Source organism: Hibiscus syriacus, unplaced genomic scaffold (genome assembly GCF_006381635.1).
Source record: "Hibiscus syriacus cultivar Baekdansim isolate YM2019G1 unplaced genomic scaffold, ASM638163v2 tig00000452_pilon, whole genome shotgun sequence".
NCBI classification, from domain to species: domain Eukaryota; kingdom Viridiplantae; phylum Streptophyta; class Magnoliopsida; order Malvales; family Malvaceae; genus Hibiscus; species Hibiscus syriacus.
The window spans coordinates 233274-305362 of record NW_024061787.1 but is presented as its reverse complement, the minus strand read 5'-3'; the positions used below and the strand labels follow the sequence as shown (position 1 = coordinate 305362).

At 34.5% G+C, this 72089-nt stretch overlaps 1 protein-coding gene and 1 long non-coding RNA gene across 2 annotated transcripts; one reads left to right on the top strand and one right to left on the bottom strand.

Annotated features, from left to right (window-relative positions):
- Positions 1-41502: 41502 nt before the first annotated feature.
- On the bottom strand, positions 41503-48675 carry LOC120205531. The gene is made up of 3 exons (XR_005524038.1): positions 48445-48675; positions 47561-47562; positions 41503-41515 (listed from the first exon to the last, which is right to left on the bottom strand). It is a non-coding gene; the product is annotated as an uncharacterized LOC120205531 (long non-coding RNA).
- Positions 48676-50510: 1835 nt separating this feature from the next.
- Positions 50511-52713, top strand: LOC120205644 (F-box protein SKIP14-like). The gene is made up of 2 exons (XM_039205499.1): positions 50511-51487; positions 51980-52713. Exons 1-2 carry the CDS (start codon positions 50585-50587, stop codon positions 52502-52504), a joined length of 1428 nt encoding a protein of 475 aa, XP_039061430.1. The 5' UTR covers positions 50511-50584; the 3' UTR covers positions 52505-52713.
- The last annotated feature ends 19376 nt before the right edge of the window (positions 52714-72089 follow it).

Below are 72089 nucleotides of genomic sequence, written 5' to 3'. Positions count from 1 at the left end.
GCATAAATTGTACCAAAAGATAGCATTTGTTTTATATAACAATTTTCTATTTCACGACATAACTCAAAATCCAAAGGAAATTGCTCAAAAATTGAAAAGAAATTTTCTCTCACCTTTGGAGGAGCTAACGAATTGAGTTAGAAAAGATGAACAAGGTTTCATGAAATTTTAGACAAATTTCATGTTAATTTACCATTAATTTAAGCTTAAATGAATATTTTATTCATATAATTGGGAAAAGACTAATTTACCTTTAATGAAACTTCATATTTACCATCAAACCAATACAACTCAACCTTATCAGCTTCCAAAAGTCAAATATGAACAAAATATTTCCCATTTAACCGTTTTTCCCATGAAAGTTTCCAAAAATTACAATCTTGTCACTTTAATCCAACGGTCCAGATTTAACATGGAATTAAATCCTCAAATCCAATGGTTTATATTATTTCCATCATTTTAAAATGTGGAAATAATATTTTTAATCCTGATTTATCATCCTTCAATTTTTCCTAAAATTTCTATTCAATCCGATTTACCGAATTTTTCTCGAACTTTAATACTTTATAGTTTTTAACACATTTTCCTGATCAAGAATATGATTTCAATAAAACCCCACTTTCAAGAGTAAACTATCCATTTATGGAATAAAAATTCTTTTTGAGAAAATCACCACCTAGGTCCCTAAACTTTTCTAAATTTTATAATTTGGCTACTAAACTTTCAAAATTTATATTTTGGTTACTAACCAAAATTTGGGTTACTAACCAAAATTTGGGGTATTACAATACCCAAGCTTGGCGGGATTAGTTTATTGGTGGCATTCACTTAATTTAGTGTTTTGTTGTCTTGCATCGAGTTGTTTGTGTGTTTTGTGACTAGGTGTGGATTTGTGAGGCCACGTGGTTGTTATTGTAATTAAACCGAAGAAAAGCATGCAAAACTTATAAATCAATATATACTTACTGAGTAAGCACATAAGATATAAAGATAATTGAAATAGACGAAGAAGATATAAAAGATCTCTCTAAGAACTTGTATTAGTAATCTTGAAAAACTTGAATTAGAAAGAAAAAAATAGTTAACTAGCAACTCATGGAGACGAATATTGATAAAGAACAAATATTGAATGTTTTGTGCATTCCCTTCATGAATCTATTTATAATATAAGGCATTTACATTAATATAGAACAAAAGTTTATATTAAAATACAATTCAAAGTCTAATCCTTATTTAAATACAAGATAAAGATAAAAGTATAGTTTGAGTAAGACTTTCTTTAATTCTTTGTTGAGGCTTGTCAAAACTGTGAAGTATTCAAATTTGACTGAAACTCTACTTTTATACATGAACTACTATTTAACTATCGAAATACATAAAATATCAAATAGTTGCCAAACCAAAAATGTTGAGACATATTAGAATTCTAATACATATGAATTTAAATATTAAAAATCTCACAAATATCTTACTTATCTTGTTATATCACACTTAGATTATGTTTCTCCTCATGCATATTGAGAGTCAAAATTTAGGATTCTTTTGGTAAAATCAAAATGAAGTGTGAATCTCTAAGTTTAAGATTTTAATTTTCACAATTTAGGACAACCAAATCACTCCCCAATCAATATTCATGAAGTCAAGATGGATTCAAATTAAGCACACTTACAAAATGATTCACTTAATTTTGTTCAAAGTGTTTAAGGGTCAATAGCTCTCGAATCAAAGCATGAAGAAAATCTTACCATATGCTTGCAAATATATCACTTCTCTACCATATAGTTATGTCGAATACCTATATCAAAAGGTCTTTTAATCGTCTACAACCAAGATTGGGACAAGGCATTATGAGAAGGACTTTTTGCTTTTGGAATAGAAGAACTTCTTATTTTCCTTTTAAGAAAAAGTTTTCTTTGTTGTTTTTTTTCAAGCTTTCATGTGTTTGTAATTGGAGAAAGTATAACACCCTAAACTCATATGGACCTAAAGTGATGTGATCCTACTTGTGGACCTATTCATTACTCTTTTGTCTTTATTCATAAGGATGTGAGTGAAGGGAAGTTTTACCTTTCATACATATCTTTATTCATTCTATGTTTTATATTCTTATGTTGCATGTTTCATACATGACACACTATGCTTTGATCATCTTATTTTTCATATCATGCATATACATATCATTAGTGTACTTTATAGTATGAATTCAATTCAGATTCATGACTTAAATATACTTTACTTTATGTCTTACATGATATGATATATGTTTCCATTCATTTTTCCTCATGCTTTGCATATTACATGATTATCTTGATATGTGATGCATTATTTATAGCAATATCTTTATATTATGTTTATACTTAGATATCATATGCATACGTTATGCTATACATCATTTGCATACATTAATTAGGTTTGTATCAAGTTTTCTTTACATTCTTAACTATATTCAAGCTAACTTGATTGTTTTCATGCTTTACTTAGGTGCAAGGCTAAGGTATGGAAGTTATGGTAGCTCATTAACAAAGGATGGTAGCTCATTAACAAATGATGGAAGCTCATTTAGCTAAAGGATATCTCAAAGCTTGTGGAAGGTAGCTGAGCCAACTGCAAGGTGGCTCAAAGCTAAGCGAGGGAGTTGAGACTAGCTGGAAAGGAGCTGAGGACCAAGTAGCTGACTAGTGGAGTGTAGCTAGCTACAACTGAGCTGATGAGCTAGAAGGATACTAGGCACCTAGCTAAGTACCAACAAAGAGACATCTGACTTTATTTCATGCCTAAAGGTGAGAAGTCAGAAGCATTCGACCAAAGCATCATGAACATTCTTACTTAGCACCAAAGCAATAATGCATGTGTAAGGCATACCTTCGCTAAAGCATCACCATTGTATTTAGCCACAAGGAGTCATATGTATTCATAAATAGTAATGTGTATTAATAAGGAGTCATGTACATTCAAAGGGTGCCTAAACTAAATCGAGATAACACCATATGACCATGGAGAGTCACAAGCATTCAAAGGACATTTCAAATTGAACAAACAACACCATTCAACCATGATAAGTCTTCTACATTCAATAAATATTCTAACTAAACTAACACTTAATCTTTCGACGAAGGGGGTAAACTTTCATTAGAACAAGAGCATTCATTAAAAGGCATGTACATTCATTAAGGACATATGCATTTATTTCCCTTGCTCACACTTAGCCAAATAGATACAAGGCTTTTCGACCATGCCCTTTATAATCTATAATAGCCAATGCCTTGGCATTTTTAAGGAATCTTGTTACAATCAATTAAACTTTTCTTTGTGAGAATTTTCTCTATTCAAGTTCATTTTAGAACTATACAGACTTATCAAGTACATTGTTCTTGTGGCATGATTCTCTTCTATTCTATCTTGATACTTGTGGTTCTTGGTTGTTTTTATAACCCAAGGGTCCAAGACCATTATACCATCAGGACATAGAACATATAAGGTGTGGGGTTATGCTTCTTATAGAATAGGTTCTACCTTGTTCTTTATTTATACTTTATATATCACTATATTCCATTTCTTTTATAAGTCATCACCACGCCCAAAACAACTCATCATCCTTATTTCTTAATTTAATTATAATCCACCTTATCACCTTAACATCAACCCATCTAAGAGTGAGAAGTCACAAGCATTTTGCCAAAAGCATCATGAATAATCATGTTTGGTACCATAATAACAAGGCATAGGCAAAGCACACACTTAGCCGAGCCACGACTATATTATTTAGCCATAAGGATTCACGTGCATTTATAAGGAGTCATGTACATTCAAAGGACACCTAAATCAAACCAAAACATTACATTCAACCATGGAGAGTCACAAGCATTTAAGGGACATTTCAAATTAAACCAACATTTCCATTCAACCATGAGAAGTCCTATGCATTCAAGGGGCATTCCATCCGAGCCAACACTTAATCTTTCAGCCAAGGGGATGAACTTTCATTCAAACAAGAGCATTCATTAAAAGACATGTACATTCATTAAAGACACATGCATTCATTTCCCTTGATCCCACCTATCCGAATAGATAAAAGGCTTTTTGGCCATGCCCCTTTGTGATCTCTAAATGTAGTGTGCCTTAGAATTTGTAAGGTATCTCATTACAATCAATTAAACTTTTCATTGTGATAATTTTATCTCTTCAAGTTCTTTTTAGAATTATATCAACTTATCTAGCACATTGTGCTTGTGGTATCACCCTCTTGTATTCCTCCTTGATACTTGTGGTTCTTGGTTGTTATATAACCAAATTGTCGAAGTCCTTTATACCATCCGGACATAGAACATATAAGGTGTGGGGTTATGCTCCTTATAGCATATGTTCTGATTCGATCCAAACTAGCTCCAACTTTCTCCATGACTTGAACACACCATGGATGTTATTCAAAGATGATTATAAGGGAGTTGTTTCTTACCTTATCTTATATTATATCATTTATACATTCTATTCTATCATAATCATGCATTCACATGTTAGTTTAAATTATCATATCATTCATACCATCCTATGTTTAGTTCATCATGTTTTCCATATCATTTATATCTATGCTATGATTACATACCATTTCTTGGGATATTATTATTACATGTTTCCATTTATCATTTATTATGAATATCATGTTGTATGATATTCATGCATATAAAATATCCACATGTTTATATTAATTGCTACACAATGATACTTCAAGCATGTTATTGTTTCATATTCGTTTTGCATTCATCTAAGTATGTTTCAATACATACATGACATGGCAACATGCTTAATCGTTCATTTGTTAGCTCATTTGCATTCATTTCAGCTCCTAAGTCATATACATTATCTCACATATAGTATATGATGATATACTTAGCTCATGTCATGCATTCATAGCTCACTAGACCATGATCATGCACGACAGTAAGGTAATTAGCTCATACAAGCTCAATGCCATTGAATTACCTTGTTTTATTTGAACATGTTGGTACATTGGATCATGGCACACGTTGGAACAGCTTGGTAGAATATTTGGACGTCATATGCAGCTCACAAATATCATGGCAGCTCGTGGAACACTAAGGAAAACTCAACTTATTTGGAGGAGCTAACATATAGCTGAACTTAGCTGGAGGAGAGCTTTGGACCAAAGTGCTGAAAAGTGGACTAAAGGTAGTTGGAAGTAGCTGGGAGAGTAGCTGAGGAGCTAAGAACATCAAAGCTAACTAGCTTGAGTTCATCAAGTTATAGCTCACCTAGTTAGCTACCAGGACACTCACCTAGCTTACCTTGAAGCTAGTTCATCTCTAGGCTACCCATGGACTTCAAGACATCATCCTATGGTTGTAACCTCACCAAAACATTGGAAGAAGGCCCATGTGCATTCAAGTAGGCTGCCATGTGCATCATTCAAGCATGTCCACTCCATGTGACATCAAATTGGCGCCAAAACACCAAGGGATGCTTCATATTCAGCCAAAGACTCTTTCATCTTCATTTTGGCACCCAAATAACTTCCAAATACATTCAAATCTTCCTTAGGGCCGAACCAACACATAACCATTCGGCCAAGAGCATGTATCTTCATTTAAATCATGTATTTTCATCAAAAAGCATGTATTTTCAAAGGGGTTTCAACCTTGGCCGAACCATCAAGTGTTTATTCGGCCTAAACCCTTTGAAAACTATAAATAAGCCATCATATTTCATTTGTAATCAGACCTTTTGATTAATACAAGTGAGATTATTCTCTTTCTTAAGTCCTAGTGAATTTTATTGACTTATAAAGTATTTTTATACTTGTGGCATCAATCCCCTTCCCCTTGATACTTCTGGTTCCTAGTTCTTATAACTAGTGGGTCAAAGTCCTTCATACCACCCCTTAAAGAAACAATATAAAGTTTGGGTCTTTGCTTTCTATAGCATTGGTTATTCTTTGAGTCTTCTTTAAGATACTATCCTCACAACCATCCCTTTGTTTCATTAACCATAACCCATAGCCATATCAATCATCTTCTGCTTCCATCTCTCATTTATTAAACAACCCACCTATTCACCCTTACGTCTACCACCCTTAACCATTTCTTTTGAGCTATTGACTTGTGCAGGTTGTTTTGCTTCCTTCCTAGATCCACAATCAATTGAAGAGGTACAAGTGCCTTACATCATGTTCTATCTTGTTTTTCTTCATACCTTAAACATCATCATCTTCCATTTCTTTTATGAGCCATCACCACTCCCAAAAAAATCCATCATCATTCTTTCTTATTGAATTCTAGCGCACCTTAGCACCTTAACATTAACCCACCTTTAATTTCCTATTTGAGCCTATCTTTCTTGCAATATTACTTGCTGCCTTCCTAGACCCAATAATCAAAGGGTTATCATTTTCATCAACATTCAGGGCGTGCACCAAGTCCCTACTATCATAAAGTGCTTTATTAGGATATCAATGCAACCATTAAAATTTAAAACCTTTTCCATTTCTTTTTAAAATTCAACATGTTTAGAAAGAAGACATCTATAACAGTTATAAAATGCCTTTACAAATCGAAGCTCTATGACTTATATTTTAATTTAAATTAATAAAATCTCATATTTTATAGACCCAAATACAATAAGAAGGATCCTATGAATATCATGACCACTCAAAGTAGTAATACGATACAATGAAAGAAATATTAGAAAGCATGTTATAATAATACTCCTCGAACGACTCAAGCTATTAACATTCAAACAAAACATCTGAATGTTAAGATTATAAAGCTTTGTAGTATAAACGTCAATCTAGTGAAGCATTATGGATCTCATAAATATAAGAATGTCAGTAGATATGTGTTGTTACGTAAAATGCTATAGCAATCAAGCAATTGTATGTATCATGTCAAGCAATAAAGTGGAAGCTAGAAGCTTAGAATGTCGAACCCACAAAGAGAATTATGTTGTAAAAGATTTATATAGAAAAATATTCAGTTTGAATGGAATAGAAAACAAGCTAGTAAAGGTAAAAATCAAATGTAGAAATAATAGGCAGTGCTACAACATTAGTGAAAGCAATAAGTCAAGGATTGCGTTGATTGAGATAATATTTGGTAGCCTCCCCAACGAGTATGTCATTAACCATATGTTTATGCATCTAGCAATCATTAATACTATCCAATAGACATAAATCAACTATCATTGACTTAATCAATTGAACTATTAACAATGCTAGATTATTGGATAACATATATCTCACATGCAATCTTGCTTTTCAACAAACCAAAGCTGGAAAAAGTAGTACATCTATTAATTATTTTTATTTCTAAAAATAATCAATAAATATCCATGAATATAATTATTTTTCTAAAACTATCTTTGAAAACTTAATAGAACATAAAATAAGGTCAAAACATAAAGCATATGAAAAATCCACAAATGGCGAAGTTCATAACCAAAATATTATTCCAAGAAATTAATTAATAGTCAAATCTACTTGCTATTTACCTTTATCAAACAAAGAGAAAGAGTAGAAAATAAATCTTCTTGACCGTCGACGCTATTCAACAAAGCTCCCAAGCTTCTATAGCGCTCCCTGGAGAGAGAATTAAGCTATCATGGTTGATTGAAAGGTAGAACTAGTGGAGAAAATATATGGAGATAAAAATTGTCTCTCAATGATGCAAAATTCTCTCCAATTTATAGGCAAAGGATTTCGTCCTTCAGCCAATGGGTTTACTCCACGTTTCATGTATTTTTGACCATTTGAAAGCTGCCCCTTTCTAGCTATTCATTCTAGAGGTTCCCATAACTACCAGATGAGTCATCAATTATTGTGACATTTGTAAAGCATTATCTGCAGCTTCAAGAAATGCTACAACATCATTGTATCAGGTTTCAATAATAAAACCAAAACTAGCCCCAAGCATTTCAACTTATTCCTATGATGCAAAAAATTATGTACAAATGATCCTAATATATTCCTAGTGATACTAAATTTCAAGCTTATCCTAGGTAAAAGGATTATAAAGGATAACTCTTTTGGAGAGTTACCACAACCACAAACCTAAGTATTTGTTTGTCATCAAGCAACAAAGTGCATGAAAGAAAAATGAAGCTAACAATAATGCCACAAATTAATATCATAAAACTAAACAAATTCTTAATTTCCTCTTTCAGCCCTCAGAATATTTTTACAGCTATGCTTATAGCATGTATATGATATTGAATTAAGGAATGCAATTTCAACTTGTTAAAATTAGAATTTATAGAGTGCAATAGTGTACATGTTATTTGTATCCAATCAATACTTAGCTAAATTAGAAAAAAAGTTCCTTCTCATCTAATGATTTTCAATGCTATAGCAATTTTCCTAAAGATAATGTTTGAGCATTCCAACTTATATCCTAAAACTCTGTTATAGCTATTACCATATTTTCCAAATTACTTCCTAATATTTTTTTTCCAGACATCAAGCTATAGTATCTAATAAAGATATGAGATTTAAAGTTAAATAATTTCTAACATATCTAAGTATTGAAAACATACAACTATAGAGTTTAAATGTTTCTATAAACCCTAACTCTAACAAGTTTCTACAACATTGCTACACCATTTTTCAATTTAATTTTTTCATCACTGGGCAACATCAATTTTTTTTTTTTAAAAAAAAACTTCATTGATTTTAGAACCTTAATCCTACAACATTACAAATGCAATTCCTAAATGTTCTAACACAATAATAAAATCATGCAAACAACGCCAAGCAACATGCATTAATAATTGCTACCCTAAATGACACAAAACATAAATATCACAAAATGAACAAAACTAATCAACACGACAAAAGAAACATAACCAAACAACACTCCCTCAAACCTAAGGGATGTATTGTCCTTGATGCATGTACAAACTAGTCATGAGAGAGGGAGAATAAACTCCTCTAATTGGGCTTCCTTGGGCTTTTTTGTGGGCTTATCACACTGGGACGAAGACGTTTGGCAGTCACCTTTGTCTTTAATGAACTCTTCAACTTCTGGCTAGTTGATGTTGACGTGACCTTAACCACAACAACATCTAGAATAGGAGTAGCCAATGCTCCAACAATATCTTTTACCTTTGGTGTAGGGTTTTGCATCCTTGGCTTCTCTAGGGGTTCCTTAGCGCCGCCAACTTGCTCAAGAGAAGATTTAATAGGCGGATTGGTTCCAAAAACTTTTTCAACCTCTTTGATAACATTTTCGATGATGTGATCATCATCAAAATCATGCTCTATAGCAGCTGCAGTATCTTTCATAAGTCTATCCTCATTGAAATGTAGTAATTACTGTGTAACTTGTTTGTTTATGCTTTCTTCTAGTTTCAAAGTTTCTTTTTTCTCTTGATGACTGATGTGCTATTTATCAACTTCCTTAATATTGACATATTCATAATTGGTAACAAGAATCATAGTAGATGCTACCAAATCAGCCACACTATCATCTTCCTTATCATTGTCCTTAGAATCAATGTCCTATTCTACCTCATCCATAACTATATTTGTATTTAGAGCATTATTCTCCTCATCCTCCTCACTTTTAGTGTTGGCAGAACTAACTACAACATCTGTCATTATAGATATCGATGATGAAAAGGTATGGAATAAGACTTCTATTAAAAACATTTTGATGTTTCGATATAACAAATTAAATTAAAAGAATTTTAATTTTGAAAATGATTTTTCTAAGCATATTCGATATATTAAATCGAATATCAAAATATTACTCAAGTATTTCAAAGTTCATTTTAAATCCTTACTCAAGTGTAAAATTAAGTTTTAATCTTAAAATAATTTCAAAACGATTTTACAAAATATTTTGAACTATTTCAAAGCCAAAAATTCCAGATTGCTCAGAGGGAACCGATTCCCCCTGAATGGTTTGGCTCCGAGATTTCCAGTATGCTCGAAGGGAACCGATTCCCCCCACTGTTCAACGGTTAAAATATTTGAATTTTACACTTAGGGAACCGATTCCCCCCACACTCTAAGCAGAAATATTAATTGTTTTCACACTTAAACGGCTCCAAAAACTTCATTAATGATCCCCAACGTTCAAAAGTGATTCAAGGTGTATTTAGGCAAGCTTAGAAGCCATTGATCAACAACAAGAAACATCAAGCAACTAGAATCAAGAGAGAATCAAAGAGAAAGTATCAAACCTCAAGTTTGAGCATTTCAAGCCTATCTTTCATTCAATATTCATTTTGCTTTCAAGAACACTTATTGTGCTCAATTGTATTCATTCTTGAGTGTTCTTTGCTTTGTTCTAGAATTGTGCAAACAATCTACCTTGTGAGGATTTCCTTGTATGTTTGCAAATTTGTATTGTTCTCTTTGGGAGAGAGTGTTCTCAAGAATTTGGGGTATAATTCTTGAGGGTTTGTAAGGTTACTCTTTGTCCTCAAAAGAAACACAAATTAGTGAATTTGTGGAAAATCCTTAGTGTGGATAGCTAAGGTAGTGGACGTAGACTTTGGTTGAGAAAGTCGAACCACTCTAAATCGCTGTGCAAATTTCTTTCAATTTTCTGCAAAAGCTTCCACCAAAATTTTAATTGCCAATTCACCCCCTTTTGGCCATATTCGTCAATTGATTAACTCAATAACTGGCATCAGAGCCTAACTCATTTGAAGGTTTAATCGCCTCTTGATTCGATTCGGGAAGAGTTACATCGATAATCAAAGTCATCAATGGCCTCTACTTTAAACTTCGACTCCGGTCTCGATTCATTGCCCGTCAACAAGCCTCCCTTCTTCAATGGGGCTAACTATGCCTATTGGAAAAATAGGATGATGTACTTCATTCAAGTAAGTGACATGGGAGCATGGAATGTCGTAGAAGAAGGATACATCAAGCCTCTCACTCATCCAAGATTGTGGAGTGAAGGAGAGATAAAAATGTTCCAGCTCAACTCCAAAGCCATCCATATCATATTTTGTGCTTTTAAACCAGATGAATACGAAAGAGTTTCATCTTGTACAACCGCCAAAGAAATATGGGACAAGCTTCAAGTCACTCATGAAGGTACCGATGAGGTAAAGAAATCTAAAATTAGTATTCTAACGCATATCTATGAAAATTTTAGGATGAAACCAAATGAAGATATCAAAGCTATGACGGATAGATTTTCAACGATTATCAATGGTCTCAAATCATATGGAGAGATCATTTCAAATGAAAAGCTTGTGAGGAAGTTAGTCTACTCCCTTCCAAAATCGTGGCAATCAAAGAAGACGACAATCATCGAGTCTAAGGACCTAACGTCCTTAACTCTTGAAGAGCTAATCGGTTCACTCCTCACTCATGAAATGATGCTTGAAGATGAGGTAGACATTGATAAGATTGAAGAGACACCAAAGGAGAAGGAGAAGAAGAAAAACATTGGAGTTACTCTCAAATCCACAAAAGATGAGAGTGATTCGGATGAAGATGACGATGATGAGGAAATGACATTGTTTGCCAAACAGTTCAGAAAAATGATGAGACCTTACCGAGGGAGAAAATTCAAACGAAATGAAGGCCTAAAAAATGAACCAAAAGCGAAGGACCTGATCATTTGCTATGAATGCAAAAAGCCGGGGCATGTCAAATATAATTGCCCACAATTGAAGAGAAAGGGTCAATCAAAGAATAAGCAGAAGGCTCATGTGGCTACATGGAGCGATGATGAAGGTTCCGATGAAGAAGAATAAGAAGTAGCAAACTTGTGCTTGATGACATTCGGGGAAGATTCAAAGGTAACTTCTAACTCATCTGATTTTGATGATATATCCTATGATGAGCTATTAGAGGAATATAATGGGTTGGCTTCAGATTATGAGAAATTGTTTTTAAAATATAAAAATGATGTTTCAAAATTGAAAAATGAAAATAAACTCATATCCAAAACCAACAACGATCTTGAAAGTAAAATCAAAGATTTGCAAATCAAACTAGAAGAGTTTGAAAAGAAAAATTTGGATTTGCAAAATTTACTTTCAAATGTCAATGATGATCATCAAAAGAAAATTGATGATCTTAAAACTTCTTCTTTTGATAAAGTTGGAACAAAACGTTTTGAAAATGGAGAAAATTCAAAATCCAACTTTGTTAGAAAAAGTTTTAAAAACTACAATCATAGAGGTCCCCAAAGAACCTCCAATGGAAAAATTGTTAGAAGTATATGGGTTCCTAAAGAGCTCATTACTACTAAAGATAAGAATATCCTACACAAATGAATACCTAAGGGGATTAGGATTTTGGAAACTAATGGATATGGACCCAAAAGAATTTGGGTACCAAAAATTAGAAATTAATCTATGTTTGTAGGAAAAGGAGCATTGCTACAAGGCATGGGAAATAAATCCAAATTCATGGTACCTTGATAGTGGATTCTTAAGACACATGACCGGAGACAAAAGCCGGTTCATTGAGCTTAACGCCAAAAAATGGAGGAGAAGCGACTCTTGGAGATGATTCAAAAGTCACATTGAAGGTATTGGTACTATTGGTAATACCTATTCCATACAAATTAAGAATATTTTATATGTGAATGGATTAAAGCATAATCTCTTGAGTATTAGTCAATTATGTGATAAGGGATTCAATGTCATATTTGAAACTAATGGTTGTAAAGTCATTGACATTGCATCTAATAGGATTATGCTTGTTGGTCATAGAATAGGAAACATCTACATGGTGCATTTAGACTCTATAGAAATGACTAATTTATGCCTAGTTACAAAGGATGAGCATGATAATTGGTTATGGTATAGGAGACTAGGACATGCTAGCATTAGTGTTTTGCAACGGTTAGTTCAAGGATAATTGGTTCGAGGGCTGCCTAAACTAAAATTTGATAATGATAAAATCTGTGATGCTTGTGCTAAAGGAAAACAAAAGCGAGTTTCTTTTAAATCCATTAATGACGTATTAACTAGTAGAGTATTACAAATGATCCATATAGATCTTTTTGGGCCAACTAGGACTACTACCTTGGGTGGAAAACAATATGCATTTGTCTTGGTAGATGACTATTCTAGATATACTTGGGTTATATTTTTAAGCACTAAAGATGAAGCATTAGAATATTTCATCACATTTTCAAAAATAATCCAAAATAAAAAAAGGTTACTCTATAACTAGTGTTAGGAGTGATCATGGCACTGAATTTGAAAATCTTGGATTTATTGAGTTTTGTAATTCTAATGGTATTAGCCATAATTTTTCAGCACCTAGAACCCCTCAACAAAATGGAGTTGTTGAGAGGAAAAATCGAACTTTAGAAGAAATGGCTAGAACTATGCTTTATGAAAATAATTTGCCAAAATATTTTTGGGCAGAAGCCACAAATACCGCTTGTTATGTTGTAAATCGATTAATGATTAGACCAATTTTAAAGAAAACTCCATATGAAATTTTCGAAAATAAAAAGCCTAACATTATCTATTTTCATCCTTTTGGATGTAAATGTTTTGTTTTGAACAACGGTAAAGAAAACCTTGGAAAATTTGATGCTAAAAGTGATGAAGGAATTTTTCTGTGTTATTCCTTAAATTCTAAAGCTTATCGAGTATTTAATAAAAGAACTTTAGTTGTAGAAGAGTCTATACATGTTGTTTTCGATGATAATCCCCTTCCGAGGAAGGATTCTTGTGTGAATGATGATGTAGGTATTATAAATACAAATGAAGTTAGACATGACGTTGAAGAATCATCATCAAAGGAAGAAACAAAAGATGAGGTAACTCATGATCCTCTTGAGAATCCAACCATTGAAGAAAGGGAAGTATCTTATCCAAGAGAGTACAACTATGTCAAGGATGGTGAGATTATAGGTGATCCATCCAAAGGGGTAACAAATCGATCTTCTCTTAGAAATATTTGTAATTATGTTGTATTTATTTCATGCATAGAGCCTAAGAATATTAAAGAATCATTAAAAGATGAACATTGGATTATGGCTATGCACGAAGAATTAAATCAATTTGAGAGAAGTAAAGTATGGACATTAGTTGAAAGGCCTAGTAATAAATCTATTGTAGGTACTAGATGGGTATTTAGGAATAAGCTTGATGAGAATGGTAATATAGCGAGAAACAAGGCTAGACTTGTTACTCAAGGGTATACTCAAGAAGAGGGCATAGACTATGATGAAACATACGCTCCCGTAGCTAGGATGGAAGCAATTAGAATGTTATTAGCATTTGCATGTTTTCATGAATTTAAACTATATCAAATGGATGTTAAAAGTGCATTTTTAAATGGTTTTATAAAAGAAGAAGTGTATGTGGAACAACCTCCAGGTTTTGAAGATTCAAAATTTCTGGATCATGTTCTTAAATTGACAAAAGCACTTTATGGTTTAAAACAAGCTCCTAGAGCTTGGTATGAAAGACTGTCAAATTTTTTAATTGAAAAAGGTTTTTCAAAAGGGAAGGTTGACACTACATTGTTTTTAAAGCATAAAGGTAAAGATTTATTAGTAGTTGAAATTTATGTTGATGATATAATATTTGGTTCTACTAATGATGTTATTTGCCAAGAATTTTCTAAGCTAATGCAAAGCGAATTCGAAATGAGCATGATGTGGGAGCTCTTATTTTTCTTGGGACTCCAAATCAAGCAAAGAAAAGATGGCATATTCATCAATCAAGCTAAGTACGTCAAAGATATGCTCAAGAAGTTTTGACTGGAAAATGGGAAACCTCATAACACTCCAATGAGCTCTTCTACAAAGCTTGACTTGGATGAAGGAGGTAAATGTGTAGATGTTAAATTATATAGGTCAATGATTGGATCTCTACTTTATCTAACTGCAAGTAGACCAGACATTATGTTTAGTGTTTGCTTATGTGCTAGATTTCAATCATGTCCTAAGGAATCACATTTACTAGCTGTTAAGAGAATCTTTAGATACCTTAAGGACACTCCTAGTTTAGGACTTTGGTATCCTAGAGACTCTAGCTTTTGCTTGCATGCCTTTTCTGATGCGGATTATGGAGGATGCAAATTAGATAGGAAAAGCACCTCCAGTACTTGCTAATTCCTTGGAAATATGTTGATTTCTTAGTTTTCAAAGAAATAAAATTGTGTTGCATTATCTACCACTGAAGTCGAATACATTTCAGCTGGTAGTTGTTGTGCAAAAGTTTTATGGATGAAACAACAACATTTTGATTATGGAATTGAAGTAGGTACCATTCCTATCAAGTGTGACAATACTAGTGCTATTTGTCTCACTAAAAATCCCATCCAACACTCTAGAACTAAGCACATTGAAATTAGACATCACTTCATTAGAGACCATGTCGCTAAGGAATATGTAGTTCTATAATTTGTTGATACTTTGCACCAATTAGCGGATATTTTTACAAAACCCTTAGATAAGAAAAGATTTTGGACACTTAGGAGATAATTAGGTTTAACTGACCTATCTTCACTTAGTGTTTAAAATAATTTTAGCACTTTTAAGACTAAATGAAAAACGCTTAGCATAGTAATTTTTGATTGCATTCATTGCTATTAGTTAATGGGAGTTTATGATTCTTGATGAAAATTAATTTTATGTTCAAATATAGTTTAAAGATTAATTTGAACATGATTAATTTTCAATATATGAGTTGCCAATACCACTAGAGAAAATTAATTTATCATTTTGTGTGTTTAAAATCAGATTTTAGCATTTTTGTGCAGAGGGAATCGATACCCTCATGAGGTAATCGATTCCCCCTTTGAAGGGAACCGATACCCCCTTGGGGTTCTAGATTTTAACACGGGCAGAACTCCTAAAAATATCAAACCCTCTTCTTCTCTCATTACCATCATTCTCATCTTCTACTCTCTCCATATCTCCACTTTACCTCAAAACAACGTTTTTTAATCGTAATTCTCTTCAAATATCATCTTCTAAACTTGCTATCATCATTAAAATCATGCAAACAACATCAAAATTCATTCAATCTCATCTTTCAAGGTAAATTTTTCTAAACTCTATATTTCATTGATTTTAAACATAGGACTAGTTTTAATTAGTTCTAGATAGAAATAGTGATCGGGCATTGATTGTTTAGTGATTAGAAACTAGATATTACAACTAATTTCATCAAAAACACAAGATTTTTCCAAAAATTTTGAAATTTTTGAAATAAAAAAAAATTGTTTTTCAAATTATTGTGTTTTAATTGAATTATGTTGTTGTTATGAAAACTATACATATATTGTTTTTCAAAACCTTATTTTTCAATAGTTTTCAAAAACTTTGCCCATTAGGATTGGTTTAGAGAACCTTGAAATATTGAGGACTCAATTGAGTTTTGGGATTAATTGAATTGCATACATATGTTTTCTAAATTGCAGGTTATCCATTCTATTCTGATTTCCTAAACCATGTCCAATCCTAAACGTGCTAGGTCATCATCTAGTCGCTCAAACCGTCAATCCAACCCACCTCCAAATCCTCCTCCTATTCCTGAAATTCCAATTCCTAATCCAAATCCCATTGATCTTAATATGACTATCCAAGACTCGTGCTTCAATCATCCTGGTCCTAGAAATCATCGTTTTTGGTATTATCAATATTTTGACTCTTACAAAATTAGAGAAGAACGTATCCCTTCTCGTCAAGCTATGATAGATATCAATTTTAAATATCTTTCTCTTTTACAAGAGTGGAAAATTGATAAACTTTATGACCTTGAACCTATAGTTTACCATCAACTTGTTTGCATCTTTTATTCTAATGTCGTTTGTGTCAAAAACCGAGCTCAAACTGAAACCATAGGAGTTCGTTCCTACCTCCTAGGACAATTCTTACATATTGACTCGGCTTACATAGCCAAAGCATTAGGATTAGATAATGATGGTATATCAAATGAAATATAGGTTTTAGGTTCTTGTTATAAAACAAGGGATAGTACGAGTGTCTTAGACCTTCATGATCGTTTTCTTCATCTAATGATTTTTTGGTGGTTTCGACCATTCGGAGGTCGTTACTCTACTCTTCGTGCTTTAGATATTTGGTGGTTACATTGTTTCCAAAACAATATTAAAATAAACCTACCTCAGATTATTTTTGGTGAAATCGTTGAAACCGTAAATCTTGTTCCTAACAAGAAACTCTGTTCATCTTCAGTTTACGGTTGCATTCTGAGTAAGTCTAGATGTCGTCTTTCCTCTAAAGAAACAAATTAATCTTCTTTCCTTAACAAGAGCGGGATGGATAAAGGCTAAGGAAACCGGTGAATGGGTTCGATCTTTTGAAAATACTCCGGGAGTTAGTTCTTCACAAGCTCTACCAGAAGCTGACGATGATCCTGAGCTTGAACAATTAATGCGAGACATCGATGAAGCCGAAGATGAGCCTGAGCAGCCCGAGGAGCAGCCTGAGGAGCAAGCACAATAAACGAATCAAATGCCTCAATATTTTCAATCTTTTATGGAGACATTCGATTTCTGTTATGCTACCATAGATTCGCGCTTTACTTCTATAGAGTCCCATTTATCTACAATGGGAGCTCAACAATTGGAAATTCTACAGGAGATGCGTGTAAACAATGAAGCAACCAACGCTCGTATTAATGAACTCACTCATGAGATGGCCGCTATGCGAGCTCGTTTTCCTCCTCCCGATCCTGCTACGGATGCTTGATTCTGTGTTTTGCTTTAGTACTTTGAACTTAAAGCTTATTGTTTAAACATTTTGAATGTTTTTGTATTGTTTTCCTTTTGTTGTTGGATATTTGAACTTATTTGATGGATTATGGATGTTTGAACTTATATATTTGGTGTGGTTAAATTTCTTCATTCTTGCATCATTTACATCATGTTAGAGATATGACCAATTTTGCCATTTCACATTGTTTATGAATATTGATTATGAAACTAATGGCTAACGTTTCTCTTGATTGTGATCTTAGCAGCTTAAACTATATATATAATCAATTGGCTAAATGATTTAAAAACCTTGTTTAAAATCTTTTACGGGACTTTTTGATTTAACAAAAAGGGGGAGAAATGTTATTAAAAGCTTTTTGAAGAGTTTTTGAAGAGGAGTAGTGTTAAAGTAAGGGGAAGAAGTATTTTTCAAAATCAAAATTCATTTTGAAATTAGAAAATCTTAAAATGTTTTGTTATATCAAAAAGGGGGAGATTGTTGAAAACATTTTGATGTTTCGATATAACAAATTAAATTAAAAGAATTTTAATTTTGAAAATGATTTTTCTAAGCATATTAGATATATTAAATCAAATATCAAAATATTACTCAAAGTATTTCAAAGTTCATTTTAAATCCTTACTCAAGTGTAAAATTAAGTTTTAATCTTAAAATAATTTCAAAACGATTTTACAAAATATTTTGAACCATTTCAAAGCCAAAAATTCCAGATTGCTCAGAGGGAACCAATTCCCCCCAAGGGGTACCGATTTCCCCCTAAATGGTTTGGCTCCGAGATTTCCAGTATGCTCGGAGGGAACTGATTCCCCCAGGGGGTACCGATTCCCCCCACTGTTCAACGGTCGAAATATTTGAATTTTACACTTAGGGAACTGATTCCCCATGAGGGGTACCGATTCCCCCTACGCTCCAAGCAGAACTATTAATTGTTTTCACACTTAAACGGCTCCAAAAACTTCATTAATGATCCCCAACGTTTAGAAGTGATTCAAGGTGTATTTAAGCAAGCTTAGAAGCCATTTATCAACAACAAAAATATCAAGCAACTAGAATCAAAGAGAAAGCATCAAACCTCAAGTTTGAGCATTTCAAGCCTATCTTTCATTCAATATTCATTTTGCTTTCAAGAACACTTATTGTGCTCAATTGTATTCATTCTTGAGTGTTCTTTTCTTTGTTCTAGAATTGTGCAAACAATCTACCTTGTGAGGATTTCCTTGTAAGTTTGCAAATTTGTATTGTTCTCTTTGGGAGAGAGTGTTCTCAAGAATTTGGGGTATAATTCTTGAGGGTTTGTAAGGTTACTCTTTGTCCTCAAAAGAAAGACAAATTAGTGAATTTGTGGAAAAATCCTTAGTGTGGATAGCTAAGGTAGTGGACGTAGAATTTGGTTGAGAAAGTCGAACCACTCTAAATCGTTGTGCAAATTTCTTTCAATTTTTTGCTAAAGCTTCCACCAAAAGTTTAGTTGCCAATTCACCCCCCTCTTGGCCATATTCATCAATCGATTAACTCAACAACTTCTGTTTTCTTAAACTGCTTGGTTATTATTTGTTGAAAAGTCTTGTCACGTTCCTCGGCGTATTACCAATATTTAACTTGGGCATTATACGTCTAAGATTAATTTTACAATACATGACTTAGCATTGACATAAGAGTGTCATACTTAAGTTGCATTGATGCTACAACTTTTTACAACTCCAATAAAACATGACTTGCGTGTGAGATAGGTGTTCATGTATCACTATGAATATAGCATTCGATTACTCTCTTATCACGTTGGTCTGTGTCTAGCCCTTTATGTAACAAAGTTCGCTTGATGGATGTAGGCATGATAGAAGTACGATTCTCAAATGACTGATTAAAAGAAAAAGTAGGCACTTGTGCTTTTTTGCACAGTGAGGTGATTAGAGGGGAAAAATAAATACCCTGTAATCTTCGTAGCACAAGCATATAATTCAGTAGATGTAATTTTCCCAACATCAATATGGTGTCCACAGAAAATATAATGCAAAAGTAAAATATTGTCTTTAGTGGTTGTTCAATATAGCATCATGGGTGTTAAACGAGTTCTAAAGAGAGTGAACCATACCCTTACTGGTCAGTTATGGTTCAACAGCTTTATAATATGCACTCTAGTTGTTGATTTGTCCTAAGATTTGCTAGGTACTAGGGCCAGCCTTGAGCATAGGCTAAGGGTGCGACCACCTAGGGAGGGGTTCACTTTTAAAAATATTTTTAAGTTTAATAATTAAAAAATATTTTTAAACATATTTTTTTATTTTAAACACTCGAAAATATGATAATTCAGTGGGCCCTAATAATTAAAAAATATTTTTAAACATCATTTTTTTATTAAAAAACTCGAAAACATGATAATCCAGTAGACCCTATTTTAATGATTAGAAGGGAAACTAAGTGTGGGACCCCACTTATCTTCTTGTCATCACCTACTGGCCTAGGGCTCTTAAAATGTCAGGACCGGGCCTGCTAGGTACACAAACATCCACTCCAACTTGATCTAATTCAATAGGGTGAGATTGTTGAAAAATGTCATGTGTTCACATTCGACATCTTTAATGCTAAACAACATGTTGATGGGCTTCGCCCACCAATGCACCATTTTCTCACGAACAAAAACTAAAGACTTTTTTATCGTATGTGAGATTACTATAAAACTCCCTAACGAGCTATTGAACAATCTCTCATGGATGAGTACAAAATGCTTCCCAGTTAATCCTAGCAACGGTGTTAGTGATATACACAAAGGCATGTGGGTCATTAATTGAAAGAAGTCAAAACCCTGATCGTAGCAAAACTCGCGATCACAAAACTCTTCATTGTATTTCTGGTATTTTCTCATCTTGCATGAATCGTATAGGTCCATCACTAGAAATGGCCAACGACTGAACAAGGTGCTCTTTTAGTGGTGGAGTATGTGGTCGTCGGGAACTCTTGGCAGCCGATTTCTTCTTAGGTGCCATGATCAAAGGTTTTGTTGATGAAGAAAGATGAACAATGAAAAAGAAAAAGAAAAGGAGAGAGAAAAAATTTAAAGCTTTGGGGATTTTTGGGATAGTAACGGCTGAAGGTAGAATAGAAAGGTAAAGTAAATAGTGAACTATTAGGGTTTAGGGTGTGATAAATGCGACATGTAGAGCTAAAAAGATATAATTTTAAATTGAAATTTAAATGGACTGATAAAAGAGATAAGGTTGAAAGTTTGAATGAAATATCGTGATTAGAGAAAGTGGACGGTGGTGATGGGATGGTTAAAAAGTTGAACACAACTCACATTTACCTTTAACCATTTAAAATTTGAATGCCCAATTGTCCAATGCTGCTAGTGATGAATCTAGCATTCGATACACAAAATAGCCAATATTGCTCGGAAGCATAAGCAGGAGAAGAAAAGGGATATAACAAACAAAGCTATAGCAAAGACCTATACAAAAATTAAAACTAAACTAAAGTAATATCAAAGATGACTTATTAAATATCATAAAAAATTAAAAAGAGGAAGGTGTGCTTAGTGTGATAGAAGCAATGTGAGGGTTTTTATTATTTTTAATAAGGCTTTAAACATTTCCCATTAACTTTGAACATACTTCCATCTGCTAAATTTTTTAACAACACAACACCATGAGGAAAAACTTCAAGAACTTTAAATAGACCAGACCACCTAGATTGAAGCTTCCTATGAAATAAACTTAAATGAGAGTTGAATAACAAGACATGATGTCCAACAATAAATTGCCATGGAAAATATGTTTTTCAGGTCATTTATTATAGTTCATTGATGTCCATCATCCGTTTCTCTCTATTACCATCCAAATGAAAGTTTAGCTTCTTTAAAGCCCACATGGCTTTGTGCTCCAGCTCCACGGGTAAATAACAAGATTTGCCATATACAAGGCGATAAGGAGACATACCTAGCGGAGATTTATAAGTTGTATGATAAACCCATAATGTTTCATCAAGGTGTAGGGATCAGTCTTTCCATGAATGGAACCTTTTCAAGAATTTGTTTGATCTCACGTTTTGAAATTTTAGCTTGGCTATTAGTCTGCGGGTGGTATGTTATAACAATTCCATGTTTCACTCCATACCAGTTAAATGCGTTAGCTACTTGTTTTCCAATAAACTAAGAACCTTCATCACTGATAAACACTCAGGGTGTTCTGAAAGGAGTAAAAATGTTTTTGTGGAGGAACCTTATGATTGCTTTAGCATTGCTAGTGGGCAATGCTACAACTTCAACCGATTTAGATACATAATCAACAATGACAAAGATAAATTGGTTTCCAATGATAAATGATATGGTCCCAAAAAATCTAATCCCCAAACATCACATAATTCAATCTCTAGAGTAGGTTATATAGGCATTTCGTTGCGACGAGAAATGCTAACAATTCATTGGCATTGGTTACATTGCTTGAAAAAATCATTGATATCCTGGAACAACGAAGGCTAGTAGTAACCACATTACAAGACTGTTGTTGCAGTTCGCATACCTCCAAAATGACCACCATACGGTGCACTATGGAACTGATGTAAAATTCTTTGTTCACATTTAGGGATACATCTTGATAAAATTTGATCATTGCATTGCTTTAACAGGTATGGCTCCTCCCAATAATATGTGATGATATGAAAATGCTATAGCAATTACACATATGCACTTGTTTGTATCAAGTAATAAAGTAGTAGAAAATGAATGCTACGAATGTCGAACCTTCATCACTTCTTTAACTACTTTCATTAATTAAAGGCTCAAAATATTAACAACACGAATAAATTGTTTTCATGTTTTTGAGCACACATTGTGATATTCAACAACATCAACGCTACCAAAGGTATATAGCAAATAAACCAAATCTATTTATAGAGATAAATCAAAATTACCATATATTTAATCATAAGTATTTCTACGCACAATCATAAAGTAGTAAGCTCATAAAAGAAGTACCAAAGTAAACATAAAATAAGAAATCCACAATAACATCAATTATGAGTTTAAAACGTTCAAATCACTCCCTCTCTCAATAAAAGGCCTTGAATGGTGATCTGCTGACTGCTGATGCTACTCAGCGAGCTCTCCTTGTACTACAATAATCCTTGGCAGGGGGCTTAAGCTTCCTTGGCATAAGAAGATTTAACGTGGAAAAAATGGGTACTTTGAAGAGCTCTCAATCATCACTCTTTTGGGTATGCAAGTACTCCCAATTTATATATTAGATGAATTTTTCATCTTCAAATGAAAAGCTTCAATATTTTAGGTGATATCCATCCCATTGATAGTTGCCCAAACCAGCTGTCCCATACAGAAGGTTTTCCCAACCGTCTAGAGCTTAAATGATTGTTGCAACATCTGCTCAACTTTCAATGCAATTCTACGGTATCAATGTAATAGTTTACAACAACAAAAACAAAATTTAGTCCTTACCGCCAATTAATGGCAGTTGGCGAGGCGGAGTGTAGTCGAATTCTGGGTTTCGGTTGAATGTTCTTCGTGTCATGAAGAACACGAAGAACATTTTAGATGTTTTGTTTGAAATGGTTTTGATCGATTTCAAGGGGGAAATTAAACTTGTTTATGATTTTTGGGCTTTATAGCCAACCCAAAAACCCGACCGGATCCCCTTAGGATCCGCGTGTTTTCACACGGATAGGGGCTAATTACAGAGTTAGTCCCTGATTTATTTTTAAGACCTATTTTACGCCTTAAATTCAATTTTAGTTCCGAGTTTTCTTTTGAATTCACCCCTCACTGTATGTTATTTTTTAATTTGGTCCTTTCTTTATTTATTTCATGTTTTATTTAATTATATTTAAAAGATTACCACGCTTTATGAGTCATTAATCCGATAATAATCATTCTTTCATTTTTATTTTTTATTATTTCTTTTATTTTTATCTTAATTTTAGTACTTTTTATCTTTTTTTGTATTTAATTTTGCAATTGAAATTTTTATTTTTAATTTAATTGACTTTTTTTTTACATTTTTTTTATTACTTTGTGTTTTCAATATGTGTGATTCGTTTTTGTTCTTTTTATTTCAATTTTTCATTCTGTTAATTTTCATTTCTTGGCATGTATACATTTATTTTTCTGTTTGGTCTAAAGTATTATAATTTAATTTTTGTTTTTTTTTCCTTTTGATCAATTTAGTACTTCATTATTTTAATATCTTTTTGAACTTTTAGGGGTACTCTTAAATCGATTAAAGGTAAGTAATTTGGATCGAATTTTGACTTCTAATTTAACTTGCAATTTTCTTAATTAAGACAACTGAAATTAAATTAGTACCGAAAGAGTAGTACAAGGGTGCTAAACCTTCCTTGACTGTAACCGACTCCCGAACACGACATATTTCTGGTAAAACATAGATCAGGTAAGAAGGTTTTTTAGATCGACCTAGTTTTTATGTTTTAAAAATAAATGACTGGTGGCGAATCTAACCCATTTATTCAAGTCGAAGCCCAATTTCGGGCCCACCCGAAAGACGTTTGCGATAGCTTGGCGACTCCGTTGGGGACTGGTAAGTGAGTCAGGCTAAGGCTAATTTCCGGTTGTCTTCTTAAGTGAAAATTGTAAGTTTAAATTTTAAGTTAATTCTTCGATCCTTATTACTTACCTTTGATTATTTTTCAAATAAATAGTTGTACTGACGTTTTTATTGGTTTCAGATTATTAAACATTTTTCATCTCAGGCTAATTTCTATCTTACTAACTGATTTTTCTTTCATGGTTGTCTTTTATCATTTGCATCATAAAAAGATGTAAATGATCCACAAAAAGTGTTTGTTACACATAAATAATCCGCATTAATGGACAAAGGGGTTGTAATGCAAGAGGTGAAAAATGACGAGGTACGATTATGGTTCGAAAAGACTCAGAAAGAAAAGGGAGACAGTCTGCAAGAAAATTATGTGTCAGATCTAGTTGGCTATGCTTCTGTCAGTCTAAAGCATAATGATGTTCAAGAACTACGGTGCATTTGGGACAGTTGGAAAAATGACCAGAAAAGGAGGTTCTGCCAGCAGTATGATGATATTGCACTTCTACTCTATGTCAAGACAGATGAGCCCCTAATTCAAGCCCTAGAATAATTCTAGATTTCAGGGTACAACTGCTTCATATTTAACAAACAAGACATGGTACCCACATTTGAAAAATATACTACTTTGCCTCATTGCAAAGGAATCAGGATGGATCGGGTTTACATCAAGCCCATCAAGAGTCAGCCTTTCAAGAACGGGTTGGAAAAAATGGCAAGGTAGATGAGAAATTGGTAATTGATCGTATTCAACATAAAGGTAGCGGGGAAGGAATTGCTTGGACCTATATCACGCAACTAATGAAGAATCATCTCGATGAATGGAAGGTAATGGACCTTTTTGCGCTGGGTATTAATGGTTTGGTTATTTTCCCAAAGACTTTGGGATACATTGAGGTGGTTGTGGTGGAACTGTTCAAACAACTCTTGAAACTAGTAAATCCAGCACCGACAATTTTAGCCGAAACTTTTCGCTCTCTCAATCACTGCAGAAAGACTGACAGAAGAAGATTTATAGGATATGCATAGTTTCTCTAAGTTTGGATCCATAGTCACTTTTGGAAGACTAACAGAATTTCTTACCGCCGGTTCAGACCACTTATTCTCCTTTAGGGGAATTCCTCACCCTAAAATAGAAAGAAGGCATCCCAAAAGAAAAATGGATGAAGGTATTCACACACCTTCAGGATAGAGATATTGTCTAGAGAGCCCCTTGGTTAACCCATAGTGACATTCTTTTCGGATGTGGAGACTCATAAACTATGACATTATTTGGATTATAGGGAGGAGTCAGATACACTACACTTTTGGCACTTCGACAGTATGGTGGACGCTAGTTTGTCCCAACAACACATGGAATATCTAGATTAGAATTTGCATATAAGGGGGACAACTACAAGAAAAAGGTCAAAGAAGTAGCTGAGTCATGGAATAAAATGTTCCGTATGGATGTCGTGGATGTTAAAGACATGCTTACACCAAACTATTTGGAATGAAGGAGGTTAAGAAAAAATGACACCATCACAGTGCGTAGATCTTGAAGACACTCAAACCATGGAAGAACATCTTAAGCATATTCTCTCTGAGCTAAAGATAGCAAGGAAATAATTTAAAGCTGAAAATAAGTCTAAGGGAACTCGAGGCTGAAAGATTCCAGTGGAAATTGGATACTGATACCCAGAAGGATCGGATAGACAAGTTAGAGATGGAACAAAAGAAAATTTGTTTTGAGCTTGAGGATTTGAGAAAATGATATCAAGAACAAGTCCAGAGAAATTCCAATCTGAAAAGGTCTTCTGAGTACTGGAAAACTGAAGCAAGCAACCTGAAAAGGAAGTTTGAAGGGCATGACCAAAGAGAGACCTTGAAAGAACAACTAAAGACTTCTTAGAGACGTTTTTTAGACAGCCAACACCAAAATAAGTGTTTGAGGATTCAAGTAACTGATTTAGAGAAATCTATTCAGAAACATCAAGAGCGGAATGGTAAAACCATAGCTGAGTTGGAGGCCATTGTGGACGAGTTCAAGAAACAAGCAAGTGAGCTTTAAATGTTCCCTTTGATGAAGGATTTCAGTGGTGTTTTCATTGGGAACATGCCCCACAGAAGGTGAAAGTTAGAGATACAGTCATCCGAGATTTCTTGGAATAAGTACAAAAAACATTTGTCACTGGCACGGTTTAGCAAGTAAGTTGGAGTGGCCCGATAAGGTATTCATCAAGTGACAGATGAAGGAAAAAGACTTGTCAACCTATTCGAAGTTATTCGGGGTTTAAAAGATTTAGTCAAAATATACTTTTAAGATATTTTTGTCTCTAAAAACAATAAAACACTTTTGGCCCAATAAAGATTATTTATAATAACAGACATGTTTATGGATCAATGCCTCTAATTCTCATGCATAATGCATCATTTTCATATCTTGCATTTCATTTTTTATTTTTCATGTTTTTACATTTACATTAACTAACATAAAATGTCTGGGGAACAAACATCGGGTATACCTCTACAAGCCTTGGAAACACATCTTCCTTACAACACCTGCACAAAGAAAAGAAAAAATAGAAGCCAAAATTGCTCAACTCAAAGAGAACATGTTGAGGTTGTAGAGGGAGTTAGAAGAAAAGATAAGCTAAAATAACCAACGTACTCTAGAAACGATCACTAAAAGCTAAGAGTCTTTGGTTGATCAAATTGTTGCCAGGTTATCTAGCTTGAATCAGGAAAGCGCACATGGGGCAGGATCGTCTGAAGGGGTAGCTATGCCATATACCTCACAGGTTGTTATCTTACCTGGAATCTTACCAGAACTACAAGGGGACTCATCCGCTGTAAAAGCGAAAGACTCGTCTGCTGTAAAGGTACAAACTTTTGTTCTAACCTTGAGAATAATCCGGATGATTACCATATATCGGATTTTGATAAAAAAAAACAAGGCAAAGAATATGGAAGAAAATATCAAACTGCTGGAAGACCAAATGAAGGTTGTTAAGGGTGATCATGATTATTATGGAGTCGATGCTCTAGAACTAAGTTTAGTCTTGGATTTGGTTCTCCCACCAAAATTTAATGGGAACAGTTTCCTTTCAGCTTACATCACCATGTTATATTGGAAGATGACATGATATGTAGGAAATGATCATCTCCTGATTCATTGCTTCCAGAAAAGTCTGTCTGGTTCAGCCATCTAGTGGTACAATCAGTTGAATCGATCTCATATCAATACCTAGAAAGATTTAGCCAAGTTATTCTTGGAAAAATACAAGCATATAAGGATATGAGACCAGATCGAGTCATGTAACAAATCATGGAGAAGAAACATAATGAGAGTTTCAGATAATATGCATAGAGACTGAGGAATTTAGATGTGCAAGTTCATCCACCCTAGGATGAGAAGAAAACCAGGAAGCTCTTCATGCAAACTCTAAAGGCTCCTTAATTCGGGCATCAGGTTGCAATCACATCAGGAAATTTTTTTGACTTAGTTATGGACGGGGAAATGATTGAAATGGCCATAAAATAAGGCAAGATCGAGAGAGTGGAATCAAGCAATAAACCTCTTACTAAGAAGAAAGAATGAGAGATTAATAATATCAATGCCTACAACACTAATAAAGGTTTTACAATCTCCAACTCAAAAACAACTGCAGCTGTACCATCAGGTATTTCTAGTCAAAATCTTAGGGAACTTAGGAAAGAAAGAGAAAATGAGCATTTCGATCCTATTCTCATGACGTACAAGGAATTGTATCAGCAACTCTTTGACACTCATGTAGTGTCACCATACCAGGTGGAATCTATGAAGCCCCATACCCTAGATAGTATGATGAGAATGCTCACTGTGAATATCATGGTGGTGTGCCAGGGCATACTATTGAGAATTGCCTCACATTCAAGAGGATCATGCAAAGAATACGTAATAAGAATTGAATCCACTTTGACTCAGGAGCGCCAAATATTGCACAAAATCCTTTTCCTAGCCATCAAGATATTAGGATTAATGCAATTAGTACAAATAAAGACAGGAAAGTTAAGACTGGTGTTGCTGAAATAAAGTCTCATTTGGCCTGGGTATGGAGATAAATAGTGAAAATAGGGTTTCTTGCACCACATTTTGATGCATCAAGGAGTGGAGATGATAACTACTGTTTTACCACAATGAAGAAGGGCATGAAGTGCAAGACTACCCTGAGTTTAAAGATTTGATTCATCTCATTATGTATAGGAATGAGCTGGAATTCTATGACGAAATCCAAGACTCTCCAGAATCAGATATTTGTGTGATTGAAGGGTAATCCGAAAACCTGATATGGCAAAGGTCGTCCTTTAGTAATTACCCCTAAAGTGACAGTAGAAAAGACACAAGCAAAGGTGGTGATCACGACACCCCGACCTTTTCCCTACAAGGACAACAACCAAGTGCCTTGGAAGTATGAATGCCAAGTAAGCACCCTGAACGATGATGACAATAAAGTGGGGCATGCAGTAGGAAAACGCTACCTCCAAGAGGCTTAGTCCCCCCAGAGACCACTTGAACCCTTCATAGGGGATGTGCTGACAATAAACGAGCCAATAAAGGAGGAAGAAGCTATATAATTTTTAAAAAATTTAAAGCACAATGAGTATAACATCGTAGACAAATTACACAGCCTGCTGACATGTGTTTCAATGTTGTCATTGCTGCTAAGTTCAGAAGCACACAGGGAAGCACTTTCGAAAGTCCTAAATCAGACGTTTGTGCCATAAAACATACCAATCAGCAAAATGGATCGACTAGTCAATAATATTCAAGCCAATAATCTCATCTCATTTTCTGATGATGGGATTCCATCTGGAGGAAGAGGTCGAGCTAAGCATTACACATCACCACTCATTGTAAGGGGCACGCCTTACCAAGTGTGTTAATTGAAAATGATTCAGCCCTCAATGTGATGCTCTAGTTACATTGAAAAGGCTTCCAATAGATGTTTCCCACATGAGAACATACCAGAGTGTGGTTCGAGCATTTGATGGGACTAAGAGGGAGGTAATTGACAAGATTAAGGTGCCTTTAAACATCGGACCTGCTACTTACAATATTGAATATTTCATATTGGACATCATGCCTTCCTACAACTGCCTTTTGGGAAGGCCTTGGATCCATCAAGATGGAGCGGTACCATCTACATTGTACTGGAAAGTCAAGTTTGTTATTGACGAGGCTCTCGTAATTGTTAATGTTGAAGAAGATATCGTGGCGAATGTGACTACTGACGCCCATACATAGAAGTAAATGATAAAGCGATATAATGTTCGTTCCGCTCCTTAGAATTTGTTAATGTCATTTTTATAGCTGGAAGATGAAGGATTTCCAAACCACAACTCTCCGAATACACTAAAATAGAGATCAAGCAGACCTTGGGAAGAGGTACCAAGGTAAGAAGAGGTTTTGGGAATCTATTGAAAGGAATAATCAACCTCGTTCTTCCTATAACAAAGCTAGACCAGTTTAGGCTTGGTTTCCAGCCCAGTCAACAACAGAAGAATAAGGAAATCCAGAAAGGCCGAGATAGAAGGTTGGCCAAATTGAACGAGAAAGATTTTCAATAGGAATCCATGGGTTTTCCACCTCTTTATGAAACATTTAAATCTGGTGGTTACGATTTTGGGACCAACTCACTAAATTTGGAGAATGCATTGAAAGATTGGAGTATTAACACTATAACCACAGAAAATGCCAAAAATACAGACTGGTCAGGAATCCGCCCTTTGCCACCTAGGTCGGTGCTCAGCAACTGGACAACTGAAGAATTACTTGTGGTTTTCAAATTTCTTTCAGAGTAATACTCAAACTATCCCTATTCGCCTACACCCATGGCAATAGGTGATCTTTTGTAATAGTGAATAAATGTTTTTTCAAGTTCAATAAAAGATGCAGTTTCTTTCATGGCAAACATTTTTCTTATTTCTTTTTTTGAACTCAATTTTCTTTCATTCAGTACTTGATCGCTTGTAAATATATATGCTAAGAAAAGTAATTTTGTGCAAGTATACACAATCGAATCAAGTTATATAGGGTAAGTGAGTTATCGTCTCCTCAGGGATTGGTCTACGATTTTAAACTTCACCACAACTAGAACTAGTTGTCACAAGCTAATTCCTACTATCTTTTCAAACTAAAAAGCTAATATTACTAAAACAATGAAATACTATAATGTATGATTGCAGGAAAGTTTGGTCGAGACAAAATAAATATGCAGACTATTGAAACAAACAAAATAAAGACAAATGTTGATTTAAATATAATGCAAACAACCTCAAATATTCAGACTTACCATAGAGCACTTATGGTAATATTTTGCATTGACAACAATTACTTTAAGCCTAGAATGAATTATTATGACTTGCTTAAGCTGCCCGACAGGATTACTAAGTATTCTTAGATGGTTGCTATAGCAATACTACTCAGCATTAACTACAACCCTTGGTTTGTCAAACTGTTGTTGTAGCAATACCTCTCAGTGTGAACTATAGTTGTTGTCTATCCAACTCTAGCTTCTATCCCTTTTAGTCGATTGAAGCCCTCACCTTATCTCTAAGGTAGAAAAGTTAGAATATCACCATCCCAGATCCATTCCATTGTACACGTAGATCTATCTTAATTCTCTCAAATCTAAAAATCACTATCTAGACAAAAGGGGATCTCTCGATGCTCTTACATTGCCAAGACATGTTTTACCAAAACCCCAGGCAATCTCTTGAAGCTCTTACAATGTCAAGGTAAAATATTCAAACAATGAACAAAACAGACATGGGAAAAAGTATAATTCATCATTCATAAAGCAGAAAATAATTGTCTAGGCAAAACAAAGATTAACACCAAGTAAGACAATCATGGTGTTATCAAAACGTCATCCAAGTATCATCGTTTAATACAACCCCAAACATGTAGAGAAATTAAAAACAAAGGAAGAAAGACTCCCAAAATCGGGGGCTCTGTCGTGACAATTCTAATCAGTACCGCACCTGCCTTGGTGATCAGCCTCTCTCGAGACCTAATCATCGCTCTGCTACAGTCTGGCTATGCAGGAAACCAAGGAAGGTCGGTTGGTAAACGGTGGGAAAGCATTGCAGTTGCCTTCTAACACCATCAGCAAAGCTCTTCTCTCTTCTTCCTTGCCTCATTTTCTTTGGCAGCTACGACTAGATATTTATAGGGAGGAATCTCTTAGGGTTTCACATGATTGGAGATTCCTTAAATAATTGTTATTATTCGTCTAGACTAAAAAATGAAAGGCGGCTAGCGGCTGTCATAATATTTAGAGCTTGCTTGCACGTGAAGGAGGCCATCCAAATGGCATGTGACATAGCCGATTTCGTCATATCCGCTTCAGACTTTACAGATAAACCTTGCCTTGGTGAGATAAATCTTCTCCTCATGTTCTTCTCTATTCCATTGGCCTTTGCAAATTACGTTGTCGCGACTGAAATGTTCTTCCTCTGTAAGTTTCCTGCACATACACAATCCACACAAACCCTTTCTCCTCAGTAGCATCATTTAAACCAAATAAATCTTGCTGAAGCAAAATCTATCCACCACAAGCAAATATAACCAAAATACAACTAAAACATTGTGCATACTTTGTTTAGATGAGCAATAACTTAAGTGAAAAGACTAGAAATTGAGTATTTTTACGGAGTTATTACATCCCCCAAACTTAAGCTATTGCTTGTCCTCAAGCAATGTACAATAGCTAGAAGAAAATTAAAATTGTCATGGCAAAACAGTGTTAAGAAAATCATATGGTTTTAGATTTCAGCCCACAGCAAAAATAACTGGCCTCAACATGTTCGACAGTCATATCAGTCAAGTCCCTTCCCTATTCAGGATTCCTTGCTATTATGTGTGCGTGATTGTAATCGGTCTATGCATTAAGGTAATTAGAAAACTTAAAGTAAGTGCTTCTGGGTTGTCAAGGCATCAAATTATTTGTCAGGCTTAGTTTATACTCCTAGTTATTTATTACTTTTTTTGGGAGTCAGCTCATCACACCTACTATCCCACACTCTAGATGAAAGGGAGCATATCTTCCACCCCCAAGCTAGTCGGGTAGAGTCATCCTGTGACTACTTTCATTCACTCATATGCCTCAACAACTCTCAATTTCTTACGGAGTTTTTCTATTTATTTCCTTGCAAAGAGGAGTGTCCCTATTATTTTAAAGTTTTAAACACTAGGGAGTTCCACCTTAACCTTAAAATATTTTTAATGTCTCAACAAGCAGAAAGTTCTTTCCTAAAAAGTTTATTGATTACTTTAAGTAGGGTCAGCCTACAATCCTGTTTGTAAATTTTCAAGAATCAGGCCTAGGGTTGGTTCTCTTTTTTAGACAACCTTTGAAATAATTCTGGCCTAGGTAATCAAATTATTCATTCATCATTGGGTATCCCTAACTCATTCCAAACAATCATCTTAACATGTTTTTTTAACAAAGTATGGCAAAAATAGCACAATACCTCCCCCAAACTTGAGGGATGCATTCTCTTCAATGCATGAAAACTAAAACTACATGAATCTATATGTAAATGAGAAAATAAAAAAAACAGAATATAAACTTAGTATGGTGGCATGGCTGCTATCGTCGAGGGTGACGGCTGAAGGATACGGCCTACCATTCACTTGGCTAGTCTATAGTAGGAGTCGGTTGTGCAGAACTGGTGTTAGACTTTGAGCTACTTCAGGGACTAGCGTTGCTTGATGAATAGGGGATTGTATGGGACCTCTCTCGTGTTACTTCGGTGCTAGAGTGAAATCTTCATCGGAGAAGAAGTTGGGTGGAGTCTCTTGAGTGCTCTCGGAGGTTGAGAAGGATGAGGAGCTGAGGAACTCGTCTGTGTTGCTATGGCCTTCCTCTGGTACATACGAGTCATGGGTGGCTAGTAGTGGCACGTCTATGGGTACTTATGGGGAAACATTCGATGTCGATGCATGGAATGTGCTTCCGCCAGCAGTGTGTTTGAGAATGACGTTGGGGAACGGCGGTAGATTGTCAATTGTGATCGGGAGTAATTCCTTGAATAAAGCATTGAGTTACGATTCATGTGCCTTTACGTACTCAAAGAAGATCTCCATGTGATCCTTTAGGCGCCTTATCTTCCCACGTACTTCTCGTATGTACATGACCACTGCTGTCATTCTGGCCGTGGCAATAGATTTTGCTTCCCCCTCCAGACCTTTATGCGGGGCGTTTTCATCGAAACTCATCAGCTTGTGTACTTTTTTCTTGGTGATACCCTCCTTGGATTTAATGAAATCATCAAAGAGCTCCTCGGGGAGCTTCTTTTTCCTGTACAGAGCAGTTATTAAGTTAGGAAACAATAGATTACCCCGGTTTCTTTTGGCACACTAATGGATTTGTTCGAAGATGAGTTCCCTAACGTCGATCTTCCTTCTGCATATTATCGAGTGTAAGAGCATTAATCTTTTCAGGAGCATAGTTGTGTTGTGAGATGTTGGCATAAGCTTACCCTTGAGAAAATGGTTCCATAACTTAACGATCGGTTTAAGGGCGCGGTGATCGACCCTTTTCCTCGTTAGAGAATTTCCTTCAAACTTGGCCCACCCGAAGCAAAGATCTTCAAGAACTCCACTGTATGTTTCCTGGTATGCCTCAGCCATAAATTTCTTATGCTGCTCCTCCACTTTCCCCAACTTGAAGTATATATTGAGTGCTTAAGGGGAAAATCGAAGAAACTTCCCTCGGACATACACCGTTTGGTTGTATGGGTCTTCGAGATGGGCGTAGTATTCCCTGACCATCGCTGGTGCTACGGCTTTGGGGTGGTGAGGAAACTTCTCCCAGTTGGGCTTCTTAATCACGTCCATGACCTTCAATCCAAATGGTTCTTCATCCTCTGATGGAAATACAAACCCGTCTTCCAAGTACACTTGCCATTTTTGGAGGTTTTTGAAGCGTGCTTTGGCTTCGGCTGTTTGGAAATGTTCGAAGCTCAATGGTGGGGTTGGGTTTATCTTTGATTTGCTATGATACTTATTTGGTGCAGTGAAGTTAGTGGCGGCGATGGGGAAGATTTTGTTGAAAGAAAGAAAAAACTTTCTTGCTTTCGAGAGAGAGTGAGGCATGATGAAGAAGATGGAGTTTGGGTGGTTTTTTTCTTCTAGAAAGTAATGGGTGGTTTTTTTGGGGTAATTTGGTCAAAACTCAAGGGGAAAGGATTTTTGCATTGAATGCAATATCCTTGATTGGGCGTAAAGTTGGGAAAAAGATTACTTTCCCTAGGGTTTTCTCTCATTTCATGCATGAACTATCTCCCTATGCTGCCACGTGTTTGCTGCATGCCTGCAATAAATAAAAAATAAAGTAAAACAGATAATGTGTGTATAAAATAACTTAATTTATTTATATACAAAATTCAGATTTCAGTTGCCTAGGCAATGAATTTTTATTCAAGTAAGGCAAACTCTTGGGCATCATGTGCCATTGATGCCGATTTATCTCACATGACTGGGGCTCTTTTATACTCCTTTAGTCTCTTCTCGTTCACCTTGAAAATGGAACCATTATCTCAGTTCTTGATTTCTATTGCTCCATTGTTATGAACTTGATGTACAATGAACGGTCCTAACCATCGTGACTTTAGCTTTCCTGGGAATAACTTGAGACGTGAATTGTAGAGCAGTACTTGTTGTCCAGAATAAAATTGCCTAGGCAATATTTCTCTGTCATGTCATCATTTTGTTTTCTCTTTGTATAGGCGGGCATATTCGTATGCGCGTGCTCTGAATTCATCCATCTTGTTTAGTTTCAACAGTCTTCTTTCTTCAGCAAGCTGAACATCCATGTTCAACTTTTTGATGGCCCAATAGGCTTTATGTTCAAGTTCCACAGGTAGATGATATTCTTTACCGTAGACAAGTTTGAATGGGGATATTCCCAGTGCTATTTTGAATACAGTGCGATAAGCCCATAGTGCTTCAACTAGCTTTGGCGACCAATCCTTTCGACTTGGGTTGACCACCTTCTCTAGGATCTGTTTGATTTCTCGGTTAGACACTTCTGATTGTCCATTAGTCTGAGGGTGGTATGCCATAGCGATCCTATGTCGCACTCCCTATCGTTTCAATTCCTTGCCAATTAATTTGTTATTAAAATGAGTGCCTTCATCACTAATGATAGCTCGTGGTGTTCCAAAACGTGTGAATATATTTTTGTGAAAAAATTTTAGCACCGTCTTGGAATCATTCTTAGGTGTTGCAATGGCTTCAACCCATTTGGATACATAATCCACTGCCAAGAGGATGTAAAAATCTCCAAAGGATGTGGGAAAAGGTCCCATGAAGTCGATTCCCCATACATCAAAAAGTTCAACCTCTAGAATATTTTGCCACGGCATCTCAGGTCATTTTGATATGTTCCCTATTCGTTGGCATCTATCACATGACTTAGAGAATTCATGTGCATCTTTGAATAAGGTTGGCCAATAGAATCCGGACTGAAGTACTTTCACAGCTATTCTCATTCCACCAAAGTGCCCTCCATACGATGATGAGTGACATTAAAGTAGAATTTCTTGGTGCTCTTCTTTTAGAATGCATCTTTGGATTATTTGGTCTCCACATTGCTTGAATAGAAATGGTTCATCCCAGTAATAGTGTCACACATCATGTCGAAACTTTTTTTGGCCCTGGTTAGATAAATCAGGAGGAACAATACCACTAACAAGAAAGTTAACTATGTCAGCATACCACGGCGCAGCCATGACAAATAATATTTTCTCATCAGGGAAATCCTCTTGAATTTCTGTTATGTCTTGACAATCATATTTGTTATCTAATCTAGACAAATGGTCTACCACTTGATTTTCTATACCCTTTCTATCATTGATCTCTAAATCAAACTCTTATAGTAAAAATATCCATCGAATTAGCCTAGCCTTTGCATCTTTTTTATTGATCAAATATTTAATGGCAGAATGATATGTATGCACAATTACCTTAGTGTCTATTAGATATGGCCTAAACTTATCGAATGAAAATACTACCGCTAAGAGTTATTTTTCAGTGGTGGTATAGTTCACTTGTGCATCATTAAGAGTACGACTCACATAGTAGATAACATGAAATATCTTACTTTTTCGTTGCCCTAGCACTGCTCCGACTGCATAATCACTAGCATCACACATGAGCTCAAAAGGTTCGTTCCAGTCGAATGGGATAACGATTGGTGCTGCCGAAAGTTTTTTCTTCAAATATGATCTATTATAAAGAAGCCTCGATTTTTCCTTTGTCTTTCCTTCGTATCCTGCATTGGTGTCATTTTCAGGGCATCCATTGTGTGCTTTATTCAGATTTTTATTGTTAGGGCCATAATTTTCAGAATAGTCATCTGAAAATAATTCACCTTGGCCAAAGTTTTCTTGTTCGTGCATCTCGATTGTAGGGTCATGGTACAAAGAGTTGTATTCGTCTAGCCTTAGAGATCCTTCATGTTCAGGGATTGCCTTTTCCTATACTTTTCTAATGCATTGGCATTCCTCTGAGTCGTCCACATATTTCATGGAGTTGAATACATTGATGGTGACGTTTTGCTCTCCTACTCGCATTGTGAACTCTCCCTTTTCACAGTATATTAGGATTCTTCCAGTGGTTAAAAAGGGTTGTCCCAGAATGATAGGTGCATTTTCATCGGCTTCGCAGTACAAGATGGGGAAATCAACTGGAAATACGAATTTTTTCACCTTTACTATGACATCTTCTATTCTGCCCTCGGGCCGCATATAAGACCGATCGGCTAGCTGTAGGATCACTGTGCTTGGACAAGCGTGATACCCTTCTAGTGTCATAAATATGGAATTTGGTATCAAGTTTACACTTGATCCCAAATACACAAGAGCTCGTCCTACAAAGTCATTACCAATTGAACATGGTATTATAAAATTGCCTGGGTCTTTTTGTTTTGGTGGGAGTTTGCTTACTGCATAACAGATTTCTGTTGCCGTGGCAACACGTTATACCTTCCTTTTCTTCGTAACTATGTCCTTAAGAAACTTGGCATAGGATGGCATTTGCTCAATGGCTTCAAGAAAGGGAACATTGATATACAAGTGGTCTAGAACATCAACGAATTTCTTGAATTGGATGTCATCGTTATATTTTTTCAATAATTGAGGGAACGGTGGTGGAGGTCTCACATTATCTATTATTGGTGCTGAGGAATCTCTGGCCTTGACCATGAATTTCTCATTATTTAGACGATGTTTTTCTGAGCCTTCATCCTTTTCCTTTTCTTTATGCAATTCATCATGTTCCTCATTTTCTGCTCCATCCTTTAGTTGTGTGTTATGCCATGGCAATGACTCTTTAGGTGTTTTCCCCCAAACTTGTTGTTTTGGTTTAACTGTGTTCCACTCGTTAGTGTAAGTACACTGCATTTCTTTTTTCCATGATGTTTAGTGATCTCAATATCACTAGGGAGATTTCCTTGTGGGCGAGAATATAATGTTGTAGCAATTTGGCCCACTTGATTCTCCAATGCTCTTAGAGATGAACTATGGCTTTACAAACAAATTTCCTTAGTTCTTAATTATTTTAGAATGCTCGTGCATCAAGGTCTTTGTTGAGGCCATAAATTCCTATAATGACAACTCCAAGGAGTTAGTATTGGAATTAGTATTAGAAAAAAAAGCTTTACCTTTATTTTTTTTCCAGGGAAACTGATGATGTTGATTTTGAAAATGTTGATGGTATGCGTTACTTTGTTGTGACCTGTTGTAACTGGCTGCTTGATTGTTATTGTTCCCTTGATTACTCCATGAAAAGTTCGTAGGGAATAAGGGAAGGGTTTTAGTTTAAGCACATCTTCATGCACTCCTTGTTGTCGAAAAGAGTCGCACAATTCAAGGAAAACACGAATATGTTGTCTAGCATCCTCATTGGGTGAACCACCAAATTGGCCAATAGAATTTAACATATTAAACATCATTGGTTTAAGTTCAAAGTGAGTTGCTAGTATCTCAGGTTCCACTATGCTTGGATTGAGGTCATCGAGAATTGGGTTCAAATGATCTCGTATTGCTCTTGGTCTTGCAACTTGAAGATTAATTGTTGCATCTGGATCGTCATGATCTCCTATGTTGTTGCCCTATAATTGTAGTTGGTTTAAATGTTCTCTGGTTCTTTGGTCACGTAGCCTTTGTCTGAATGATTGTTCAACTTCAGGGTCGAATGCTTCCAATGGTTTACCAGCAGATCTTAGGTCATGTAATAAATACCTATAAAAGAAAATAATAAACTATGTTAGACTATATAAATATAAGGTGACAAGAAAAACTTATTATGGTGAATAAAAATTTCTTCAGTTGTCAATCCCCAGCAACGATGCCAAAAACTTGATCGCTTGTAAATGTATATGCTAAGGCAAGCAATTATGTGAAAGTATACACAATCGAATCAAGTAATATAGGGTAAGTGAGTTATCGTCTCCTCAGGGATTGATATACGATTTTAATCTTCACCACAACTAGAACTAGTTGTCACACGCTAATTCCTACTATCTTGTCAAACTAAAAAGCTAATATTAATAAAACAAGGAAATACTATAATGTATGATTGAAGGAAAGTTTTATCGAGAAAAAATAAATATGCAGACTATTAAAATAAAAAATAAAGACAAGTGTTTATTTAAATATAATGCAAACAACCTCACATATTCAGACTTACCACATAGCACTTATGCTAATCTTTTGCATTGACAAAAATTAACCTAAGTCTAGAATGAATTATTATGACTTGCTTAAGCTTCCTGAAAGGATTACTAAGTATTCTTAGACGGTTGCTATAGCAATACTACTCAGCGTTAACTACAACCCATGGTTTTTCAGACTGTTATTGTAGCAATACCTCTCAGCGTGAACTATAGTCGTTGTCTATCCTACTCTAGTGTCTATCCATTTTAGACGATTGAAACCCGCTCATTATCTCTAAGGTAGACAAGTTAGAACATCACCATCTTGAATCCATTCCATTGTTCACGTAGATCTATCTTAATTCTCTCGAATCTAATAATCATTATATAGACAAAAGGCGATCTCTCGATGCTCATACATTGCCAAGACATGTTTTACCAAAACCCCAGGCAATCTCTCGAAGCTCTTACAGTGTCAAGGTAAAATATTTAAACAATGAACAAAATAGTCATGAGAAAAAACATAATTCATCATTCATAAAGCATAAAATGATTGTCTAGTTAAGACAAAGATTAACACCAAGTAAGACAGTCATGGTGCTATCAAAAAATCATCCAAGTATCATCGTTTAATACAACCCCAAACATGTAGTGAAATTAAGAACAAAGGAAGAACGACTCCCAAAACTGGGGGCTCTATCGTGACAATTCTGATCAGCACCGCGCCTGCCTTTGTGATCAACCTCTCTCGAGACCTGATCACCGCTCTACTATAGTCTGGCTACGGAGGACACCAAGGAAGGTCGGTTGGTAAACGGTGGGAAAGCACTGCAGTTGCTCGCTCACACCTTCAGCAAAGCTCTTCTCTCTTCTTCCTTGCCTCCTTTTCTTTGGCGGTTACGACTGGATATTTATAGGGCGGAATCTCCTAGGGTTTTGCATGATTGAAGATTCCTTAAATAATCATTATTATTCGTCCAGACTAAAAAAGGAAAGGCGGTTGGTGACTGTCAGAATATTTAGGGCTTGCTTGCACATGAAGGAGGTCATCCAGCTGGCATGTGACATAGGCAATTTTGTCATATCCGCTTCATACCTTGCAGATAAACCTTGCCTTGGCGAGATAAATATACTCCTCACGTTCTTCTCTGTTCCATTGTCCCTTGCAAATTACGTTTTCACGACTAAAATGTTCTTCCTCTATAAGTTTTCTACACATACACAATCCACACAAACCCTTTCTCCTCAGCAGCATCAGTTAAACCAAATAAATCTTGCCGAAGCAAAACTTATCCACCACAAGAAAATATAACCCAAATGCAACTAAAATGTTGTGCATACTTTGTTTAGACGAGCAATAACTAAAGTGAAAAGACTAGAAATTGAGCCTTTTTACGGAGTTATCAGTATTTTTCTTTTGAATTCAATTTTCTTTCATTCAATACTTTGTATTATGCTCTTTGGAATTTAATTTTTAGTCATTCTATGTGGGATATTTTTCCTCTCACATATACACATTTCGTTTCTCCTTCAGGCCCCAAGATAATGATAATACAGGCATTGATGATAATGACCCGGAAGTGGATTTTGAATAGTTCGTTTGTCTTGGGGAAGTTGATGAATATGATAATGAAGACGAGTGCAATTTACCTTCCGAATTGTTAAGGATGATAGAAAGAGAAGACAAGAAAATATTTCCACATGAAGAGAAAATTGAAGTCCTGAATCTGCGTACAGAAGATGAAAGAAAGGAAGTCAAAATTGGCACAACAATCTCGACTGAAGCAAGCCAAAAATTAATATTCTTACTTCAAGAATACATAGATGTGTTTGCATGGTTGTATCAAGATATGTCGGGACTAGATATAGATATGGTAGTCCACAAACTACGCATCGAACTATAATGCAAATCTGTGCAACAAAAGCTAAGGAGAATGTGACCTGAAATGCTCTTAAAGATCAAGGAAGAGGTCAAGAAACAGTTCGATGTTGGCTTCCTTCAAGTTGCCAAGTATCTGGAATGGGTGGCTAACATAGTGTCGATTCCAAAGAAAGACAGGAAAGTATGCATGTGTGTCGATTATTGAGACCTTAACAAGGCAAGTCCCAAAGATAACTTTCCTCTGCCACACATAGACACTTTGGTGGATAATACCACCGAAAATGCTTTCTTCTCATTCATGGATGGATTCTCGAGATATAACCAGATTAAGATGCATCCTAAGGAAATGGAAAAACCCAAATTCGTCTCAATGTGGGGAACTTTCTGCTACAAGGTGATGCCCTTCAGGTTAAAGAATGCTGGGGCAACATATCAAAGAGGCATGGTGACCTTGTTTTATGACATGATGCATAAAGAAATTGAGGTCTATGTTGATGACATGATTGTCAAGGCACAAACCAAAAATGAATATATCAATAATCTGAAAAAGCCCCTTCAAAGATTAAGAAAGTTTCAGCTGAAACTGAACCCCAACAAATGTAACTTCGGGGTAACATCTAGAAAGTTGTTAGGCTTCATGGTCAGCAGGAGAGGCATCAAAGTCGATCCAGATAAAGTCAAAGTCATCCAGAATTTACCTCTCTCATAAACACATAAATACGTTCGAAGTTTTCTGGGCAGTTTGAATTACGTAGCATGGTTCATATCTCAACTAACCAAAAAGTGCGACCCAATTTTTCGCCTTCTTCGAAAAAATAACTCTAGAATGAGATTAGGATTGCATGCCTGCATTTTAGAAAATAAAAGAATACTTATCTCGCACTCCTATCTTAATGTCCCCCATCCAGGGTAAACCTCAATTCTTGTATTTATCCATATTCGAGAATTAAATGGGGTGTGTTCCGGGTCAGCGTAATGAATCCGGGAGGAAGGAAAGGGACATTTAGTACTTGAGCAAGAAGTTCATTGATTGCGACGTTAGAAAATACATGTTGTACCACACTACTTTGTTGATTTCTAAGTTAGACCCACTAAAATATATGATGGGTGTGCCTGCGCTCTCTGGAAGGTTAGCCCGATGGCATATGTTATTATCTAAATTCGACATCGAGTACGTGAGCCAAAAAGCTATAAAGAGAAGTGTCGTATCGGATTTCTTGGCAAGCAGAACTATTGAAAATTATAAGCCACTGGACTTTGACTTCCCATACGAAGACTTGATGGTTATATGTTTAGAAGAAGCAAGTGCTTCCAAATGCGATTCCTGGAAAAAACGTTTTGATGGTGCATCAAATACATTAGGACATGGTATTGGGGCAATATTGGTCTCCCCTGAAGATTGAATTTTGATTGCACCAACAATATGGCGGAGTATGAGGCTTGTGTTTTGGGGATTCAAGCTAATATTGGACAAAATATAAAGACCTTGCGGGTATATGGAGATTCGGCTTTAGTGATCTAACAGCTCCGTGAAGAATGGAAGACAAAGAATGTAAAGTTGGTGGAATACCAAAAGCTAATATTGGATCAACTCAAAGAATTTGATGAAATCTCTTTCCATTATGTGCCTAGAGAATAAAACAAATGGTCGACACTTTAGCTACCTTGACAGTTGCATTCTAGGTTGGCGGGGAGTCTGATATGATGCCAATTAACATGCAGTTGTATGAGTACCCGGCTCATTGTTAACAAATCGAGAAAGTAAAAGACATTAAGCCCTGGTATCATGATATCCTGCAATACATCAAAAACTGGAGTTATCCAGAGGAAGCCACTAAAACTGATAAAAGATCTATTAGAAGGATGGCGGCTGAATATGTTCTTGATGGAGAAGTCTTGTACAAGAAAAGCCATGATCAGATCCTCTTGAGATGTGTAGATACGGAAGAGGCAAAGATGATATTAAAAGAGGTACATAACGGAGTTTGCATGCGAATGGACATATGATGTTAAGGCAAATTATGAGATGCAGATATTTCTGGTCCACATTGAAAAGCGACTGCATCAAGTATGCTAGAAGATGTCACAAATGTCAAATTTATGGGGATAAAATCAACATTGCACCTCAACCTCTTCATGTAATGACCGCACCATGGACATTCTCTATTTAGAGCATGGATGTTATTTGGAAAAAATGATCATCGTTTCATTCTTGTGGCAATCAATTATTTCACGAAATGGGTAGAGGCTGCATCGTATGCCAGTGTCACTCGGTCCACTATTTGTAAGTTCTTGAAAAAAGAGATCATATGTCGGTATGGTTTACCTGAAAGAATCATTACAGATAATGCCACGAACCTTAACAATAAGATAATGGATGCTTCTTAACATAAATCATCACAAGTCTACTGTTTATAGACCGAATATGAATGGAGCAGTAGAAGCGACAAACAAAAACACCAAGAAGATAGTGGAGAAACAACTGAGACATACAAAGATTGGCACGAGAAATTACCTTTTGCTCTGTTTGCTTATCGAACCTCGGTATGAACTTAGACTGAGGCAACCCCGTTCTCATTAGCATATGGGATGGAGGCAGTAATACCCATTGAGGTAGAAATTTTGTCACTCCAGGTCTTGTCAGAAGTTAAACTAGATGATGTAAAATTCGTCCAAACTTGATATGATCAGTTGAACCTAATAGAGGAAAAGAGGTTAAAAACCATTCACCATGGTCAACTCTACCAAAAATGAATGATCCGAGCGCATAATAAAAAATGTGCACTCAAGAGTATTCCACGAAGGAGATCTTGTACTAAATAGAATTTGTCCAATTCAAAAAGATTTCAGAGGAAAATGGATGCCAAATTGGGAATGACCGTATGTTGTAAAGAAGGCTTTCTCCGGGGGAGCACTGATTCTGACTGAAATGGATGGGCCAAAACTGCTAAATCCCGTTAATTCGGATGCAGTCAAAAAATATTTTGCTTAGGGTGAAAGTCCGAAAGGGTGCCCTAAGTTGAAAAAAAGGTGGGTCCAAGAAGAAAACCCGCAAAGGGTGTCTTGAAACCAAGGACGGATTCAAGTTGAAAACCCTAAAAGGGTAATTTGAATGAGGATTTAGGAAAGGTTATGCGTCACGACATCCAAATCTTCTTCAGACTTAACGATTTAGGGAAATGTGACACTTTCGAACATTGTCTCATTTTCATAGTCTCCTTGACAAAGGTTGTACTCAAAAGTCATCTAACGGCGTATCAGTTCAAAGGCGTCCGCATTATTGAGATCTAAGACATTTACTTATATTTTTTTTTGACTTTCCAAAATGTTTGTTATATACGTTGTTCCTCTTTCCTTATACATAAATATGGCCATTTCTCTAAGTTAATTCATTTTAAACATCTTGGGTTGAATTTAAACTTAATGATTTATTCACTTTTGAAAAGATAATTGTGTATTAATGTACAAAGATTTTTTTTGAAAGGTACAGATATTCGAAAGCCGATCATGGCTTATGCACTATACTTGAGATAATGGAAAGGCATTGCCTAAACCAAGACTAAGGATAAATTTTTTTACATCAGAGTTAAGAACGGTGAAGAATCCAATATCAAGATCAGAAATTCAAGATTTCGGAACCAAAAGTTATTAAGATTGACAACCAGAGATTGAGATTTCTCTCCAAATCCTAAAATAACATATTTCACATATGCATTTTAGGCACACATAAGAGCATTTCATCCATAGCATCGCATATATGCATAATTTTGTAGATTCTTGCCAGAGTCAATTTCAAATTTCACATTGAAAGATATTGAACTAGAAGAGACGCAATGTGCAAGATTGGATTCCAACTTTACAATATCCAATTCAAAGCTCAACTTCACAGTGAAGGAGCCATCCACGATTTCAACTTCACGAAGAAGGATATAGTGCCCAATGGATTGACTTAGTGTCACAACAAATGAGTTATCTGCAACAACAGATGGGTCACCCCCATCCTAGTATAGCATAACTCAAGGCAAGAAGAGTCATCTGTCAACTTTCGAGTTCGATTCCATTTAGTTCGAGGACGTATTTATCGCAAGGTAGCAGCAAGGAACTACTTTCCGGTTAAATTTTCATACCACGTCTTTAAGCCAAGAAGAATACCAAGGTTGATTAAGATTAGCAATAAGAAGCCACTTTCCTATTCAAATTTTGAATTATGATCTCAGCTTCATAATGAAAGATATCATTGTTTGCAGACAATTCCGGAGTCATCCACAGCATGGCTCAACAACAGGAAATCGTTCCCCTCTTCCACAGTGGATGGTAGTTGAGAAGAATTCAACGGCTACCTTAAGTTGAAATTTCAAGCTCAAAAGTCAACCATTATCACATAAACATACTACCCATACTCACCGACAAAAATTTATGCCTCTTTGTCTTTGCCCTATTTTCGTTACACGATAATGGGCAAAGATGGGCATTTGTAGACACTCATTTTCGTCGGGGGTGCTATCTAATATATATATATAATTTTGAAAATATAAAATATATAGTTTTAAAAAAACTTTTTGAAAACATATATATAATATATAGTTTTTGAAAATATTTTAAAAATATATATAATATATAGTTTTTGAAAATATTTTGAAAATATAAATAATATATAGTTTTTAAAAATATTTTGAAAATATATAATATATAGTTTTTGAAAATATTTTGAATATATATTATATAGTTTTGAAAACATTTTGAATATATATATATATATATATATATAATATAGTTTTTGAAAATATTTTGAAAATATATATAATATATAGTTTTTGAAAACATTTTGAATATATATATATATATTATATAGTTTTTAAAAACATTTATATATTATATAGTATAATATTATTTATTATTTATTATTCTAATTTATTATTTATTATATTCATTTTATTTTTTATTTATTTATTTTCTTTCTTTTTTATTTTTGTTATTTGATCCAAACAGGGAGTCCAAGTCTAGTAAGGCATGAAGGAGCCCAATAGGTTGGCAGGCTTAACCCAGCAAACCGACCCGACCAAGAGTCCAAGAAACCGACTCGACCCAAGTTCACCTTACCCAGCAAACTAGGGTTTTCAACTTAAGTAAAAGCGACGCACAATTCTTAGTTGTGGGATCAAACATCAATCAAATGGCTCAGATCACACATCAGCTAGGGTTTGTAAAACCCTAAAAATATTATCATGCACCGCACAATCCTGAGCCATTGGATCTGCAGCCAATCCAAAGGCCCAAAACAGACCACCGAGAAAAATAAAGTTCGGCCGATTTGAAGAAATCTTCCCCTAATGAGAAACAATTTTTTCTAGCAACAACAACAATCAACCAACAACGTGATTCCATAGGATTCAAAAACATGTATTTTTATCCTAATGAAACACTAAATCGAATGAAAATAAGGGACTCCTAATGCTATAAATCCCTGCAAAAATAAAAAACAAAGACAAGTTAGATCGAATCAAAAATATCACTTGTAACTCGAAAGGAAATCAATAAAGAAGGTATTTTTCTTATCAGCTTGCTTGCATGTGGTATTGTTTGGGTTTTTTATTTTCGAAAGAGAGTAGCCGATGATCCGGGAAGGGTTTTTCGAAAAACTTTCCTCAGATCTAGCCCTCCCTGAGGCTCTTTTGTGAAAATAAATCGGATTTTTGAAAAGAGGAGATAATAGGCTTTCGAACGGTGTAAAAATATTTTGGGTTCACCGTCGATGAACGGCAGCCGACGAGGCGGAGCATGGCCGGATTATGGGTTTCAATTGAATGTTCTTCGTGTCATGAAGAACACGAAGAACATTTCAGAGGTTTTGTTTGAAATGGTTTTGATAGATTTCAAGGGGAGGAAAAAATGAAATTTGTTTCTGATTTTTGGGCTTTATAGCCAACCCAAAAACCCGACCGGATCCCCTAAGGATCCGCTTGTTTTCACACGGGTAGGGGCTAATTGTAGAGTTAGTCCCTAATTTATTTTTAAGACTTGTTTTATGCCTTAAATTCGATTTTAGTTCCGATTTTTCTTTTCAATTCACCCCTCATTGTATGTTATTTTTCAATTTGGTCATTTCTTTCTTTATTTTATGTTTTATTTAATTATATTTAAAAGATTATCACGCTTTATGAGTCATTAATCTAATAATAACCATTCTTTCATTTTTATTTTTTATTTTTTATTATTTCTTTTATTTTTATCTTAATTTTAGTAATTTTTATCTTTGTTTGTATTTAATTTTGCAATTGACATAATTTAATTGACTTTTTCTTACATTATTTTTTTTATTACTTTGTGTTTTTAATATGTGTGATTTGTTTTTGTTCTATTTATTTTCATTTTTGTTCTATTTATTTTAATTTCTTGGCATGTATATATTTCTTTTTCTGTTTGGTCTAAATTATTATAATTTAATTTTTGTTTTTTTATCAATTCAGTACTTCATTTTTTTATATATTTTTGACCTTTTAGGGGTACTCTTAAATCAATTAAAGGTAAGTAATTTGGATCAAATTTTTACTTATAATTTATCTTGCAATTTTCTTAATTAAGACAAGTGGAAATTAAATTAGTACTGATAGGGCAATACAAGGGTGTTAATCCTTCCTTGACTGTAACAGACTCCCGAACCTGACATATTTCTGGTAAAACGCAGATCAGGTAAAAAGGTGTCCGATCGACCTAGTTTCTATGTTTTAAAAATAAATGATCGGTGACGACTCTAACCCATTTATTCAAGTCGAAGCCCAATTTCGAGCCCACCCAAAAGACAGTTGCGGCAGTAACCAAACTTCAAAACTAGATTAGATAAAGTGTCATGGTCAAGCGTTTTATACTTATAATAAAACACTTCATGAAAATTGATAGGAAAATTCTAGAGCTCTCGACGAACAACGATGAGTACCACTAACGACGAGTACCATTAATTTAATTTATAAAAATTAAATTTTTAAATAACTTAACGTATAATTATAAATTAGTTAAAAATTTAAACATAAATTATTTTAAATAATGGGTAAACTATATCAATGCCCACCTAACTATTGCCCATTATCATTTTGACCAATATTTTTGAAATTTGCCAATCAAGTCACTCAACTATTTAAATGCATTCAATTAAGCCACTTGCCGTTAATATTTAACGGAGAAGTTGATGTGGCAGTTAAAATATTTGGTATAATTACACATTTGATCATTTTTACTATTCTATCAATTTGATCCTAATTTTAATAAATTAAAATAAACTTTACCCTCAAATCTTTTAAAATTAAAGATTAAAATGAACGAAACTGGTTATCCCAAAATGAAAACTGTAAAAACATCAATGTAAAGCATTTTAGTATGGTTTAGCCTTAAATACATATTCACTTTCCAGTCCCCTTTACTTTGCACAACAAGCCTTGAACTCTAAAGACATCATTTTCTGTAGATAGCAGACAACGTCTACCGCATTTTTTCCTGGTTCTCTTTAATGAGCCATTGTTGGTAATTACTAATTAGAAGCTGATGTCCTACATGCATGAACATTTGACCTCGAGAGAAAGTCCATGGCAATAAGAAGAAAATGCAAGTGACGATAACTCGAGAATTAATGAAATTACCTGACATTCCTCAAATCCTTTCCAGCCCTCAGAGTTGAGTTTCTTAACCGCAATGGGGGTTCCACTTCCACTCTTCCCTACCCACTTCTCATCGAACCAGCCTTTGAAAACTTTACCTCAGCCTCCCTCACCAAGTACCATCTCAGGCCTAAAATTCTTAGTTGCAGTCTTCATTTCAGCAAAACTGAAGTCCCTTGGGTTAGGGGTGGGCAAAATTTGCCCATCTTGAAAAGCCTCGTCCCCTCGAAGCCGAGAACCTGCTATCCCGGGAGATGTTACTGCCCCTAGATGTTGTGTTACTGGTTGTCCGAGATTTGACTATGGAAATCGACAGAATTGAAATGTGCATACCAATACGTCGTAACTTTTAAAATATTTTAAAATTAAAGATTTGAGGGTTAAGTTTATTTTAATTTATTAAATTATGATTAAATTGATAGAATATATAAATAACAGTGACCAAATGTGTTATTATACCAAATAATTTAACTGTCACATCAGCTTCTCCGTTAAATATTAACGAAAAAATGACTTAATTGAAAGCATTTAAAAAGTTTGAGTGACTTGATTGATAAAATTTCAAAAATATTGGTCAAAATAAAAAGAAACAATAGTTAGGTGGTCACTAGAATAATTTACTTTTATTTTAAATAATTTATCTTTAAAATTTTAACTAATTTATAATTATACGTTGAGTCTTTTATAATTTAATTTTTTTAAATTAAATTAATGATACTCGTCTTTAATAGTTCTCATCACTGCTCTATCCAATTTATAATATGCAAATTTAATTGTCAAATTTCGTATTATATGTCAATTTTCAAACACCTTTTACTTTCTTCTCTTTTTAAAATCGTCGATTAGAATTTTTTACATTTTGTGTTTTATATTAATTAAAATCAGAATATTCAAACTTGACTATGGATGGATTGAACAATCCACTTGAGTTGCAAAATTTATTTATTTACACTAATAATAAAATAGAAAGATCCAAATATAGAAAAAAATACATGATTATCAAGCAATAACCCTAAAATGGACAGTTTTTTTAATATTAAAAAGGAAGAGAAATATTTTACAACTCTTTTCTCGCTCCTACGCAGAGGTCACGTGCAATATGTGGGTACAACATCGTGCTTTCCGCTTCTCTGCAATTCTGCAAATCCACCACCCACTTGATTAAGCCACAAATTAGACAAAATAATACAAATTTACAGCAGCTGCAATATCGTTTTTAACTATTCAAACTCTTATTATATATATATATTTATATAATAGCAGAAGTTAAGTTAATGGTACATCGAAATTCGCCATGGCCACCGCTTTGATAATGAAAGTATGAAACCAGAAATAATAAAGACAAAAGATAGGTTTTTCTTAATTTAAGACTGATTTAATTGATGTTTATAGATGATTTACTAAAGGCTATTTAATTAAATATTTTAAATTTTTAACATTTAGTTTATATTAAAATTTAAACACTTATTGTATTTTTTAAATAAATAATTGTTATAATTATTTTTTATTTTTCTTATTATCTAATAATTAATAGTTTTTTGAAAGTCACCACCTAAATTAAACTCCTCCAATTGGCCTGGAACCTTGTTCCCCTTTCCTTCGTTCTCTCCTCCTCTCCTATTTTTAGCCAACTCTGTTTCACTTCCTCTGTTCTTTGCCCTTTTAACTTTTCTTCTTAATTCTCTTTCTTCCTGCATTGCTCATTGCATGAAAAATAAGAAAAGTTTGGTCAATATCCTTTTGATTCTTTATCTCTTCGATCAGATTCTTTCATAATAATGACATCCTTTTCCTTTTGAAATCCCTTGTCCTTTTTCAGTTCTCTCTTTCTTTGCCATTCTTTAGAAGTTTCAACTTTTGCCTCCACATTCTCAAAATCCAAGGTAAAAAAAATCTCTTTTTTGAGCTTAAATTTGGCTCCTTTCATTTAGACTTTCTGGGGTCTTGTGTTGTTTTCAGGTCTGGTTTTTCACCTGGAATAATGGGTTATCTTGTTTCTATTTGATAGACTTAATTTCATGCTTTGAACCATGCTAATTGTTTCAATTGTTGGTTGAGTTTGGGGTTCTTGTTAGAGGTTGTTTATCTTTCTTGGATGTATTGGTGATTGACTATATAAAAAATGGCTTTGAATTGGGATGGTTTTTCGAATTCTTTGAGCTTTTGGAGCTGCAATTGGGATGTGGAAAATGATCATTTCAGTGGAAGTGGCAAAAGTGAACCAATAGGCATTTCTGAGGCTGTTAATGATGATATTGTTGACAGATTGCCTGCTGATCCATTTGGGATGGAACTTAGGTCTACTTTTGCTGCGGCAATCACAGGTTGGATTCATGATGTTGAGAATGATTTGGGTTCAGATTTCTGTGTGTTTGGCATGCAAGATGGTGAGGAAAACAAGATTGCTGATCAACAGCATTTGTTCAAGGGTCTGAATTGGGTTTGGAATGGGGCCATGAGTTTCCAACAGGAAGAAGGCAATTCTAGTTTCCATGGATTTGGTTCAGAAGATGATGGTAAAAGGATTGATGATCAATCATCTTTCTTTAAAGGTATGAATTGGGTATGGAATGGAACCATGAGTTTTCAACAGGAGGAAGATAGCTTTGAAATCGACGAGATATCGGTCCCAAACGAACATTATAATGGAATTGGGATCGGTAATGGACTTTCCAATGAAGATTTTGCATTCGATGAGGATGGCAATGGAGTTTCCGACGATGATAGCGAAGGAGATGCTCCAAATACTGCTTTGTTTTATACTCTCGGTTATCTCGGTGTTAAGGATCTCCTTGGTGTCGAAAGGGTCTGTAAATCGTTGCGCGATGTGGTTAGAAGTGATCCTCTTCTTTGGAGGAACATCCATATTAAACATTCATTGAGTAAGAGAATTACTGATGATGCTCTCTTGAAATTAACTAGCAGGGCTCAAGGCACTATTGAATGCTTGAGTCTGGTGGGATGCAAAATGATCACTGATGATGGTCTGAGGCGTGTGCTTGAAAGCAATCCCAAGCTCAATAAGGTTGGTGTTTGCAGTGCAAGCTGCTTTTATCAAGCCAATATGTTTTACTGTTTATATATAGTAATTGGTTTCGTTTATAATTCATAGATATGCATGTACCTTAAGGACTGGCACTGTCAAATTGTTTGTTTTAATTGATTTAGTACTTGTTTTGCCTCTTTTTTTCATGTGCTAGTGGTGCTTGGATCTGAAGGTGCAAACTCGAGTTTCATGTTAGCTACTGTCGTTCGTTTTTAGATACCCAGTTGATTGGTGTGATTAGTGTGTATCGATCTAATTGAATATCGTCTTGGCATGTAGAGCATTTGATGAATTCTCACTCCCGGATTGTTGTCTTTGCTTTTGATAACAGTCACAGGATTGGTATTCTATGGAATGGCCATTGAACTTAGAATTCATTCATTTGCTACTCTTGCAAATGTCATATAATCATATTATTGCCAAGGTTTTTGTTCTCTATGAAGTTGATCAATTTTCGATATTTTCGTGCAGTTAAGTGTTCCAGAATGTACGAGACTTAGCATTGAGGGCATTTTGTTCAATTTAAAAGCTCTCAAATCTGCAGGGTTCTCAGGAATAAAACATTTGAGAATAGGCGGAAGTTTTAGCGTAACTGAAGAACAATTTGGAGAGTTGAAGTTATTGCTCGGGAAACATAATTCAATGCAATCGGGAGAGCCAAAACCACAATTTTTTTGTCAGGGTCAATCCTACCTCATGTCTGATGATGATAGGGCAATTGATATTGAAGTTTGTCCCAGATGTCAGAAATTGAAACTCGTCTATGATTGTGCATCGCAAAGATGCAGAAGAACCAATCATGCAGCTCAGTTGTGTAGGGCTTGCATTCTCTGCATTGCGCGTTGTATCCGTTGCGGTTGCTGTTTTAAGGACTGCGATTATGAGGAAACATTCACCCTTGATTTGCTTTGTTTTAATTGTCGGAAGCAGATGGGCGGCTCCTCTTCTAAGCACGTCTTTCACGAGACAAGGTATCAGTTATGTTTTCACGGCTAGCTTGGAAGATGTTGTTATTCCCTTCGGATACGACAGCGGACAAGACACTTTTTCGCATGATGTAAACCTAGAAAGTGGTTGTTCAATAAGGGCATAGATGCCTAGCAAGGAAGTTCAATATACTCAATGCATCTTAAGCAACTTCTCATCGCAACCTTGATGAGAGTATTTCCTGCTTTGTTGGATTGGAATATTGAGGTTTGCTGGCAAGATCGAGATATCGAACATGCGTGGCTGGTTCGTGGGAGCGAGATATCGAAAACCGATACACGGATGGAAAAGAATTGCAGTTAGATCCTTCCACTGACTGTGTCGAGTAAGCATTTGTTCTTCATTCAAAGGATGAAGGAAGAATGGTTTGGAATGCATTGGAGGTGGCGTTTCGTTCTGCATTAAACCAGGGCAACAATGGCGGATGAGGCAGCAGCAGCAGTCGGATCTTTTCTGGGTACGATCTTTCATGTTGAAAAATTGAAGGATGGCTGTAGTTTAAATCATGGGGCTCTTAATTCTTCATTTGTTCATTTTTTTCTCAACTGGAATTCATTTGTTTGAATCTTTGGTATTCATATTATGCAATGTTACCCCGTTGGACATGGATGATACGTTATCACGGTTACTGGAATTAGCAAGATGTACAAATTTTGATGTATTTTTAACAAAAAATATATAATAATTTCTTAAACTCTATTCTTTTTCATCTGAATTATCGAGAAAATGAATCTTTCGTTAGCTTTTTTTTTTCTTCGCTTAGATTTCTCAAGTAAAGTTATGAGATTCAAATCTTAATGTTTATGAATAGAAATAGGGCTGAGAGCATTAACTCATATTGAATAGAAATATGTTATGGATAGGGTATGTATTTAAAATATTGAATATTATAATATTCGAAATTTTAGATATCTAAAAAATTGGATCTTTAAAATTGTGAATTAGATATATGAGTGATGAGCAGAATTAAAAAAGGTGAAGGGAAAGGTTCAAAGGAGACATAAAAGCAAAGATTGGTGTTATGGTATAAGCAAACACTAGTTTGTTGCTTTAGCCTATAATCTTCGACACCCTAGCTCTCCCCAAAAACGTAATCACTCGCCTAAGCGAGACACGGCCTACTCACTATAGCATTTCAAGTCCCTCCCAACTGCGCCACTCACTGCCAAATAATCTATTAATTGAAGTGCGATGGAAGACTGCCCCTACTGGATTTTTTTTTTGGAAGGGTAGATTTGAATGTTATTGATCAAGAATATACAGAAAAAAAAAAACAAAACAAAACAAATATGTGTCTCATTAAAAAAACTCTCTAAGCTTAAATAGAGAGAAAAGAATGCATCATATCAAAGTCAGAGGCGTCCCGAAAAAATCTCAAACCAAAATAGAATCTCACCAATACTTATCAACGTAAATCCCATTTGGTCCTAAACTATCCAGTCGAAGAACACACATCAAACCAACACACGACCGATATCATACCAAAAACAATAACCTATAGACACAACCGATCTACATCTCCAGCAAATAAAACAAGCCAAACCTGGACCATCCCCGATTGAAAAATAGAACAAGAGCCAACTCCTACAGCTAATAAACAACAGCAGCCAAGCAACACAATATATACACTCCAAAGTAAACTGATCAAACCGACAAACACACCCCAACACCCAAATTAAACATCGTAGTCCTCAAGAAAAAACCATTCTTCACACCACAAAAAACAGTTCAGTAGCAAACAAACAATTCTTCAGTATTACTTCCCCAAGGTTTCAATTGCAGAAGGGCAACGTAAAAAGTCTAGGATTGAACGATAATATAATGGTCATTTGCTCTTGCACCAAAAATCAGCCCTCAGCATAGCCATTTCAAAAATGCAATCTTCCTTGCAACTTCCGTTCTTAAACATGGCTTCATTTCTAATTAGCTAAAGAGTCCATATAAGACCAAAAAAATACCATCCTCCACATTGGCTTAGCCAAGTCCTCCATACTACCTGGCAATGGCAGAAAAGGTGGGTTACTGATTCCGCCTCTTAAAGCAAAGCACACAGAGCCTGCTAGCGGAACACGCAACTCCCCGATTAGCAAGCTCAACAAGAGTCAGAATTCTGTGAAGAATTATCTTCTAAGCGAATCTACTTTAGGCGGGGCTAGGTTTTCCCAAACTATTTTCCAAAATTTATCTAAAACGGATCCATTGCTAGCAACGTTACCACAGAAGTTGTACGGGGCATATATCCTAGAGGGAGACCCAATCCAATCAACCGATCTACATATATATGGACATGCATTGCTCTATTAATCACACTAATAAATTCATCCCACACACTGCATTCTCATTCGACTAGTACTCGTCTGATCTCGATGTTTCAGACCTACGACCCATTCGAAAATGAGTAAAAATCAGTAACTTTACTAGACCTTTTGATAGCCACGCCAAAGATCCTCAGAAATGACACCCTTAGTGACGGAACCTCGATCTAATAGTCCTCCCAAAAATCTATAAATCTATCATCTCCAGCAAAACATCTAATGTTGTTTGTGAAAGAATCATCAAACTTACTTAGGGGAGACGAGATATTCGTCCAGACTGACGATACTTTACTCGAATTGCAAGCTTTAGGATTAACAAGAAATGATCAAGGCCATACTTAGCTACCAAACTTTCTTCCACAAGCTACCAGGTTCAGACCCGAACCTCCAAATCCACTTATTCAATGAAGACCAGGTTTTGACTTTCAAATCAATAACACCCAAACCACCATTTAGCTTTGGCTTGCAAACACTCTCCCATTTAACCTAATGTATAGATCTACCTTCACCAGACCCTCATAGAAAATTCTAAATCATCTTATTTAGTTTCGTAGCCACAAATGCATGCATCTGAAAAATCGATAGATAGTACATCGGCAAATTGACAAGGATTGACTTCATCGATGTAATGCAGAGAGAAGATTCCCCTTCCAGCCATCAAATATAGTATGGAACTTATCTAATATGGGTTGCCAGAGCTCAGGGACGGAGGTACATAGAAGCTTGGGGGCAGCCAAATTTATTTTACCATTAAAGAATATTGGGATAATTACCTATTTAGACCTTTAAATTTGATTTATTTTGGTTTTTCTCCCTCATTTTCTATTGTTAATTATACTTTGCCCCTGGAACTAAAATCTTGGCTCAGTCCCTACCAGAGCTCCATGGAATTCCTCGCTTGGCCCAACGGAAGGCCAAGATACTTAGTGGGAAACCTATCCCAATCACACTTCCTTGATTCTAGCCGATAAGAAATACATCCATCCTCAACACTAATCCCATATAGTTTCGACTTACATGAGTTAAGCCTTAGCCCAGAACCTAACTAGAACACTCTTAAAAGTCTTTTGATGTTTTTAACTGGCTCAAAGTGCTCGAGACCCATCAGCCGATTTGATGGCACATCAAATTTCTTCTTCCGAAAATGGGGTTTCAAATGCACTACTCATAACCGAACCCAAATTCCTTAAATGGACATTGAAATCTTTAATCGACATTGTGGCAAAATCATTACAAAACTTTTAAACATTCTGGATAATTGAACTAGATAAAGTTTTCTTTCCCTCTCAAGGATGCTGAGATGTGGAAAAACTTAGCATTTCGATCTCTTTCTTTGAGCCAGTTCAATCGAGATCTACGTAGCCATTTTCTTTCTTCTCTATGATATCTCGACCATAATTTGCTTTTGAGTTTACCAATTTCAGCTAGAATCCCACTGTTATTGGCGGATGACAATGTAGTCGCTTCCAAAACTTCAATTTTACGTTCAATCTCTACAATAGACTCGGAATCCTTTAATCTAAATTTAGTTACCCATGCGTTCAAAGCACCTTTGATTTCTCTTAACAATGAGCTGATGCCTTTCCTTTTGTGTTTACCATAAATAGAACTAACCAGATTCAAAAAATCTTTATTAGCCACCCCACGCGAAAACCTTTTAAAAGGACATGAACCACTGACAAAGTTCTCCTCCTCTAGTAGAAAAGGATTGTGATTAAGACAAACTATGGGGCATTGTGTATTCCACTAGGAGGGACACAAGAACTTCTAGCGATACTAAGAAAATGTCTACCCTACAAACTGTGATTGAACCACAACCTCTGAAACCAAGTATACGGGCTTTCGGACACTAGAACATCAATCAGACTCTTATTCGAAATGAGTTCAGAAAAATCCCTCGTTGAAAAGCACTTATAGGACCCCCACTTTCTCCTCGTCAAACTTCACTGTGTTGAAGTCACCCCCAATAATAACGGGCAAACCCAAAGCCTCAATGAAATCAGATAATTGGCTAAAGAACTCCATCCTTTCGCCTAACTCAATAGGAGCATAAACATTAATCATCGGCACTTTCAGGTTGTACTGATATATACAACTCTCAAACGCTACGAACCTGCTCTACGAAATTTTCCTTTCGCCTACAAAAACTTTGGATTTCTATAACATGAGTATGCCCCACGATGTCCCAACCGTTGGTGAAACTGCCGAGCCATCATAATTTGACCAACATAGATTATTTATTACCCATTGTTTGACAATTGACATCTTTGACTCTTGAAGGAAAACCACACTAGCTTTACTTGACGCAATAGAACGACATATAACTCTCACATTCTCCGCCATCTCCATTCCTCTTACAATCCATGATAAAACTGAGCAATTCATAAATAAGACAATAAAAACACATTGAGTAAGCAAAAAATCACACCTAGACTATCAACCCAGATCATATGCATACAAACCCTCGAGTCTTCCAACTACCGTGCTAACAGGAGCATCAAATTCAACACCTAATCTTTCACCGACTTCAAAGGTAGCAAAGGCTTCAGCTACGGACTCCAAGCAAGGCACATGGGTAGTAGCAATTGGACTTGGATTTAAGGAATTAGACACCATATCTCCCACGCTTTGCCTCCGCTTATTTTTTTCTATTTTCATCCCCTTTTTTTACTATTTACCTTCTTCTTCTTTTTTTAAATTTTTGGGGGATCTCATATCCCTTGCCACTGTTATTTCCAATTGTAAACACTGGATCTTGGCTGCCTACAGAGTTTGGGCCCCCACAATTTATCCCATTAGAGTGGACAATACCCCCAACACACCCATAGAAGGAACTTCAATATTCTTTATAATTATAATCGAGACATCAAAAAGCCGAAACCCATTTGAGATAGATGGATCTGGACTTGGTATGACAGCCTCACTACGACTAGAAGTAGGGCCACAGTTGACCGAATAAGCACTTATGCATGGCCCATTGTCAGAAAAAGACATGAACCTCAATCATCCCATCACTACTAGTAACTGCATTGTCAGCCATCTTATCATCTTCATCATTCTTCATCATTATTTTCTATCTCATAGGGATCAAAAGCCAAAAAGATAACTTACTCTATCATCCTCGAATCACCCTCATGAAAAAGGTGGAAGGCTCCCAATAGTGGTGGCATTAAAATTAATACTGATGGAGTTGTTGTCCAAAGTTCCCTAGCAGCTGCTATTGGTGGGGTTATCCATGATAGTGGTGGCCGCTAGTTGGGTGAAAATCATCCTAAAATAGGTCATTGTTCGGTATTATATTCCGAGCTTTGGGCGATTTTGGATGGTTTACCTTAGCTTGGAATTGAGGGGCTAGACATGTTGAAGTAGAGGTTGATAGTAGCGAGGTGGTGCGAGTTCTTACCTCCATAGTCCATAGTAACGAAACAACAATCATTCGCAGAATTCAGAAGTTTCTTTAGCTACAATGGCACATCAAGTTTATACATGCTAATAGAGACATTAATAGAATTGCAGATACACTGGCACACGTAGGTCATACTAGATTAAGTCTCACAATTCTGCACCAGCCTCTTGATGGGGTAAGAAGGATGCTCAACATTGACATGAATAGCCAATCAGAGGATTAATATATTGTTGTTGCAGTCCTTGTAATGAAAAAAAGAAAAGAATGTTTTTATGAATTTTCCTACACTATATGCACATGGGATAGATGGATTCTAACATGTGCTTTTTATTTTTTGTGTTATGTATTTGATGTGAGTATAGAAATCAATCAAAATCAGGACCAAACGAGGAACAAAGAAAAGGAAAAAGATCGAGTTTTAAGCTTAGTGAGGCTTATATTTTGATTTGTATAAAAGTGTCAATATGAATACAATGCATACATAACATGATACATAGACATTTTATACATCATTAGGAAGACTTAAAAAAATCCAACCTTATTTATATTCAAGTGATATTTATGTCATTGAGCATACAGTTAACATGTTCTAAATATGTCAAAATTTGAATATGAAATGCATTAATCAATAATTTTTATATGATGCAACATCATGAATGTTATTTCGTGCATGAACTATCCACTGTTGAATTATATTGATATACATTATCATGGATGAAATAAATATAGACTATATGCTTAAGTATATCATTAAGGGACAGTGGTATAGTTGGCATGTTATAGAGTCAAGTAGTAGGGTACATATTTGATTTAGCATTATAATGTATATATAGGATACTTAGTGTATATGGTGGTCACGACCTTATGTGTATTAGCACTTTGGTGCATATTTTGACTCTTGTACCTAAGGTTCTCATAGGCTTATATTTGGGCTATGTTTTATTGGTTAATGAATGTATCATGTGAATAAGCTTTTGAGCTTTTGAAATAAATGGAAAGGATATTGGTAAGAAATTTTATATGTGGTTTATATAATATTAATATATTATCTATGACTGAATTACAAGTAAATTTCGTCATGATGCATTGAGTATTGTTATTTATTTATATTTATATGTTGCATTGCATTGAATATTACTATGATTGCCTCACTAAGTGTATATTTAGAACATGATGATTTTCATGTGTAAGTAAAATGCATAAATTAGAGTAAGAATTACTTGACATCCTACCTATTGAGGAGTATATCTACAATATCAGTAATGACATCTATATGATGTATTTTGATTTTACTAGTTGGTATGTATATGGTAATAGTAATTGGTTTTAAACTAGTTTAGACATAGTTTGTAATAGCTTATAAACTAGTTTATGTTATTAAAATGTATGGTGGATGGTTATATTAGTGTTAAAAATTGTTGTTGTTTCTTGAGATCCCAAGTTCAGGCACTAGGAATATCAGGGGTGTGAGCGTTCAATATCAAATGATTGAGAGTTATCTTTGAACATATACTAGTTTGTACTTACCTAGATTAATAAGAAAACATAGATTAAAATATGTGGTAATGAGTAATATTTGGATAAATGGTTCCTATTGAATGTTTGTAACATTCTGAATCGTATCCGGGATTTGAATAAGAGAAAGGGTGTTACATTCTTCTCTACTGCTTTGGAGAAGATGAACTATAAAGAAAGAAAATGAAAATGAACAAAATCGTAATTTTTTTTAGCTTAAGATGAGTGGTCGTTCTCGTGAAGAAGATGAAATGAAAAAGAGGTAAAGTATAAAGGAGAAACTAGGCTTTTAAAAATAAAGAGATAAGATTTTACCTTAAGATGAATGACCGAGATTGTTTTCGTGTAAGTGGAGGACGAGTGGGAATTACCTTTTTATCTTTTAATGAATTACCATGTAGTAGCTTTGTGGTGCGTATCATGCATAACATCACCTGCAGGAAACTTCTACAAATGCTAGGTAGAAATGAATGACTAGATATGATATGGATGTTGTACATCTATTAGTAACTAAATGCACTGGTGATGCTATGCATTGCAGCACATGTATCATGAAAGTATTGATAGTCAAACAAAATTATCTACAAAACAAAATTTTAAAAATAAAATGGTTAAAGAAAAAAAAACTGAAAGATAAACTAATATATTATAAAAAACTGACTTATTGAAAGTAAATAAATAAAAGATCAATTGAGCAGAATTTCGCTTAATGAAATGGAGGCAATATTGTGAGGCTTTTTACCACAATATTGTTTCAAACGTTGTCCATTAACCTTGAACATACTTCCATCTGTTAGATTTTTTTTATCATAACTGAACCATGAGGGAATACATTAGAAACTTTAAATGGTTCCGACCAATCAGATATCAACTTCCCTAAGAATAACTTCAAGCGATAATTAAACAATAATACATGTCCAACATGAAATTGTTGCGACATTATTTTCTTGTCATGTCATATCTCGCTCTTATCTTTGTAAATCTTTACACTCTCATAGGCATTGTTGTGAAGCTCTTCCAACCCATTTAAATCAAGCAATTTTCTTTCTCCAACAACATCAAGGTCAAAATTTAGTCTCTTAAGTGCCCACATCGCCTTGTGCTCTATTTCGATAAAAAATGACGTGCTTTCCTATAAACTAATTGAATGGAGACGTGCCGAATGGGTTTCTTAGGTTGTGTAGTATGCTTACAATGTTTCATCTAGTTGCAAAGTCCAATCTTTTTTTGACGGATTCACAACCTTCTCTAAAATTTGTTTAATTTTACGGTTGGAGACATCGAATTGTCTATTGAATAGAGGATGGTATGTTATAGCAATGCGACGCTTCACCTCGTATCATATCAAAGCATTGGAAACTTGCTTAAAAGCTCTCAGTGTTTCAAACAGAGTGAAGATATTCTTGTGAAGGAACTTCAAAATCGATTTAGCAACACTCGAGGGTAATGTTACAGCTTGAACCAACTTAGAAACCTAGTCTACATCAACAAGAACATAGAGATTCCCAGAAGATGAAAGGTAAGGTCCAATGAATTCTAATCCCCAAAAATTGAACGATTCAACTTCCAATACTGGTTGTATTTGCATTTCATTACAACGAGAAATGCTAACAATTCGTTGACAATGACCACAGTGCTTGACAAATTCATTTACATATTTAAATAAAGTTCGTCAATAGTAACCACAATAGAGGACCTTTACAACAGTACACATTCCCCCAAAGTGACCATCGTAGGGCGCATCATGACAGTGATGTAGTATACTTTGCGTCTCACATTGTGGAATACATCGTTACACAATCTGATCATTATATTGCTTAAACAAATATGGATAATCCCTGTGATAGAACTTCACATCCCTAAACAAGTTCTTCTTTACTTTGTGGTTAAGGACTGATTGAAGCAATCCACTCACCAAGTAGTTCATAATGTTAACATATCAAGGTAACTCTTCGACGTTAAGAAGTGCTTCATCCAGAAAATGATCAGAAATAACAACTTTGCTTCTATCCTCACTTCTTGATTCTAACTGAGATAGATAATTAGCTACTTGGTTCTTAGTCCTCTTCTTATCTTTCATCTTCACACCAAACTCTTGTAATAGTAATACCCATCACATCAATCTCGGTTTGTTGTCTTTCTTTGCAAATAAGTTATTCAATGTTCAATGGTTTGTATAGACAATCACTTTTGTTCCTACAAGATAATATCTAAATTATCATAGACAAAAACTACAACAAGCAATTCCTTTTCAATTGTTGTGTAATTTACACACGCATCAACCAAGGTTCTACTCGCATAGTGTATAGCATGAAAGATTTTATTTTTCCCTTGTCACAACACTACAACCAATAGCCTGGCCACTTGAGTTACACATCAACTCAAAAGGGAAGTTTCAATCAGATATGACAATAATAAGGGCAATGTTCAATTTCACCTTAATAGTTTCAAAGGTATGAAGGGATTCATCATCAAAGACAAATTTATTGTTTTGCTCCAACAATGAGCAAAGTGGTCTAGCAATCTTCGAGAAGTCCTTGATGAATCATCGATAAAAACTAGGATGACCTAAAAAACTTCTTATTGCTTTCACATTTAGGAGGTGGTAGTTTTTTTATGACTTCCACTTTGACTTTATCCACCTCGATACCTCGATTCAAGATACGATGTCCCACCATTATACCTTCAGTCATGATAAAGTGATATTTCTCTAAGTTTAACACAAGATTGGTCTCTTTGTAACACTCCAAAACTATGGCCAAATTGCCGAGACATTGGTTGAAGCATTGACTAATGACAAAAATGTCATCCATAAATATTTGAAGAAAGTTTTCAACCATGTCCGGAAAGATAGCCATCATACAACTTTGAAACATTGTTGGAGCATTACACAGATCAAAAGGAATCCTCTTAAATACGAATGTACAATAAGGAAAGGTGAATGTAGTGTTCTTTTGGTCTTCAAGTGTAATTGCCATTTGATTATATGCACTATAACCATCAAGAAAAAATAGAATGCCTTACCAACAAGCTTATCCAACATTTAATCAATGAACGATAATGGAAAGTGATATTTCCTTATGGCTTTGTTTAACTTCCTATAATCCATACAAATACATCATTCATTCATGTTGCGAGTGAGAACTAACTCATCTATCTCGTTACAAAAAACAATGATGCCTCCCTTCTTTTGTACGCATTATACTGGACTCACCTAATATAACACCCTTTTCCTGTATCTGTTACCGAATACAAGTCAAAGATGTCATATAACAATTATAAAATAGTCCATATTAAAAAATCAATGCAATTTTGTTCATAAAAATTTATTCAATTTAACATTAATTATCAAAACTATTTAATCAAGTAAAATCGAAAAGTAATATTTAAAAATATTTTTCGCATTCAATTTTAGCAGCAACATAGTAGTTTAATATTTTTTTTCATACCAATAGTGAAACAGCAAAAAAATTGCCTAATATAAAATTCATTCAAATAGAAGATAAATTGTAATTTCATAAAATACTAAGCATACAAACTATAATTTATAACCAGTAATATCCCTTATAAGTTAACATATTTAATTATAAAAATCAATTTAAAACCTATTTATACCAGAGAAAACATAACATATAAAATATATATATATCAGCTTGAAATATACAAACTGGTGATCTGATCTGATCCTCAAAAAGGTGATGTCGAGCCTAACTCCTTACTCTGTACGCTTTCCTTTACCTACAAATGAAACCATCACACTATAAGGAATGTGCGTTGAGCTTTGCTTCAAAAAGTGTATGGGGTAAGGTTGGGCGTTGAACTTTTCTCCGTAAACACGTGATTTTGGACTTAAGTGAGTTCACAAATAAAATAAGAGTTGTATGGAGTCCATTTATGCAATGAGTAAGTTGTGTTTTGACCAAAGGCCACTAATCATTGATTGGAAATAAAGTGTGAGAAATGTGTGTGTCATTCTGAAGAGGTAATTGTGCATGAGTGTATGTGATTGCTTCAGATATTGTGATGGTAAATGGCAAGTGAAATTTTGGTTTTTGTGTATAATTATGGTGCATTATGGTATGTCATACGAATATGTGAATTGTAAACAAAGCATGTGAGGTATAATTGCACATAGGACGTACTTGTGGCTTTGAATTGTGCATTGCTTAGATTGTCAATTATTCACTAGGCTTTTCAGCTCACACTTAGGATTAGTTATTGAGTCAGAGGTGAGGAGGGGCACTTGGTGTGATCAAGTAAGGCAATAATAAGAAATAAAGTGTATGTGTGCTTTTCTTAAAGATGACAATGTGGGATCCATTGGGGACCTATACATTTGATTTGATTATGATGTAATAAGGAGACTTTGTGTTTGGAGTTTGATTTGTGGTGGTGATTGCTAAATGAATTAGATTTGTGAATTTGTGTAGTTATGTGTATGTTCTTGCTGCTTTGAATGTGGAAATTTGACAAATGCTGAAATATGCCTTAAGAAAGTGGTTGGTGTGTTTAAACAAGTGTCACTAAGTAAACTAAATATGCTAGTCTCATAGAATGCATGAAATGACCCAAAATGCATAATTGGACTAGGTGACTTGTGTTAAAGAAGAATGTTTATGCAATGTCTGATTTTTATGCTCAATTCTTGTATGTTGTTGTGACTTAGGGTATGAAGCATGATACAAGTGTATTTTTACATGTATGATATGGTGTGTAAGTTTCCAAGTATGTATCTAGTTCCTAGAATCGATTATGTGGAAGTTTAGTGACATAATTATGAATGTTCTTAAGGATTCTGCACTTTTCAGGAAAAGGATCTATCCCTTCACAAAAGGATCGATCCCTTGGGTTAAAGGATCGATCCCAAACTCACTGTTTTGTAAAGAATTGATCCCTTTAAAAATGGATCAATTTGTTCACTGTTGAGACCGATAGAAAAAGGTAGAATTGCTTTCATTAAAGGTCTGAGGTGTTCCTTAGTCCTTGCATGACCACAAAATGTTTGTATGGGTTCAAATTAGTCTAGGATATGAAATGTTGATTAAGAACGACTTGTAACTTGAAATTTTATGAGACATGTTTTGTCACCCTTAAATATATTTAATTGCATAACAGAAAAGTCAATTGTGTGTTTGTTGTTTGTATGTAGATTTTGAAATGTTACGTTTTAGTCCCTAAAAATGTATGCTCGATTAAGTCCATGTTGAATGTTTGATTGATTTAAAAATTTTCATGTCATTAATTCAGCATTGTTAATGTATAATGGTAAACTTAATTTGATAAATTGACTTGAAATTTCTAGACGTGTTAAATGACCATTATACCCTTACTTGACTGTTGCGATTATCATGTATTGCTTCGATTGTTGTGAGATTTCAACTTATTGTTTGTTAACCGCTACCACATGTTGTGTGATGATTGAATTTTTAATTTGTATACTTCTGCATAGTGCGCATGTGTTATGATTTTGTTTGTCTGACATGATCGGAACCTAATGTACACTTAGGTATCCGGATCTATCTCTTAGACTGGGTATGGGGTGTTACATTTGTTGGTATCGGAGCTAGGTTATGAAGGTTGATGGTGTTGTATGTATTGTGTTTCAGGCTAGTAAATGGGTCCACCTTGCCATAAATGCTTTGAAAATTTTTGCAGGTCTTGCCTTGATCACCGGTGCGCTTCTTACCTTATTTTTTTAATTCTAAAGTGTTTACCTACACATGAAACCATCACACTATAAGCATATACTTAGTGAGGCATTTCATAAACCAGTGGAGTATATTGATAAAAAAATCATGATAAACTAAAGAACAAAAAATATCATAAAAAAATGTATGCACCCATAAAACTGACTTATTAAAGTCATCTTTTTATCATATAACATGTAAAAAAACATTTATTATATAAGACATACAATGCCAAATCAAAGTACTCAGTAAAATATCTACTTTCATTCGAATCATATGACATGTACTTTTCACATTATTCAAATCATAGCTCAATAAATTATGACTGAGAATGAATGGTATGTGAGTCATATACGAGTATACATTGTTTCACATTTAGTGCCATATAAAAAATTTTCACATATAATGCCATATAAAATGTACATGTACTGTAAAACACATCATCATTGTATCAATAATAAAGAATACATTGCACCATCATCATATATGTACAGTCACTATTACCATATATATGCCATATAATGTATCCTAAAATTACGCTATGCACCATGTACTATTTCATACTACGTACTAATACTCCACCTCATGACATGCCAATTATACCAAGAATCTCAATATGCATACAATGAGCCTTTTAAAACAATGTCATATACTATCCGTTTATCCAAAAGTATCAATAGATACTAACATATCAAAATATCATATACAAGTGCATTGGGCAGTTTTTACCCGAGATCATTCATAAACCTTTTCAAAACCATTGTAAAAATATATTAAATTACAATTCAAATCCTTTTATTTTTAAATTATTCGAGGTTGACTTATCGTATGTCTTCTTCATATATATATACCATGCATTCTCATTCATAATTCTCATGACATTTTCAAACTTCACAAATCAACTATTAAAATGAATTCTTTTAGAATTCATCCCAATATTTCTAAATTATTAAAAATGGACCATTTCCATTTATCTTCAAATCCAAGCACCTATCATAATATTCAAGCATTCCAACAATGCATTCAAGCTTATTACACCAACTTTTGAATAATGAATTCAAGGACCTATCACCGTACTCAAGATATTCAACTTGATTCAAGCATGAATTCAACCCCTAAACAACATCTCCATGCATCTGCAATCAATCCCATATCAAATTAAATCCAATTTCAATCTCCTACATAAAACCCTAATATAGATAAACCTTATATAACCAATTCCAAGTGTTTCCAATCATCATACAATCATGTAAATGATTATAAAACATCAAAAACAACAAAATAAAAGCTCCCATTCATCCACCATATTCATAAAATTAAGGTTCCAAGCAAGGAAAGCAAGAATAAATGGTACCAAATGATAGAGAATTTCATGTACATTAATTTTCTATTTCATGATTCCATCCAAAATCCAATTAATTTGGCTTGAAAATAAAAAAAATTCTCTTACCTTGTAAAAAGCTCACGGTAATGGAGGAGGATGGAGATGAGCTCTAGAAATTTCTATTAAAAATATTTAATGCCATTTGTCATTTTAAGGACTAAAATGAATTAAAAATTCCTTTAATGGGAAATGACAATTTTACCCTTATAATTTAATAATAATTACCATGCCACATGTCCATTTTAATTAACCAAAAGTAAAAGATGAACAAACAATGTCATGACTTCCAACTTTACCGTTGAAGTTTTTTCAAAATTACAAGCTCACCATTTTAATCCAACGGTCCCGATTTAACATGGAACCTAAATTCAATGGTCTATATTAAATTATGCTAATTTAAGACATGAGAATAACATTATTAAACTTAATTTATCATCCTTTAAAATATCCTGAATATTCGATTCGATCTGATTATTCAAATTTTTCTCGAACTTTATAGCATTTTATACAAACTTAATCTAAAAAATATGAGTTACATGAAACTATCACTCTTGGGGTTAAAATATTCATTTATGGGGTCAAAATATATAACTTTTGAAAATTTTAACTTGGTTCCTAAAGTTTTCCTAAGTTTATACTTTGACCACAAAACTTTCAAAAATTATGTTTTGGTCAATAGCCAAAATTGTGGGATATTACACCAATTGCTATCAGAAATGGGATAGATGATTCTAGAATCCAATCACTTTATATTTTCTTTATAACACCTTAAATTCTGGGCTAGTAGTCTCGGGTTTACACGAGAGGTAAGTGGACCTCGTGGAATTTATAAGTAAAGTCGTTGGGCTGAGTTTGGGGTTAATTGGGTAGGAATTGAGATTGATTGGCTGTAAAAGGATATTTTCAAATAGATGAGAAATGCAAAGGACTAAAAGTGTAATTATATCATTGCTAAAATTCAAGGATGATATTAGGGGTTTTGTCACATTTTGGACGTGGGTTTTGTTGACTAAAGGGGGCTTTTTCTTCATGTTCTTCATTTCTCTTCTTCTCTTCTCTAAACTCTTTAGAATAAAGTGGAAGGTAAGATCTTCCTTCCTCACTTTCTTAGACTGAAAATCTATCCTCAATCCTTTCTAAAATCTTCTTTGTTCTAAGGGATTCTTGGGTTTCTTGTTTGGCTAGAAAAAGGATGAAGAAGCAACCAAGTTCTTATATAAGGGTGATTTCTAGCTAAAGGAGTTTCATTTCAGGATCCTAACATCAAGGTAGTGTATTTTTAATCCTTTAGAGTGTTAAGGGTTTCATAAATAGGAAGAATTGCTAAGATTTGTGTATTTGAGCATTTTAGAGTTTATGTTTGATTTTATAATTAAATGTCAAATTTGATGTAAAATATGTGTATTTATGACACTTTATGACCCTAAGTGTAATACCCCTGGCCTGTACCTGACCCTGATACGAATATGTGGTGTCACATTGACTTTTCAACGCTTTGCCTCTTTGAAAATACGACTAAAATTTGGCTTTTTACTTTTATTTGAGTGGCATAGCCCTCATTAACACTAGCTAAAAATGAACTTAATATATGACAATGAAAACAAATACTAAATATTTTTACATAACCTTAATAAAACATAGTTACAATACATATTAGAGCATTTACGATTTAAACATTTATAGTATATACCAACAAAATTTCAAATAACAAAATCACATACTATTCAAATCAGTCTGATATGATATTCTTCAAAGATATGATGTTCCACTCTAGCTTACTCTGCTAACTTCTCTGAACCTACATATGAAAACACTCACACACTAAGTCTTTGACTTAGTGAGGCATAAATGTGTATAATAAAACATTAAACATTTTCTTAACATTTTAGGAGAACATTTAATACGAAAAACAATATACATTTCATAAAAATGTACATAAATTATTATTCACTGTTCAATTAATATTAACTTGTTTAAATAGCCCAACGCATATCATTGAGAACTCAAGGTATGTGAGTACTTTGAGATTGTGCACTATAATTGCAGTCGAAACTACCACGTAGAATTTGCACCAAAGTGCCACGTAGAATATGCATCGAATTGCCACATAGATTTGTCCCGATAGACCGCATAGAATTGTCCCGAAGGACCACATAAAATTATCCTGAAGGACCGCGTTAAATCCTCGACTTTTGGCATACCAATTATACCTCTAATTCTCATAACACATTCTTTAGGCTTTAACCATATAAATATTTCACATATAACATATACTCATACAATAGGCGTAATTAAAAATCATATATTGTTCTCCATATAAATCATTCATATAATCAAATATAAATAAAAATCTCATAAAAACCAGTATTGGGTGATATTCTTCAAAGATATGATGTTCCACTCTAGCTTACTCTGCTAACTTCTCTGAACCTACATATGAAAACACTCACACGCTAAGTCTTTGACTTAGTGAGGCATAAATGTGTATAATAAAACATTAAACATTTTCTTAACATTTTAGGAGAACATTTAATACGAAAAACAATATACATTTCATAAAAATGTACATAAATTATTATTCACTGTTCAATTAATATTAACTTGTTTAAATAGCCCAACGCATATCATTGAGAACTCAAGGTATGTGAGTACTTTGAGATTGTGCACTATAATTGCAGTCGAAACTACCACGTAGAATTTGCACCGAAGTGCCACGTAGAATATGCATCGAATTGCCACATAGATTTGTCCCGATAGACCGCATAGAATTGTCCCGAAGGACCACATAAAATTATCCTGAAGGACCGCGTTAAATCCTCGACTTTTGGCATACCAATTATACCTCTAATTCTCATAACACATTCTTTAGGCTTTAACCATATAAATATTTCACATATAACATATACTCATACAATAGGCGTAATTAAAAATCATATATTGTTCTACATATAAATCATTCATATAATCAAATATAAATAAAAATCTCATAAAAACCAGTATTGGGTAGTTCATACCCAAAATATTCACATGCTATAAAAATAAATTATCATATAAGTTAGTTTGGGTAATTCGTACCCAATATCATATATAAAAATTTAATAAGTCAATATAAAAATATTTTTCATAACATAATACAAATCATTTTATTAAAAAACATTTGACGTTGGCTCATCACAAGTCATCCCCCAATCGTGTATAAATTAAGTAAGTTGCACTCACCTTTGCCTCACTTAAGCCCTAAGCAAACATCTTTTTCACTTTCTCTCACTATCTTTAATTCATTCAACACTTGCTTTCGATAGAATCTACACGTTAACATGACCAAGACGAATATTAGAGCTCAATTAATTGTTAATGAATCAACATTTACATAACTAAATAAAACACCTAATTCATAATTTCAGGATGAACATTATCAGTACTCTACACCCAGTTTCCCTTCTATGGTACTGATACCTACTTCAGTATCGATACCCAATTTGCATTATGGAATTTCCTCTTCAATTACAGTGTCAATACCTTACTATTGGTATCGATACCCCCACTATCGATACTACCCCTTCAGTATCGATTATGTTCATCTGATTCATATAGTATCGATATTGTTCTTCCAGTACCGATACCCTTTCCTAGAATTCATTTATTTCATTTCGAATTTGACCCAAAACTCACCTAAATCTCATATTTCTAACTCCATTTATTCCCTTAAACTCAATAACACTTATCACAACCAACTTGTATCAATTAAATTCCATTTAACATCCAAAATTTTCACTAAAACACTTAAAACTAAAAATCAATCCCATTCCTCAAACTTGTTTCCAATCCTTTTTAATACTTCAAACATCTTACTCAGACCTTCGACAAGTCAATTATACATTTAAAATACAAATACTAACCAAATTTCATCAACTCCCTTAAAAACCCATTATACTAAATTATCATTAACTCATCAATCTCATAGTTTTTAGTCATCATTAACCTTTCTTAAGCTTTTATACTACCCAAAATCTCAAAACCAACTTAAAAATACAAGAAACAACCAACTTTAAGATTACTCACCTTAGCATGGAGGTTCACGGTGGAAAAGGAAAAAGAGAAGATGAAGAGAAGAGTTCTAGGCCTTTCTTTCATTTTCCTCACATGTCATAACCATAATAATTAATTTTAAATTTATTTCATAACAAAAAACCATTTTGCCCTTCCATCCTTCAATCCTTGATAATTAATCCTAAATTTTTTTCCAAATCAATCTTTGAACATTTCAATTTATCAAAGTCAAACCACTAAAATTTGAATTCTTAAACTTTAATCACTGACCCAATGTTTGAGATATTACACTAAGTAACTCCCTAAAGCTTTAGCAAATGATTAGGAACCAAATTAAGACTTTTATGATGATTTTTAAGAGTTTCCCAAGGCTAAATAAGACATTTCTAGGTTTGAGTATCCATACTGGAAGAATAGTGTAACGTCCCAAAATTTGGGTCAGTAGTTTCGGGTCGGTAGTTGGGTCAGTTTTCAAGATTTTTGGTAAAATATTGATTTCGATATTTTTAGTATATAAATAATTATTAATTTGGTTTAAATTATTTGTAACAAGGGATTTGTGTTTTTTTTGGAATTTATTGTATGATTTTGCAAGGAAAATTTGAATGCTTTTTTAAATAGTGTTTTTAGTAACTAAATTGTAAAGATCAGAAAATTGAAAATATATGAAGCCTATTTCATCAAGGCCTGTATTAAGTGTTTTTCTTTCTAAATTAATCGTATTTTAATATCTCTCTTTTTCCAAAATTCCATCTACATTCATTTCCTAGCTAATCTCATTTTCATTTCTTAACTTTTATTTACCGTGTTTTTCATTATCTTTTTTCTAACCATTTTGTAACTTCTCCCAAATTCTCTCAAATCCTCTCTAATGGTTGAACCTTCCTCTTTCTTTTTCTTCTCTTTTGGTTTCTAAATCTCATCTCATTTATCATGATTTTAATCAAAATTGTTTCTCTTTTATTCTTCCTTTGTCGTTTTCTTCTTGATGTTGATGGAGAGCCATTGATGATCATCTTTATTTTCTTTTCATTATTTTTCAGCAAGGTAATGTTCATTCCTTGGTTCGTATTGTGCTTCAACGATTACTGATCTAATGTGATTGATGTTTTTTTATTAAAAACAATTCTTTAAAGAGAGTTTTGTGAATTAGTTGATTTTCGAAATTAATTGTTGAGATAATTTTCTTGGGTTGATTATATGGTTTTCTTTATGGGATTGAGATTTTTTTGGATGA

Bases quoted from the DNA above. Each gene is read 5' to 3' on its own strand.
- LOC120205644 (XM_039205499.1), top strand. From the start codon at position 50,585: ATGGCTTTGAATTGGGATGGTTTTTCGAATTCTTTGAGCTTTTGGAGC. The intron at 51,488-51,979 runs GTTGGTGTTTGC...ATTTTCGTGCAG, and splicing joins GCAATCCCAAGCTCAATAAG to TTAAGTGTTCCAGAATGTAC.